This window comes from Anarhichas minor, unplaced genomic scaffold (assembly GCF_050575085.1).
Source record: "Anarhichas minor isolate MPS153535 unplaced genomic scaffold, ASM5057508v1 ptg000027l, whole genome shotgun sequence".
Classification (NCBI taxonomy): Eukaryota; Metazoa; Chordata; class Actinopteri; order Perciformes; family Anarhichadidae; genus Anarhichas; species Anarhichas minor.
Window position 1 is genome coordinate 3,907,528 of NW_027466473.1, and position 65,968 is coordinate 3,973,495.

A 65,968-nucleotide genomic window follows, 5' to 3' on the forward strand; every position below is an offset into this window, starting at 1 on the left:
GGCAACACGATGACTCCATCTTACTCTTTCCCTTTTACTGATGCTCTTCTTGTGAAAGGATTAAGTCATACCCATAGATAGATGCTGCCTACCTACCGATGCCTATTTCCAGTCATAAATACGATGTTAAAGGTTGACTCAGTGACTGTGAACCATATACCATATTATTATGTCAGTCCCAGACATGACTCGCTACTGAAAAGTGTGTTGACTTCCTCCAGCAGGTGTTGTTACTCCCAACAAGATCCAGGACCGTCAACATGTTCACAGTGTTTTGTGAAAATATGCCACAGCAACATGACGTGACATGGCCTGTTGATGGAAGATGTCATTGTACGCACAAAGACTGAGCTAATGATTTGAAAGCGTGTTCTGTTTAGTAACCCTCTGATCTTCTCCAGGGTTCCCGGTCCTGTGTGGGATGTTAACGGACTGGTGGTGCGTTGAGGCTGAAGGAGCATGGTGAAACACCAACCCTTGCAGGTCTATGAGAAACAGGTCTTTGTATCCTTTGTCACTGGGATCTATGGTTGCCGCTGGAAACGCTACCAGCGCTCCCAAGACGACAGCTCTAGGGTAAGACGTGATCATTACGTATGGATATCATGATGATATATAAAGGTTCAAATATGATTTGCTTGGTATACTAATACGGTTCTTTCTTTTACTGTCACAACCTTTCTGTATCACTGTAGATATTGTACTGCTGATGGATCTTTGATTAAAGCTGGTTACTGTTAGGGTAGGCTATTTTAGTACCAATACTTATTTCGATACCTTACTTTGAGAATGGTCAACGTGTTTTTCTACTAAACCCATTCCATTGACCAAAAGAAGCCAAAGGTCTTAAATATTACACATTGCACGCCCCCGATCATTCTGAGCCTTAACTCAGAACCCATCAGCTATTGGTCTCCCATTGATTTAGCCTCTGGTGGCAATGGCCAATATTTTGGGTGTTTCAGTGTAGCCAGAGCCAAGACTCATTCCAGTCCTATCTGCAAATGGAGACACGTGAATGGAGTTGGAGTTGAGACACAATGTCCATGACTGTATTTTGTGTAGCCAATTAGCCAAGCTAATAACCAATGGGTTCCCGGATTACATTTGGGCCAATGCTTTACGCCTCTTTGGCTCTCCACGCGGACTATTTACCTGCATGCCACCAAATCTTGCTTCAGCGTGGTTGGTCGATACCACTCAGACTACAAACGGAAACCATGGAACGCTTCCGATACCAAGATCTTGACACGTTGACTCCAGATTCTGCATTCATATGCAGATATCTGTGTATAGAGATTACTCCTAAAGTGATTCAGACTTTACACAGAAACTAGACAAAGAAACAGTGTCATCCCTCAACTGCTTATTACACTTGGGCTGTTATAGGCATGGAAGTGTGGTTATTAAGATGACCATAGGTGCTTTAGCCACAGTGTTTACAGTGCATCTGCTAAATGCTAGTGCTGTTTTTGTTGTAACCTGGCTTACAACTCAGTCACCACACCTCTGGAGAGTTGAAACAGAAATGTCTACCGCTTCAGGAAGGAAATGTAAGTTGCAGTCCTCTAGGTTGTAATAAGATCAAGAAACATGGTCAAATATGGTAACAGAGATTGTGTATACATCTATGATACGTTTACGTCAAAACAGATTCTTATCTCTATTTCCACCTATGCTACACATATGCAGGGATCTTGTAGATTTATGTAAGGAAAGTAGATTGAGTGTAGCCATTATCTTACTGTACATAATGTACAGTAAGATAATGCACACAATCTTGCTGACACTGCGCTGAAACCTGATCGCACCTCAGGAATAAATGAGCTGTTTTCCATTTTGTGGTTTTGAAGGCCGGAAAATAAGTCGGGCTTTGTGAAAGGCAACACTAAACAGTGACCCAACGTGCAACATGCATTCAGTCATTTTGATTATGGCATGAGGGGCTCCTTTTGTACCCTTAAAAGTAATAAAAGCCTGTCGATTTAGAAATGTGTTGATCATAACAAGATGTAGGGCAATGTTAAACAGTCAAAACTCATTATTATATTTGTCAAAATATCTTTCTTTTATATTTGTAAAGTATCTAATGCATTTGTAGCTTCTTTTATTTGAGCTTCACTTTAGCAATTTGTTAGATATTTTAGAAATGATAACACTTATAAGAGATGAAAGGTTGTTTCCAAGACTAATCCATTGGAAGTTGATGTCATCCCAATATATATATATATATTTTAGGGCAGCCACTGCTGCTGGATGTCGTCTTTATCACAAAGAGCCAGTGGCTCTGCCGTAAATTAGTCCATTTACTGACTGTGCTGACCAAAAGCAAAAAATACAAGAGCACAGCTGCCCCTTTCCCCTCTCTGTCTCCATTTACAGAGATTCATGTAGTCGCACACACACACAGTGCTAGCACTGAAGCAGAGAGGTTAGCATTCATGCACTGAAATGCTGTCTGTTTACACAGCAACACAGTGATGTGTGGCTGATTTAGTCATTCAGGACAGTCCTTTATTAGTGGGGACTTCTTTTGGTTCTCTTAGACATCATCAGTACTCTGAACCTCTGCTTCTACTTCATGACAGTTTAAGCTGCCTCAAGCTATATTTATGTATTAACACTTGATCACTTGACCGTTTCATTTGAGGTCCTTGTAGTGTCCTTGTAGTGACCAATAAAGCTTAGTTTATACTCTCACTTGGCGCCGTAGGGTGAGCCTCGAGCTCCGAGCATGAACGCAGGCGTGTTGAATGTTAACTGTTGTTAGTGTGCTGGCTGTTTGTTGCTGAGTGCGTGGTGCGTAGTCTATGTATGAGATAACTGTAGCTTGTGCTTTTCTTCACAGTGGGAGTGTACATGGTTCGTCATCTTGTGCAGTTCTTTCCTCCTGCTTCTCTTTTGGGCCTACTTTTGGTTGGTGGCTCAAAATGATTTCAACGAGTTCAACTGGTGAGTCAGTTATCCCGCTATGTGGCTATAAGCTGTTTGTGCTCAGCGTATTTGATGAGGATGAAACTAGTTCAGATGATGTTGTGGACAGCAGGGGGCTGACCTTATGGCAGCAGGGCAAACTGTAAGGAGAACTAATACCATTGTTTACTGGGTTCCAGGCTGCAAAGTCAAGGCAAAGTTCTCCTTTTTGACAATAATTCCTTTTTACAATCTGCATTGATCAGTCAAACCTCACCTGTTCACTACAGGTTGGTATACAACCGCTCTGGAGAATGGAGGGACGAGACGATCCCCATCCTCGCATCCACCACCGTGGGATTCAGCTACATCACATTCTTATTGGTAGCGTTACACCCCTAGATGTTAGCAAACTTGCTTATTGCTCAGTTATGATAAAACTGACTGAATGCGGCTTCTCTTTCAGATTTTAGCACTTTTCCATATATCCTTGGGCCAGCAGCTGAACCTCTACTGGGTTCACAAGGTGCTGTGGTTTACACCTCACATTTCTTCATGTATTTGCTCCACACCGTCTTCTGAAATAAAACAAAATCTGACCCCATCATCGTCTCCACAGATTGGAGTGTTGGCTACGTTGCTCACCACTATCTCCGGCGTCATCTCCGTCGATGACATTTGGGGAGATGAGTGGGACATCCTGCTGCTTTCACTGCAGGTTGGTCCACAATCAGAAGGACATGACTGTGCAATAACTGTTTTGTTTTTGTTGTTGTCTTTTACCTGTTAACTTCTCCACTTTTTCGCTAAAATGACATACAATATAAACAGTGTAATAGTGAGAGTTAAAGGGAGGTGTAATAAACATGACCGCAGTTTCCATAAAGCAACATCAATGAATCCTTTGAAGGATTTAAAGCGGGACAGTGGGGAATTTTTGTTCCAAAATAGTACCAAAAAAAGAGTCAAAATGTCAGCACTTGTAATTATTTGGATGATATTAGGTTTTGTTTCATTCGTCACAGTTTTACTCATCATTGTTACCTACCATGCAAACTTGTCTGTTTTTTTTCTCACAAACTTAAAGGAATACTTTTGGGAAAACACACTTTTTTGTGTTGTTGCCAGAAGTTAGATGAGAAGTTTGATACCACTCTCATGTCTGTCTATTAATAATAAACCGACCGAATAAACCAGTTGGCTTAGCTTAGCATAGAGAAGTGAAGTCACTGCTCTCCGCCAAGAAGTAGTGCTGGCGCATGGCACCTTGTAAAAGCACAGCGTAATGAGCTTTTCTGGGGTTGGTTGGCAGACTTTTCTCTGTTCCTTCATTCAGAACCAGGCTAGCTGTTTACCCCCTTCTTTTTTTTTTTTTAAATGCTAAGCCAAGGTAACCAGCTGCTGGATGTAGTTTATTTAACAGACAGATGTATGATCAGTTTGTTACGTTACCAAAATCTCTCTGTCCAAACGGACGCCTTGCAGAAACTAAACTTCGGCTCTTGAATACTGAAAGACTACTGCGTGGTGTATTTGCTGTGATGACGTTTCCAGCCTGAAAATTGCTATTTAATCACCGGAAGTGAATTAACCTCACCAACAACATACATGATCAAAACACAACAAAGAAAGAGCTCTGATCATCGCTCTAGAAGCTATTTCTGACATATGTGTTTATTATCTACATGTCCTCAAAGTTGTACTCTGCTGTACTCTCTCTAATATGTGACCACCAATTAACAGCAGTGTTCTCTATTTGTGTTTTGATACCAGTCCACAGCACCTTTCCTGCACATTGGAGCCCTGGTGACAGTCACAGCTATCAGCTGGTTGGTAGCTGGATATGTGGTCCGCAGAGAGAGATCCAGTAAGTGTTGACTTGTATTTCAAGTAAAGGTCCATGTCATCAGCCGGGCAGACTCCGGCTTTTGATTTCTTTGGCTTATAGAGGGCAGTGTTGTAGTACTCGAAGGTCTTGTCTTGGAATGGACCGTATTTTTACTCGGTCTCGTCTTGGTCTCGGACAAAGAGGATTCTGTATTTTTTTTCAAGATGGGTCAAGAACACAACTGGCATATCACCAAACTGCATTACAACTGCATTGCTTGATTCATTTGTTACCATCAATACTGTGATTGCTTATAGAAAACAAAAGACAATCCCCACACATCCACCTCTGCAGTGCCTTTTGATCATTTTATCAAGACATTTCTCATGCTACATGTATACATACACACATATATAAACATAGCACAAAAAGTAAGGAAAGTTGTGTTTGGTAGATTATTTCTTTGTTATATATATATATATATGATATATATTCTTGTGCAATAAATCTTATACCGTTAGAAAGCCTGTTTATTTCCCTTTTTAAATGAAAAATTTGCCAAATCTTCTCTGCCAATGCCAAACAGCTTATTCTGCCATTGACTCTTGTTTGGTGTTGTTTGGTGGATTGGATGATTGAAGTCTGAAGAAACAAGACTTATTGGCAATTTAACAATTTATTCATTTAACAAACAGGAGCCTCAGTAGCGTGTGGAAGAACCATACACAGCCACAACAGCCTGGCTCCTCCTCCTCATGCTGGTAACCAGCCTGCTCACACACTGCTGTGGGATGGCATCCCATTCTTCAAAAAGCATTTGTCGCAAGTCAGCCAACGTGGCTGTGTTGGTCACTCTGGCACGAACAGCACGCCAAGTGATCCCACAAGTGTTCAATGGGGTTGAGGTCAGGACTGCTGGCAGGCCATTCCATCCTCTCCACTCCCACATTCTGGAGGTAGTCTCTGATAAACCGCTCTCTTGGCATTGGCAGAGAAGATTTGGCAAATGTTTCATGGGAGCAACCCACATACTCAGCTCTGCTGCTCATCCCACAAATGCATGTTCCTTACAAATGTGGCACCGTTTAAAAGGGACATAAACAGGCTTTCCAACGGTATAACATTCATTGCCAAGAAGTATTGTTACAACAAAGAAATAATCTACCAAACAAATTTCCTTACTTTTTGTGCTATGTTTATACTGTAAAAATGGCGGTGAAAGAAAAATAATCATCTTTTTTTCTGACTGTTTTTATGGTAATGTGAATCTTTCAGATAAGTACAAGGAGTGCCTATATGGTTTGCATTTTCTACATTTGATCTGAATAATGGTTATGATGTCATGTAATGACTCACACTGGTCGGGTCTTGGTCTTCATTCGTCTCGGTTTTGATACACTCTGGTCTTGGTCATGACTTGGTCTCCGTTTAGATGGTCTTTACTACAACACTGATACAGGTTACGAGCACTGGTGAAGATCTTTTTTTACACGATTTAATATTTTTGAGGAAGGCCTTCACCCTTTCTAGAATGACGTTTCAAACCCCCTCAATCCTCCCTCTTAGATTTCCAGGTGATGATGTTGCTGATCTACATGGTCATCCTCCTGGCTGTGTATTTGGCTCCGCTCACATTCACCTGCCCCTGCATCATGGACCGGCACAGCCTCAGACCGCGACCAGAGATCATTGGTCGAAGGGGAGCTCCGATGGTGAGTCTGTGCTCTTGTTCTGTGAGAGAACATGTCACTGCAGACGCCTGTCAGGTATCGCCTTTTTAATAGATGCACCATTCTACTCATGGATCACTGGATATTGTTTTTATCTTCATTAGTACATAGACTGAACGTGTGCATGTCTCTGGACTAATATTTCACACAGCAGAGTGGTATCCAGCTACAGTACATGAGAGGCAACCCCACACTGAACTGTCATTTCACAGCTGGACAAGCAAATACTGTTTGACATGACTAGCTGTAAACAAATGTACAGAGCTGTCACACACATACAGTATGTACACACAAATCACAAAAAACACCTGGCTCTCACCGCTCTGCAATGTACCTCAGCTGTATGGATACACAGTTCTATCTGATTTATTCAGATTTTCAGCTAAATGCTGCATATTTTAAAAATTATTATAAATTAAAATTAAAAAATATTTCATGTTATTTCTTTTGTTTGTTGAAGACACTGAACCTACTTTGGATTTTTTACAGTTCCCATTTCACAGTATGAAATCTGTTTTGCTGGTATCGATCTGTTTCTACTGTCAATATCATAAAGTAATTCACAATTTCATACTTAATGTGTGATTTAAAGTTGGCTTAACTGTAACCTAACCTCTGGATTCAGTAGCTGAGATGTCAGCTACTGCTACTCTGCTAAGCTAGTTACCTTTAGCAAGAGTTTAGCTAGTTATTTTTCTCCATTATGATAGGATTAGTCATGTTGAATAACAAATAAACTAACGAAGATGTTGGTTCATCAAAATCATATTTTTCAATTACACAAAACAACTAGAGAACTATAGTTTTAGTTAAGCTAAGGCTAGCTGTGGCTGTCTCATCAGCTAGCTTTCCCTTGGTAGGCTGTAGCTCTCTTCCTTTAGTTGGCTATTTGTTTTTAGTAATATTAGTTTGTTTCTCTCTCTGTTTTGTACTTACATTGAACGTTAGTTGTTTTCATGGAAATTATAGGCTACATTTCTATGTTATAATTATATATAGTTACTACATTTTGGCTGTGCAGGTGTAGCAATGTAGCCCATTGATAATGCTGATTCTCTCTTTGAAAAATATATAGAATGCATATATTTTAGATATGTTGTTTGCTATCTGCGCCCTCACTACTAGAGGAAAGTAATCCCTACACACTGCTCCTTTTTAAATGTTCTTTTATCCTTCTCCGACTTCCCCTCTCTGCTCTAGCTGGCCCCAGAAAACACCATGGTGTCCTTTAACAGAGCCCTGCAGTATGGAAGCAGCTCCCTGGAGGCAGACGTCACTATCAGGTTATTCACCACACATAGCATTTTTAATCCCAGGTTATTTATCTTTAATGAACTGAAGTTCCATATATAGTTCCCACAGCTGTGATATAGGTTGTTTGGTAGAAACATTAACATGTAGTGAGGGAGATGCACATACATATTGCCATGTGAAGTAGTTATCAGCACATTGCACTTCTGCTTTTTCATGTTTTTTTTTATTGAGCTGCTGTTTTGCTGTTAGGTTATTATTCTATTTATTTTAACCAAAGTATATTCTAAATCATAACTGAAGTTGTATAGTACAACATTTGCTGACCATTTTCTCTCTTCCAGTGTGGACGGTGTTCCCTTCCTTATGCGGGACCACACATTGAAACGAACGACAGACGTCCGTAAGGTCTTTCCAGTCAGACAGTATGATGATGCCTCTTTCTTCAACTGGACTGAGATTCGCTCTCTGAACGCAGGCCAGTGGTTTTTGGAGGTACTGGAATCCAGTTCAGCTAACACTGATTTGTTCATGCAGACTCAATCACAGCTATCAAATGCATTTCCCCCTTAGATGAGCCCACATTATTCACCATATTCAATACATTGTCCTTTAGGACTATTTTGGTGAAATTGCATTTAGGATATGATGCAAGAACATAAAGTAATTTTTGTGACTACAAAATGTAATGAAACCTACAGTTCTAAAATGAAAAGATGTTAAAAGTGCTGATGTTAATAGAACTGATTAAGCTTCTACAATAGTGAAGCCTGTAAACATTTTCAGCTTATGGTATAAACTTGCAGTGGAATGATTCTGCTGATTCTGAAGATGACAGTAAATCTTAAGACAACTATTAAACTTTCCTCCTGGTGTTTCTCCCTCTCCCTTCCCAAGATAACAAGACAAGGATTCATTCATCTGGTTTTGTGCCTCACGTTAGTGGATCATAACATAGGGGGTTTGGAATCAGTCTGCAAATGCTTCGGTTCAAAATGAAACCAAACTTTTCTATGGTTGTCAGTTTTTGTGCTACGGACAAAGGCCAAAATGTGGCCTGCAACAGAATAGGGAAGGCTTGTTGTTAGCATAGCCGATTGCCGGAAATGCTACTGAAGCGGTTTTTGATTACTTGCGTCCCCTATTGGCCGGTTCAGAGGAGGGAGGAGTCAGCCGTCAACAACAGTATAAAATAATAGTTTTTCACTGTAGGTCCCTGAGTATACAGTCATAAATGAGCACAAAAAATATTAAGCTGATTGGTTCTGAAGTGTGTCCGACTCGCCGGGGACAGACACACACACACACGACCGAACGTTTGTACTGGAGAGAAGTGTGCCGATGATTTTTTTTCAAAAAGATATACAAATATAAAATTAATCTGCATGCTTAATTTATATAATTATATACCGAAGAACATATTCCATACAGAAAAGTGTTACATCTCTGTGTCTGCCTCTCATTTGCTTTCCTCTGCTTCCAGAGTGACCCCTACTGGACAGTAGGAAGCCTCACAGCGAGGGACCGCAGCAGAATAGGCAACCAGACGGTCTGCAGTCTGGTGGAAATGCTGCGTCTGGTGGCCAGGGCCAACGGCTCTGCACTGCTTAACGTCCGCCGGCCCCCGCCGGAGCACCCGCGCTACCGGAGCTGGTTCATGGACACACTGTGGGCTGTGCAGAAAGCGGGCATTGCCCAGAAGAGGGTGAGGACTGTAGGTCACTCCATAAAAATCCTTTGATTGCTTAAAGGTGCTGCTTGTAGTACTGTAGAGTTAAGCACATAAACGACTGCCACTGAGATTGGCAGCTGGTATTGTCCTACAGTATACTGATTTATACTTGGTGTGTTACTACTGTGGGACATTTGCAGGATTGCTTTTTGGCACAAAACAGAGGGCACTGTTCTTTCAGCTGAAAATGGTTGCAAACTGTTTTAAGGATGGAAAGCCCAAAGGAAACATCTATTCAACCAAGACACCGATTAGGAATGGGTTATAAGATGTAGTCTGAAGTTTGACTGCCAAACGGGGCCAGAAATATTCGCCATGTTAATATTGGATATTTTAAATTCTACAAGTAGCACCTTTTTTTTAATACCATAAAAGTGCAACATCTCTGGATATGAGGCACACGCTGCATTCTGTCTGACCCGGGTCTGTCCATGTCATATGTGTTTGTGCCAGGTGACGTGGACCCCCGACACTGACAGGGGGAGGGTGCGAGGGCTTCTGCAGACCGCAAACGAGAAGCTGTCAGTGGAAGAGATGAGGCAGAGGGGAATAACGAGCCTAACCCTCCACTACAGCAAGGCCAGCCACAAAGACCTGCAGTAAGAGCAAGCATGTACCGCTAGGCAACGGGGGAAGTGCTCGGATCAGAATCAGCTTTATTAACCATGATGGAGATAAGAGGGAGCTTTGTTTGTTGCTGAAAAAAGAGAAAGACAGGATATTGTTGTCCTTTGGACTTATTTCTCATAAATGTAATGTTGATAAAATGTTAATATTGAAGAATAACTCTGATGCAACTCCGTCATATTTCTGGACTAATATCAAATGGCCTGTTCCTTCTACAAGTGATGTGTTTTCGTGGCTGTGGCCCATTGACTTGGGCTGCAGCTGGCTGAGTGGATGTAGAAAAGGTATGGGAAGAATTTCAAGTCAAATCTCCGAAGCAAAAGAGATGTGACATTAGATCAAGTTGCATTGTGGGTAATGCAGGTGATAAGTTTGGAAGAAGAATGAGTGGAACAAAAAAGGCAATATCTCGTTCTTTTTTTCTCTAAATTTTCTGTCATGAATCCAACAAAACAGTCAAAAAGATAGAAGAAAAAAAACCCGACCCCACAATGTATCCCCGGAATTTGATTAAAATATTGTTAGACTCTGATTAGTGAATTGAAATGTTCAACATCACCTTTTCTCAAGTGAGAAAATGGTCTCTTTTCTAGTCCGATCACTCAAAGCTCTTTAACACTGCATGTCATCATTCACCCATTCACACCCATTCATACACTGACGACAGGCTACCATGCAAGGTGCCATCTGCACACAACATCCTATACACTGTAGGCACAGCTACGGGAGCAATTTGGGGTTAAGTGTCTTGCTCAAGGACACATCGAGATGGACTAGTGGAGGCGGGGATTGAACCGCCGATGCTCTGATTGAAGGACGACCTAACACTGAGCCACAGTCGCCCACATGATGAAAACATAGTGAGAAGAACCAACACTGTTCTAACTTTGGCAGAAAATTAAACCCCATTACTCATAAGCCCGTTTTACACAGAGATCCTGCATTACTGCCGTCAAGAAGATCTGCCATTACGCTGGTTTTGCTCTTTTACACTGAACCAGACAATTGCTCCCCGGTGTATGATTTTAGATACTCATGCCATCATCAGGTGCTGGCGTGTAAGGTAGCGTCCGGCTATGCCGGTGTTTTGGCTATTTATGCTGCCTTGTAGAAAAAATATGCTACCATAGCCCCAGCCCCTTTACCCTAACCCGAAGGTTTCAGGTAGTGTATTTTGACAGACCAGTACCCCTCATCAAATAATGTGATTAATGCGCTTTATGTGCAGAACCACTAAGTAGCACATCTCGATAGGGGGCACATAGCGACAGACCACCAGCAGTCTCTGTTACTATCTCCGCTGCTGGATTACGTAACCTTTTAACGGCGACACGGAATAACATTCGTGCCTTCGACAATCGGTGCTAATGGAGCTTTGGTAACAAGATGATTGGTACAAATATGTTTTCTGGGCCATCAGGGACTCTACACTGTTTATAAAATCTTTAGGTGAAATACTGTAGGTTTCACAGTGCATGAATTTCTGATACACAAAACACAGTGAAAGGAGCAGAGGATTGAAAGGGAGATGACCTTTTCTTCTCAGTGCTGACATGTGTTTTTTCCTTTCCCCAGGGAGTATCTGGCCAATAATGTGAGTGTGACTGTCTACCCAGTGAATGAGGGCTGGCTCTACTCCATCCTGTGGTGTAGCGGGGTGCCTTCTGTGTCCTCTGATGCCCCCCAAGTCCTCCGAAAGGTGCCTTACCCCATCTGGCTCATGGTAAACAGCTCTCCTCTCCCTGTCTCTCATCTGACACACACACACACACACATACATAGAGAGGCGAGAGGACAGCAGGAGAGAGGACAGAGACTGACGAGGGCCCAGCAAGACTCGAGGGCAAGGACACAGATAAATATGAGGGAGCTCAGCGTGGCGTTGGAGAACAACAGGACCCTGGGAAAAGAGTCTGAGACAAGAGCAGAGATCTGAACTGTAATGCAGCTGTCTGCACTCAGGGCCTTGTGCTAGCAGCTTCAGATGACATGCATGTTAATGGTGACCTCCGGTGGCGTTGACTGGAACCTGCTCTTCTGTTTTTCTTTCTCTTGCAGAGTCGGAACGCTTACGACTTCATCTGGATCACTTCAGATCTGGTCTCCTTCGCCGTAGTCGTAGCGATTTTCAGTTTTCAGAAGTAAGTGCAGCCGATCGTGTTGAGGGTCACAGACGTACTACCGAACACACCCCTCTGTCAAATAGAACACATCATATTTATTTCCACGCATCGTTGCATTTAGTTTAAAGCACTAACATGATATTTACTTTATGGTACGTAATTGAAATTGAAGAGAGAAAACCAAACCATGTTTCCAGTGGTATCACACCCATGCAGATAGTTTTGCTTTTATTTGTTGAGATTTCACCAAAAACAATGTATGCAATTGCATTTGTGGAGCACACACTATTGAAACTTTACATTCAACATCCACTTGTCTTTCTAGAAACACTGTCACTTTTATTCTGAATCATTCACTGAACACAGTCAGCTGCTTTCATTTGAACTGTTTGTTTGAAATTAGAAACTAGCTCCTGTTCACAGAACCGCAGGTTTGAAGTATTGGGTACAACCAAACCTGGACAAACATTTAGTGTTATTATTTTTGGGTGAACTGAACCTTTGGTTTTTTTTCACCATACAGTATCTTTTTTCATGACTGAGTATTGTTGTTACTATAATTTAACATTTTGATCTACTTTAGGAAACGATAGCTCATTATCTATTTTAACTTCAGTATTTCTCTGAACACATATCATCTAAATGTTTACAGGAGCAGCACACCTCTGATTGTAGTGTTGTGTTAAAGGGATAGTTCTGATGTTTGGAAGTGTGGTTCTATGAGGTACTTCTCCATAGTCTGCGTTTTACTGCAGTAGATGGAGTTTGGAGAAACAGACAGGGTAGTGTGTGTGGAAGCAGAGTATGTGTGCTATACTCAATACGAGTTTGAAACGCACTACTCAAGTGTTACTTTGCTGTTTTAAAGGTTTAGTTTGAATTTACCAAAGTCCCACAATAACACAAACGAACTGATTGTTTCTGCCAATGGAGTCTTATGAATTTGAAGAGAGCAGAGATCTAACGGCTTCAGATCCTTGTCAAAAAGGACAAGGCAAGATAAAGTGGTGGAAATATTTTAAATAGTGTACACTTCTAACAATAATTTTTGTAGCTGTCTAAAATACGTCCACAGCAGTACAATGCTTTGCTCCTGTCTGTGTCTCCAAACACCATGTAGTGTAGTATTACACTGACTATGGAGAAGTAGTTCATACAACCACACATCAGAAACATGTTGAGAGGGATTCTGTGACTGCACAGTGTTAACACCAGCCTCTGAGTGTGATCTACACTGACTGTTCGTTCTAATCTTTCTTTATACACAGTATTGGTGCTCTTTCTCTCCTACTGTCTTTCGTCTTCCGACTGTCTCCACGTTTCTCCTCCACGCTATAATCTGACCTTTTCCTCTCTGTCCTCTCTTTCTCCTTTGACATTTGTACTTTATCCTGTGCTCTGCCTGATCTGCATGCAACCTCTCCTCTGCTGCCCCCCTGGCATCTGTCAGCTATCATATGATCAGGTAACTGCTGCGACTGCCTCGGCCTTTGTTTCTGACTCCTTGTCTGTCCTACTTGTGCATTTTCTGCCCGACGCCCCAAGGCCAATTTCCTTCCTCTTGTTTATCAATGTGCATCCCATTCAGTGTATGTGTATTTGTATCTTAAAGGCCCAGTCTGGGGACCATCATTATTGAATTGTGTGATTTAATGGACTTGTTGCCTCTCCATGCCTGTGAAAGTTTGTATCTGGTTGTGCTGTAACAGGTGGAGGCTGAGAGGGATGCAGAACTATAACCCGGAGCAGATCATGCTGAGCGCTGTGGCGCGTCGGTCCAGTCGGGAGGTCAACATCATGAAGGAGAAGCTCATATTCTCAGGTGCAGCTTTGACTACATTCACACCTGGAAACAAATGTCTCTGGTTGAAACTGGACAAAACAAAACATGTCTGAAATACAGCCATGAGACGTTAAGGTTCTTAACATACATACATTATAGTTTATTGAATATAGCCATTGTTAAGCAGTGCAAAGATGAGGTCTGTCCAAATACCCACACTTGCAGCCTCAGCTATTTGTGTGGGCATTCAGACTTGTCTGGGATGTCACGATATCAGATTTTCACTCGTCAGGATAACTGACTGATAATATTATCATATCATCTATGGAAGATTTGTAGAGAAATTCATGTGTAGTGTGTGTGTAGGGCGGTTGGAGAGAGAGTCTGTAACTGTACAAAATCCTGTTTAGGAGGTGCTGGATCATTTATATGATCTCATATGTTTATAATTAACATGATATCAGTATATCAGTAATGTTTTTGATATAATGGTTATCGTTAACGGTTTAACCAGGCAGCAACCTACCGTTCTGCCGATGTGGAAGTGTCTTAAAACCTGCATTCTCTCTACTGACCATCAGGGGGCGACTCCTCTGGTTGTATAGAAGTCTATGAGAAAATGACTCTACTTCTCTCTTGATTTATTACCTCAGTAAACATTGTAAACATGAGTTTATGGTCTCAATCTCTAGTTTCAAGTCTTCTTTAATGATGTTCATTTAGTAAGTTATGAGAGTATGCTTTAGGGCGGGCTTACTGTGATTGACAGGTCGCTGCCGATACCAGAGCCGTATACGACGTCACTCCTCCGCATTCCAGATATGGTAACTTCCGTTCTCTGGTTGCAAAAAAGCCAAGATGGCGACGGCCATGTTCCAAGATGGTGATGGCAAAAATGTCGACCTCGAGGCTTCATAACGGCAGTCCAGAAATCAATGGGTGATGTCACGATGACCACGCCCACTTCTTATATACAGTCTATGGGTTTAACACGACACACATACCCACACCTATTCTTATAAAACATAAGTGTATCCCGCAATTCACCAGGATCCACCAGTCCAGTTGTTGACCGCGATGCATCTAGAAGCTGGTTTTACAAGTGACGATAATCAAAGAAATGAAGGCGTTGAAGTTAATGACATGTCTGGTGGTCTGTCTGAAGTAAACTTGTATAGCTTAAAGCTACTGTTAGATATTTTATTAAGTTCCCTTTTTTGCAAAATGATCTGAGTGAAATTGAGTTCCCTCTGGTAAACAGTTAAGCTGTGTGTATATCTAGGGCTTTTATTGTGAAAGGTAAGAACAGAAGGAGTGAATCTGGTCTGTGCTGCCTTGTGTCAAGGTGGAAAGGAGTAATAACGTTTGTCGTCTGTCTTGGTTGAGACTATAGAGCCTCTGTGTGACTATTTATAAAAAGTGGACGTAGTCACTGTGACGCACGATGTTTACTTAGAAGTAAAGTCATTTCCTCATTCCTCACTTCTATACAACCAGAGGAGTCGCCCCCTGATGGACATTAGGGAGAATGCAGCTTTCAGGCACTTCAGCTTTGGCTTCACTTTCCTGAACTGGAGGTTGCTTCCCTGTTGTTGTACACTGTAGTGTTTTGTATTATGTCCGTTCCGCACAACATGATGACTTTGATGTTTTAATATTTACATTCCATGTGATAGGGCTTATGACAGAAACAACAGTTAGAAAAAATATATTGATGTGCAAATTAATCGCACGATCAAAACTCCCCCCGGTTTGTAAAGGGTGCTGAAATTTTAAAAATTCTTCACATGGAGGCTTTTACAGTACTCTCATAAGCAGTTTAAGCTTTTAATGCAATCCAACTAAATATTCCCAGCTAAATCAAGTATATCAACGTGTTAAATGTGCTCATTAAAGAGACGTCAATGGCATCATCAATCATCTCCCTGTCATCTTTTTCAGAACTCAACAATGGGCTCAGCAGTACAGAGGAGCTGTGTCTGTATCCTGAGAACGGTTATGCCACATACACTCATGGAGAGCTCAGTCACTGAACAAAACACACAGCTACAGCTGGACGTCTGGTTTCAGAGCTCTACTGACCGGATGTTATTTTGTCATCAAAAGGAAGAAGGAGGACAAATGGGGAAACCGATCTATTAATCAACTTACACCAGGCGTTATAACGGCAAATTGTATCTAAAGTATCTGGCCTATAATTCATCAGTTTTTCAAAATTACACATTATTCACTTGTTCATGTGCAAGTTCTAAGTAATGCATGTATGTGTGTAATTTCATTTTGTATGCATTTTTTTCCTTAAGACTGCCAGCATTTTCTTTGAAAGTAGTTCACCACTTACCTTTAACATTGCTGTAAAGAGTCCTGTTCTTGTTTTCAGTGTTATAAATGTGTACATTCTCCAGTGGGACAACATGGCTGGTGGGTTTCCATGTCGTCATCACTTCAGAGGTCAGCTGACCAAATGTCTCATGTTATTTCCTCCTGAATTAAATCCGTTGACCAGGTAAACGTGGAATTTGTGTTTCTCAAAAAATTGTTTAATCAATTCTCAATCATGAATAAATCATTTTAAAACATTATTACCAGAGATATTTGGTGATGTGAGCGTTGATTGGGACAAAATCCATATGACTACCACGACTACCACCATCTGTTTGCTTGAGTGACCTTTGAGCTAATGCGGGCTGTAATGTTGTGTTCTGTATTATAAACTGATGTAAATATGAGATGTTTTTATTCTGTTTTTCAATGGTTTGGACATATCAATTGTATATTTTCTGTTATGTATTACCATTGGGACTGATGTTGTCTTTTATGTGCAAAAGACAATAGGGACAATGTAAAAACTTATTTTCTTGCGGTTTCATGGGATGGGGGGGTATTGTGAGTATATGGGGATGAATGTTCTTTGTCATGCTATGATTGACTTACTGTATAGTCATATTAGCTATTACGTCTTTCACATGACTGCCTTTTTGTTAAATTAATGGACTTGTAGTTTAGCTTATATGTTTTTTAGTGTAGTCTTTTAGTTTTAAATAAAAAGGGGTACACATTTCTAGTTACAGCTACACCTCTGCAGCCGCAGACATGTCGGCTGTTCAATAAAAGTCATCTATTCTCTTTGAAAAATGTGCGGTTTGTCTTTTGTAACAAATAAATCGCAAAGTATATTTTCAAAATGGAAATAAAAAATTGGGGTGAAAGTCTTTGATTCTTCTACAATAGGTCAGAAAGCTGAGCTGCTTTACTCTTCCATGCTTTCTACCAGCTTGTTATCACTTTAGTTTGGGACCATATACCTACAAAGCTAATGAGTCCCATCAGCTATAGCTCTGAGTTCAGTGCTGACTAGCTGTTAACGGGCTAACGCAACACTAAGTTGATGAACAAGATAAACGTTATGCCTGCTACACAATAGCAGGTCAGTATTGTCGTTGTGAGCATGTTAGCTTGATGACACTAGCATTTAGCTCAAAGCACCACTGTTGGCTGTAGACTCTTAGTCTGACTAAGACAATACAACTGCTGCTTCAGTTGTATTTGACTTTTGTCATATTTTGTTACTTCCTGTAAAGTGGTGAGATTCTCATATCATTATCAATGACAACACTATAGCGCTGGCTACAACAGGAAGTTGGCATGCACTACTTTGTTACTATGATTAGCTATGTTCGCTCAATATGGCGTCTTACTCAACACTTTCTACTGTACATTGCATAAAATGCTTCAAACCATATGAATGTAAAAGCAGATGATTAGGATCAATAAAAGATTACATCAAAACACTGTAGTATCAAAATGATGAAAGCTGTAGATCTGAAACGATTGGTCAACAGATAATTCATTGGCAGCAACTTTGATAATCCATTAATTGTTTCAGTCATTTAAGCAAAAATGCCAAAACTGAAAATCACTTGAAAATCTTTATTTTTTTGTCCCCACTATTTTCTGACATGCTATACATCAAACAACTAATCAATAAATCAAGAAAATAATTGGCATATTGATTTATAATAACAAAATAGCTCTTAGTTGCAGCCTTAGAAATCTGTACTACTTAAAATAATCTACTTTTTACGGGATGGTCTGTTGCTGTCCGTGGAGTCGACCACCTTAATGTTAAGTACAAACAGAGCATTTATACATTTCATCATGATTCTGTCTGAAGTCTGTCAACCGCAGTAAATTATAATTACACTAAAAAGAACAAAGATTAATTCAATCTTTTATTTTAAGGAAACAATTAAATGTTTACAGGCGTACAGTGGTGGAGTTGAGGATTAGCAGTTAAAGGCTCAGCAAGGCCGTTTTATTGTAAAGGATGAGAAATTACGCTGTTCCAAATCATAGAAAAACAGGTTTTTATTCACAAGTCGTCTTAAAACCAGCATAAGGAATAAACAGAAAACAGATTATTCTCACGAAGCTGCTGTCTCAGCTGGCAGCAGGTACTCAGAGATAAAGTGCAGGTCTGTGTCCTCTGCGCTGTTGGCAGGGCTGTCAGATGGCATGTGGCAGCCGGAGTCTCTTGGGCAGTTGTTCGTATCCGCCTTCACGTTCTCGCCTGGGGTCTCGTTCTCCAACTGACTGTCAGCTGTGAAGCACAGAAGACGGTTGGTTGGATGTTCGGTCCCAGAGTTGAATAGATGAGCAGTAATTAATCCTTTTCAGCTAATATTCCTGTGCATCAGGGCTCAGCGGCCTATCTGTGAGCAGCTACTATCCTCGTGTGTCCCGCTCTATTCTCAGCAACACTCATTGTGGTTATCCTGTTATCCTTAACCTCTTTAGCTGTGGCCCGGATACCCTCCCAGTCTTATCTGCTTGAGGTACAGTGTCACGTATCCCTTTCCCTTTCTGAATCTAAACGTCTCAGTGAATCATTTTACGGTTTTATCATGTCACAAAAAGTGTGTGATGACACTGTCCTTTTCTTGCGTTTGCCATTACTCACAGCGCAGTTGCTGCAGGGAGTGGACAGCGGCGAGCAGACGAAGCCTGTGCTCTGGATCAGTCACATTCAGCTCCATCAGGTGATGCTCCCTCAGCCTCATCAAGTCGTCCACTGTTTGGTAACCATTCAGCTGTAGAGAGGAGAAATGCTCCTGAGGAAGCAAGTGGGGGAGGGGGGGGGGGGGGACATTCAAAAGCTGAAGGAACACAATCTCGTATGGAAGATGATTGTTGCTGTATTGAAGTCAAAGTACCTCCATACTGAGGCGCTTCAACACTTCCTGGACCGTTGATTTCTGTCTCACTCTGCGGGTTTGTGTTTCCATGTGCGTATGAGGACTCTCTGTTAGTACATCCACATAAATGAACTTGAAGTTTCCCGTCCTGCCATTCAGCATGCCAGTCCATATCCCCATGGAGGGCTTGGCAATTATGTCGATCACATCTCCCACCTGAATGGAAGTTTAGTTTTAGTGTCATTGCATTTATTTGACTGGGAGCTTGTTAAAAACACATGAATCTCACACAGAGAAGAGATGCTTTGTTCCAGATTAACTACAGCTACTTTCCATCTGCCCTCACTGAGACAAACACTGTTACTACTAATACAAGTAACACGAATACAAGGCCAAAATTCAATTAATACAAAATGCTTCATAGCTTTCATATTTCTGTTAGCAGCCACAAAGAAGAAATAGAGAAAGATACTGATATGTTGAGGTAATCTGGCTATTTATTATTCAGACTAATTGATGGTATTCTGTGTTGTAGTATAAACTACGCACAGAGAAGTATATGGAACACCAATTGCATGATGTGGTATGAAAGTTTAGTGGTATAATAAACGAGTATAATTAGAAAGACGAGAAACTCCAGTAATTGGTAGTTAGAGAGGTGGATGGGTCTAACAAACAGGACTTTCAACCGGAAGACCAGTGATCAAGACTGTGGATTATCTGTAATATACAAGTGTTTTTGACTCATTTTGAAGTTAGGTTAGTGATGTTTAAGACGTGTTTTCTGTACTTATGTTACATTTACGTTTTACTTAGCTTACGTTCTTATTTTGAGCCCGACAATGATCTTTTTCTTTAACCTAACTGTTATTTTAAGCCTAAACCTAAGCAAGTGTTTTGGTTTGAATTCTCACCGTTAACCACGTGTTTAATGCAACGTATCCTCATGCAACGGTTACTCATCTCTTTTCATGGGTTTTAATTCAAAAGACAGCAACGTATGTCAATTTCCACTCGTCACATGCATACGGCCTTTTCAAAATAAACTCTCATTTTCACAGGAAACTACTGTTTAGATTATTGTTTGGATTATTACTGACTTCACATGCGGCCTCCTGGCTGAAAAAACACCGTTTGTTGGATAGAAAGAGACGCCAAGCATCAGTATGTGTAGAGTTGGGAGGAGTACATGTTGGTGTCCCTTGAGAAACCAAAGGAAACGTTGACTTTCCGCTTGTTATGTAACACTGTTATTCTTGTTACGCAACGTATCATAAGAAGGTCCACTAAGGGTGGTTGTTAATTATTTACACTAACTTGTTACCTTGCTTTTAATTTACGTCATTATTTCAACACAAACCGTGATCTTTCTTTCTAACCGTTTGCCATTACTCAGTCTAAGTAGTTGTGTTCCTTCATAACATGCTTCCATTGTAAGGGATGGGGGACAAAAATCTATAGTGCTCGTATCGTGCATAATCAATATCGTGCATGTATCGTCTAATCAATCTATCTAATGCTGTTAAGTCTATTTAAGTCCGGACTAAAGTGGTGGACCAACCAGACCAACCAACAGTGCCATGGCTAATCCTAAAGATATTGGCCTTTATCGTCATCCTAAAACCTGTAACTGTAGGACTTAGTTACTTTATTTCACTTCCATTTACTTTCCAGACTTGCTTACTTTGAGTTTGAGGGATTCCGTGTCATATGGACTTGGCACGAAGTCTGTATGGACTTTTGCTCTGCCACAGAGCGGTCTTGTGTACAACGGATCGTCCTCCAGCCTCAGACTGTCTCTGTTACTGGAGCAGCCTGACCCACTGGTGACTCCACCTGGGAACAGCAGACAAACAATAAAGGGCAAGCTAGTTTTCACACTGAGCTATCCACACGTCAGCAAGATTAGTTTTTTGATTTGTCAGAGGTTGGTGTTGCTCTACAAATTAGTGCATCTAAATGGGAGTAACGGGACACCTGAGTGAACAAGCAAAGGTTGCATAATTCATCAGGCCGTGGTGTGAAGAGAACAGCTTACTTGAGGAGCTTTGTCCACTGTTGAGGCTGTAGAGGCTTTCCAGAGAGTTACTGGACCGCCCGTGTCCTTTACTAAATGGTCGCCTACCAGATCCCCTCTTCTCTGCTCCATCTTTCTGTGTGTTTCCAGTCTGCACAGTAATAAAACACGACAAGTCACATTTTTCATCCTGCCTCATATGCTTTAGGGTTCCCTGCCATCCGTTATCTTCCACTACAGGCAAACAAAAGAGAAAGCTAACCACCCAGAGAGCTGAGTCAGAGCCCAAAGCTGCCGTGTTTGATTCCTCATGCGACGGAGCGGCTCAATGTCCCGGTTTATGCTGGCACACGCAGCTCCTCTGGCAAGCAAAACCCTTAATCCTGCAAGGGTTGCCTGGCTTTTTATAGCTGAGACCTACAGGAAGTGTGTGGCGGGAATAATCCCCAGCTACCTGCACTCAGCTTTTAACTTCCTCGTCCTGTACGGGGACGTTTACACCACGGACCATGTTTGCCTCAGCATCACCATCCATGTGCGGGGAAGTGGGGGATTGTGGATGGGCTGCACTTCAAGTGCACAGGCATATGATCTGATTTGATTGGGTTCAGAAATTGTCAAGCAGAATCTTCAAAAGCGAATAGGGACTGGGAATAGTTTGCTTGACTAAACTGCATACGTATCACCTGCCTAAAATTAGCCTCAACGCTGTGGAGGACTACTTAACCGGCCACATGTAGACACTGATCACATGGAGCGCAGTCACTGCCAGTGAGCTGACATATTATATTATATTACATCAGTGGTGGGCCGTCAGGGCCAGCAAGGCCTTCTCTGCTGGCCTAGACAGAATCACAAAGTTATAGCTATTTTATAATTTTTCATAAATACACTACATGTATTATAATTATTTTCCCATTAGCTTATTTTCTCATTGCACAGCTACTGTCTTCCTCAGTTGCTCTGCTTCCAGCATAAGGGTACAACAAATGTAAGCAATCTTAAAAAAAAGAAAATGTAAGTTCTCTTGAGCGTTCAGGCATTTTCCTTTATTAGAAAAATTGCAGGTGACGTATGCAGTTTAGTGAATATCACGCATGTATGGACACTACAGTGAAACAATATATTAAAATAAATAATACATTTATTCATAAAATCCTCATGACTTAGAAGTTATGATCATGTGTTTTCACACCTTATTATTCCTAACAGTAACTAATAATTGGACTAGTCATGCATCAATTGCAAATGTGTGTGAGTCTGGTCAAGGTTTGGATGATATTTTACGTCTTAAAAGGAAGAAAAAAGACATTTGGAAATATCTCAAATGTTCACATTGTAATTACTACTGACATTTGTAGATATCAAAAATACTCTGATGTTGTCCCAGTGTGTCTCTCTGTCCCTCAGGCTTCCCTCCTCTCCCCACCACCTGACTGCCCCACCCATCCACACAGCTGTCCCCACTTCCCTCCTCAGCCTCTCTCACTACAAAACGGCCCAGTTCAACATCTGTCTGAACTTTCTGCCCCATAAGCTTTTTGTAGCTTTTATTTAGTGAATAAATCGCTGGTTTTGGGTCCTTCCCTTGTTGCCCTGTGCACACAAGCTGTGACTCATGTCCATATTGTTGTGTTAACACATCATTTAAAGCTGTAGTCCTTTTTTCTTTAACCAGGTCAACTGGATAAGTCGGCTGAACATCCACGTGTAAAAAAGGAAAAACGGTAGTTTGATTGGTAGTTTTCCGTGTGGCAGAGCAGGTGTGTGGCTGACAGCTGTCTGCTTGGTAACAGATGTTGTTTCATTCGGTGCGAACCACGGCGAACGCAGCGTGCCACAAACCCAAAACTGGTCGCATTATTAAAAGCTGTGCAGAGTGCGTGACGTACAGTGATTGCTGTCAGCGGTTTCTCAGGTGAGGCCTCCACATGCTTCCTGTCACTGTGTGATGAGGTCTCCCTCTCCCTCCTCTGCAGCCTCGCTTTGGTTGGGTCGCTTGCCTGCTCCTGCTTTAGCTTTGAAAACAAAGCACACTGTAAATAGACATGGTGTGGAGGACATTAGAGTAAACATTCCTAGATGGACACACTGGCAGATGGAGGAAGTCGGTTCTCTTACCGGAGCGCTCTCATTTTCGGGTGGCTTCATTGGAGGGGAGGGCTGTCTGAAGGCATCAAATCTCCCCAATCTGGTCAACTGTTTGGGTGAAAGAGAGATTAACGTGTGTTTTCCTGGTGACAGATGGGCACATCATCAGCCTCTCTGTGTGTGACCCCACAACATAAACAGTTTGTGACTGATCTTGTACTTTTTACTGTTATGTCAAAAATCTCAGTATCATGTGGGGAGAGGTTCACTGTATGTTTAAAGTATTCCAACCTGCTTGATTTTCATAAACTGCAGATTTGTGTGCAGATTTTCTATCTTCCTACATGAGTCATTAATGGGAGACAATAGCTTCAGTTTAGCGGTCAGTCAGCGCTGCCCACAGAGCATCTGTTTCACTGACTCTTGGCTCATTCCCAACATTGACCGTTAGTAAACTGGCATTCCACTACGACTCACATTCAATCTGATCTGCCTATTGACTGTCTGAGATCAGCTGGACTTTACTGGACTAGTAGATCGTAATCCAAAATACAGATATGTACAATATGTAGATATCATTGATGATGTCCATCTTGCTGGATATTGGATCATAAAACCTTTTTTTTAAAGTAGTGATAGTTATTGATGGTTGTTTGTTGTAGGGGCACTGCGACAATTTACTGTTGTATTTCCACAACGTTGAGGGGGACTCACAAGAGAAGGATAAATAGAATTGTCAAAATTGAAGCAGCAATTTCCTGGTCCCACTGGTCAAGCTCCAAAAACTCTGGATCCTACACTTGCCCTAATGCAAATTTACAGCATCTTCTGTTTGAGACAGGCTTATAAATCGTAGTCTCCACGCCCAGCTGAGATACTCTAGTGATGTCTATAAAGGCAAATCAAGGTCAAAATCCGCGAGCACAAATTAGATCGAAGCGCGTGTGTAGAGGCCCCGTGCGTGCAAATCAAACAGCCGTGCACGTGTATTACTTTGGCGAGCGCATTCACATCACTCCGCGCAGAATATCTCTGAACGCGCAAAATTGCAGCCTGCGAGGAGAAAACCATGCTTTGAGCGCAAGGGGCGTTCCCTAGCGCGCGACTTCTATCACAAAGAAAAACTACTCGCGAGTGAGCAGGTAAAAGCTTCGCGAGCAGTTTTTCTTTTAGACAGTAAGAAGGCGGACCCAGTCACCATTGTATCACTATATTTAATTGATTACAATCATCGTCTTTAGATTGGCCGGATATCACTCTGACACAGACGCTAGGTGGCGCTATAGAGGTGGTTTACTCCACCACTGAACACTACATCTCAGAGGTATATATTGTACTTTTTACTGTACTACATCGCAGAAATATATATTACCTCTGAGATGTAGTACAGTAAAATGTACATTACAATACATGGTGACTGGGTCCACCCACTTACTGTAAAAAGAAAAACTACTCGTGAGCAAGTAATATACGTGTGCGGCTGTTTGATTTGCACAAGCGGGACCTCTACACACACACACACACAGACGCGCAACATAGATGTCACTTGACAGAGTGGTATAGACCCTGTCACTGCATCCCTCCTTCATGCAGGAGCCTCTCATGAATCTCCTCTGGATCCCTTATTTCATCTATAAACTCTACGGGATATTAGCTGTTACATGTGATTTAAAGAGAACTTCTTCATCAACACACTTAGAACACAATTGACTTCAATTCATGTTTTTGGTATGATTAAAAAGCAATATATGATGCGTTAGCTGTGCTCACTGAGGCTGCAAGAAACTCATTTTTAAGATGTTCAGAATACCTGAAACGCAATTTCAAAATAAACAAAGTATCATTTGGAAATTTTAATTACGGTTCAGTTGGTCTAAATGTTCCCCAAAGAGCTCTGAGGTGCAATTAGAAAGTCAGGCCATGCAAAGCCCACTTTAATGATCCTTTAGACCATCTGGGAGCAGGCTGCAACAACAGAGACTGTAGCTTCTGTTGGTTTCTGTTGTTTCGTACAAAACAAGCTTAACAGGAAAAATAAACATCAACATCTTAACAATAAATACTGTAAGCAAACAATGTCGTTAGCCTCTATCCATTTGAACACAGGCTCTTTCTCCACCCAGGTCAGACCTCACAGGAAATGTGTTGGTCTGCTCTTTTCCACCAAACCTCAACAGGAAGAACTGTTGACGTTAAAATAACGATTTGTAGCAATAACCAGATGGAGTGAAAGGCTCATGGAGCAATAACTTCCACCATGTTTCAAGAGGAAGACACTTAAAGGGCCAGTGTGTAGCATTTAGGGGAATGTATCAGCAGAAATGGAATATAAAATTCATAAACATGTTTTCTTTAGTGTATAATCACCTGAAATTAAGAATTATTGTGTTACCATTAGATTAGAATGAGCCCTTCATATCTATATATGGAGCAGGTCCTCTTCACAGAGCTGTTCATGTAGCACCACCATGTTCTACAGTAGCCCAGAAGGGACCAACCAAACACTGGCTCTAGATAGGGCTTTAGGAGTTTTTACGTTACCTGAAGGCCACCGTAGTATTTGCTTTAAGGCAGAAAGTCTGTCTGTTAAATATACTTCAAGGCAATAGCAAGCAAGCCACCACTTAGCTTAGCTTAGCATAAAGACTGGAATAAGGGGGAAGCGGCTAACTTTTCTCAGTCTAAAGGTAACAAAATCCACCTTCCAACGCCTCTAAAGCTCATAAATAAATGCTTTTATAGGTTTGTTGAATCCATGTGAAAATCAAAGTGTAAAAACGACAATCCACTTTTTCATGGCGATCATGTGCCGGTTATTTCTTGGCTAGGAGACTCCAAAGAGTTACTGCTCCCAGCCAAGAAATAGTCCGGCACAGTCTGGTCATGTCGTTTTTACACTCAGGTTGTGGAATGCATGAAACAAACTAAATATGACATGTTAATTGAACTTTTAAACTCACGAATGAAGCTTTAACAGACATTTACATTAGTGTAAATCTTCTCGTCTAACTCTGGTAGAAAGCAAATAAGGGGATTTCCCAATATGTCGAACTATTCCTTTGAAGATGTTGTGGTTGCACCAACAACACTAATGGTTCATTTAGTCGATCTCATTTTCTGGTGGTAATGTCACTCAGGTATATCTTACTGTGTTCTGTGGGAGCGGCAGATCCGTGATGAAGCGGATCATTTCTGGAGGAGACAGATCAGACTGTTTTCTGTCCAGTTCCTGTATCAAACTCTCAAAGCGATCCCACTCAGTCGTCCGGGGCAGCGGCAAGGTGCCGCCGCACACCGACGGCTCGTGTCGAGGTTGGCGACAGGTGTGGTAGAAGGGAGTCCAGGGCTGCGGACACTCAAATGGGTTCCACTGATAATTTCCAAGCTGTGGACTCCAAACTCCTTCCTCTTCTGAATCTTCATGGACATCTCTGGTCAGCTGCTGTTGCCGCTGTGGTGATGGAGTCGTCATGGAGGGCTTGTTCTCTGCTCTCTTCCCCAGGCCGATGCATGTTAGCACTGGATTGTTGCTACTCGACACATCTGCCAAGTGATCTGAAGATTAGAAGAAGTTACTGGTATTGATTCAACGCAGTTTCTTGAGCAGGTTGAACAACATCATCCACAATGACTCACCATTATTCTCCGATGTCCTCTTCCCTCTCCCAGCTCCAGCCTGATGTGCCTTCTTTGTTTGCACCAGCTTCTGTAACTTCTTTAGTATTCCTGTGGCGTGTATTGATTCTGCTGTGTCAGCTGCAGTTTCACCGCCCTGCAATAAAGCAACAATATGAGCATTCAATGCAGTGTACACATATTCAGCATTAACTGCATGTAATGTAGTAGAAACTCCACCTCAATGGTAAAATGTTGCTTAGCTTGCACATTGATGCATCAGTATTAAAGGACACATCATATACATTTTCAGGTTTCTACTAAAACATATTTACATGCTTTCATCTTTAATAAAACATTATTTTTCTCCTCCTGTCTGTCTGAATATACCTGTGTTCACTCTCTGAAACGCTCTGTTTTAGCACCTGTCTCTTTAAGGCCCACTCACGAAAAAGCCCAGTCTGCTCTGATTGGTCAGCGTTTCTGGCCTTCTGCTGCCTTCACTGTGCGAGTTTAGAGGCGCCTCTACCAGTGACTGTATGTTTGTGACATTACAACCTTAAGGAAGTCCTGACGGCTGCTTTAAAGGTGCAGGGTGTTGGATTAGGTGGCATCTAGTTGTGAGGTTGCAGTTTGCAACTAACTGAAACTTCTCCCATGTGCCAAGCGTGTTGTAGGAGAACTACGGCCCTATTAAGCCAGTGTTTGGTTTGTCTGTTCAGGGCTTCTGTTGTAACATGGCGGCACCGTGAAGAGGACCCGCTCCCTATGTACATATATATATATATATACATATATATATATATATATACACTGTATAAACAGCTCATCTAAGGTAAAGAAAACACGATTCTTATTTTCAGGTGAATATGGTGACATACTGATCCTTTTAAAGGCACTGTTTCTGAATACAGACAGTGTACATTTCTCTGTGGATTGAGTGTTTGGATACTTACGCAGAATCTAAATTGCACCTAGACAGGCTTTGTAATAAAAAAGACATGGAAATCTCTACAATATGGGACCTTCAACAATCTAATATATATTTTTCAAGTTTGTTTGACTGATAACAACTCTTTTCTTTTACCTCAGTAAGATTTTGAGTGCAGTACTTGTGATGGAGTATTTTCTATTTCCACCACTAAAATGTTGCATGCCTTAAGATTGAAGTCAAGGCATGTAACAAGTAAGCTGATGGCAGAGCTAAACCTTCAGAAACACGTGTTCCCTCTCAGTCTATGCTCACACAAAAAGTCACCTTATCAGACTGGCACCACCCTATCATTTTGTTCTCTGTTGTGTGGAAGAGATTGCTGTCCTGTCCCCCTCTCAACTATCAGCCGTTGGCATGAAAAGCACCAAACGGTACAAAATCCAGAAGAACACAGGGCAGATATAAAAGGGCCTTATAAAAGCAGATTCAAGATTACAAAGTAGATCACAATGAATCGTGGATCTGATTTGGCTGACATACAAATGACCTCCCTATTATAGACTCACTTTTCACCCTCTGTAACTTCTGTCCATACCACACAAACATTGTAAGCAAGTTAACTTTGAAACATTGGTCAGATTAAAGTAGTATTATCTACTGTCAAAGGGCCTATCACAGTCTTTTTATGCATTGTACAGATGCTGTACTGTAATATAATCTATAACATAAACCGTGCATGGAGGATGAGCATCGATAAACAACCACAGACTTGTTGTGCATTGACATGTGCACAAACATCCAGGTATGTCAGGTATATCACATGTGGATGCGGTATTACAAAAGACTAGACAGCTTTGCAAATAATTATTATTTAAGTTATTGTGTCAACGTGTGAATGAAGTGTGAAAGATGTCAATTAGTATGCTCTGTATGCACGGACTCCAAACAAAAATATGATTTTTATTTGGAGAATATAGAGTTTAAGGCCACATTTAACATGGACACTGTGCTATATTCATCATAATATGGCTTTACTGGAGGGATAAACCTGCTCTAAGGTGACAGTAATGTGGTTTTACCTGAGCTGGTAGATCTATCGTTGTCCTGTCAGAGTTCAGCTCCTTCACTCTGTCGTCTCTTGTCAACATGCTGCTCTGACATGGAGCTGTACACACCTCTGTAGGATCAATCCACACGCGTCAGACAATGCTTTATTTCATCTTTATTACCTCCGCCAGGAGGATCATCCAATCAGTCAGCTGTTTGCTTGTGTTCTTCCGTGAGTGACTGTGCACCTCTGTGTCTGTCTTGCATTTTGCTGCAAAGAACTGATTGAGTTATGGCTGCATGCTCAAGGACCTCTTGAGACGCAAAACACCCTTTACTGCCTGTTTTTATACTACGATTGATTGTCTGCTGACTCCTCCTCCGCTACTCTGCGTCAAGAGACACAATTGGGGGGGAAACAGTTTGCAGTGTGTCTGGGTAACAGCTAACGGAACTTCCAGTACACACACTGCTATGTACCTCTCAGCCGCTGCTCTACAACTCACTTTTATGGTTTTGGACAGTGTGTTTGGCTAATGGCTAGCAGCTAACAGAACTACCAGTCTCAACACTGCTACATCTCTGCAACTCAGTCGCTGCTAAACTGGCAGGCAGCTTTGTGAGTTTAATTTTGTTTTTGGCAAGATTGTATGTAGTGTATTATGGTACGATTGTATGGAGTGTATTATGGCAAGATTGTATGTGGTATGATTGTACGTAGTGTATTGTGGTAAGATTGTATGTGGTATGATTGTACGTAGTGTATTGTGGTAAGATTGTATGTAGTGTATTATGATATGATTGTATGTAGTGTATTGTGGTATGATTGTATGTAGTGTATTGTGGTAAGATTGTATGTGGTATGATTGTACGTAGTGTATTGTGGTAAGATTGTATGTAGTGTATTATGATATGATTGTATGTAGTGTATTGTGGTATGATTGTATGTAGTGTATTGTGGTAAGATTGTATGTAGTTTATTATACCACAACTTTGAGCCGATTGCTTGCATACATCACTGCTTGTTGTTGAGTTTCAATGAAGTGTGTTTTACCACATTTTACAGCCCAATGGTTGCGTACATCATGGGTTGTTAGTTGGCTCACTTTTATAGTTTTGTATGGTGTGTTTGACTACTCGCTAACAGAACTACCAGTACACACACTGCTGTGACAGTGTGGCCAGTTTATTTTTGGTTTTGGCAAGATTGTATAATGTGTCTTATATGACAACTTTGAACCAATGGCCTGCATACATAACCTCTTGTTTTTGAGTTATAATGAAGTGTGTGTTATGATGCCTTACAGCCAATTGGTGACTAAACGGGGGTTAAACACCTGTGGGTTGTATTCATTCAATCACACAATACAGCAGTGGTCATTGCAGACACACCTGGTGGAGATCTGAACTCTACTGAGTGCACCTTTCCTGTTCATATATTGTAAAACTTAAAAATGACACAAGCATTGATCCTTCAGCTGTCGCACATGAGAAATTCTCTGATATGCTAGTGTTTCTTTACTCTAATCTCCAACTTCAGTGCACCATGATTTGTTAGTACAAGCACTTTGTTTTTGCTCAGGTAGATGTATTTACCTTTCATGTGATGAGAAAAGTCCTTCTTGTCACCTGATGACATCCAGCAGGTATAATTACTGTCTTTGTCTGCAACAGGAAAGGTGAAGTGGAGGGGAAAGCAGTTGACAAGTGGTCTCATTGTAACTGTTTACAGAAAGGTTCAACATAATGCAAGATCAATGTGAGCCTGAAGTTACTTCTGCAAAAAGTCTGAAAGAAAATCATTAGAAATATGAACTTCAGGGACTGTGAACACTTTGTACCAACCTAATGTTTCATTCTCCGAGGCTAATGTCGGCGTACAGGACCTAAAATGACAAATGATAATGACATATATTTAAATTTCCTTATGGGACATAAGTTAATTCTAATGAGTAAATTACAAACAAAACTAGAGACAATCTAAAGAAATCTTTTTTTCTCTTTTTCTTAAAACAATATACGAACTAACAAAAGTCATGTACCTTCTGTTATTCCTCTTTACTTTTATTGTACTCTCAGGTCGGTCCTTGGGGGAACAAAGACAGACACATCTTACAGTATGGCAAAATCAGAAAGGAAAGAGTAACAAAGAAATAATTGGATGCACTAGCATTTATCCAGCCGATGTGGACACTGGTATTGTTGTAGTGTGGGGGTCTCTGCACTAGCTGAGCCATTTTTACCCAAGCTAGCAGATACACTAGTAAATGGACTGTACTTGTATCTCTCGTTTAGTCTTCCGACCACTCAAAGCTCTTTAACACTACATGTCATCATTCACCCATTCATAGACACCATGCAAGGTGCCACCCGCTCATCAGAACTCTAACTAACATTCATACAGCATTCCTACACCGCAAGAAACAGGCAGCAGGAGTAATTTGGGGTTATGTGTCTTGCCCAAGGACACATCGATATGAACTAGCGGAGCCGGGGATCAAATCGTATGGAGCCAAATCCAGGTCAATAGTTTTGATCATTTGAAAAAAAAATGTGAACCTGAAAGTACAAGTTGTGGTCTTGAACATTGAAAAATACAACAATGTATTCAAAATAAAAAATAAGTGAATGAAAAGTTTTTTTGGGTTGAATATAATTTTGATTCAGTTCTTTTGTTCATTTTTCACTTTCATATATGTTTTGATATTTGAGGTCTTGTATTTTTCAGTTTTTATATTTTCAGATTCAAATCTTATTTTTTTCCACTTTCAGATCGTTTCTGATCAGTTCAGACTTTTGGCTGAATTCCAGAACTGAATCAAAATTATATTCAACACAAAAAAACTTTTCATTCACTTATTTTTATTTTGAACACATTGTTGTATTTTTCAATGTTCAAGACGACAACTTGAACTTTCTGGTTCACATTTTTTTTTCAAATGATCAAAACTATTGACCTGGATTTGGCTCCATAGAATCTCCGATCTTCTGCTCGATCACTGAGCCACAGTCGCCCCCATACAGGCTGAACTATATCAGGAACATTTGGATGGACTGGCAAGTCATTTGGTGCAGGTATCCAGGAAGCTTTTTATTTAGCACTGTAACTAACCAACATGCTAACATGCCATCATGATAAACATTGCACCTGCTTAACATCAGCGAGTTAGGATTCTCATTTTGTTCAAAGAGCTGCTGTAGCACAGCCTCACCGAACCGCTAGCATGACTGAACACTCTTCCTTTGCATGCACCTGCATCAGCTGTGCATAATCCAGCAACACACAATAATATGGGAACAGGTTTAATTCTAGTCTACGAGAGCTGATTTGTAACCGTGAGCATTCCTGATCATCACCACTGTTGCAGCTCTTTCTGGCTCTCTTACTGGTTTCCATGGCTTTCATCCTGCACCACACAGACACTCTTTGTGTAGCCAGTAAGTGATCTGAGGAGTGTCACAAGTCTCCAAACTCAGCAGTTTCAAATTGGTTTGAATGTTTAGAAAGAGTAGTGTTGAATCTCAATAAAACATATAGACAATAAACTCACAGAACTGATGGCTGGATGGGAGCCGCCCCATTCGAGCTTACACCTGTGAAGAGAAGGGCTGCACTGGTACTTGGGAGGTACTTCTTTGAGTGTTTGTCCGTAGGGTGGTTCATACATGCTTTCTGTGGAGCCATCCTGAGAGAAAGAAAACAGTCTGCATGGTGACAGCAACCTGGTTCAGATACTACAGCAGACTGATCGGCTGCGTTCAAACGTTCAGACCTGTGTATCCTGTTGCTGAGGCTCATCAAGGAGGAATTGTCTGGAATCAATCATCAGTCCGACTACACGATGCATACACACCATACACATCAAGGAGAGACGAGCATGTCTTAATGGTCCGGCATCTACACTGGTGTAATTATTCTGCACATACAGCCTGTCACTCAAACATGTTCAATCATTGTTCAATGCACTTTTGTTTTTCAGGTCAGCAGTCTGCCATGAACACATCCATTTAGTCACTTCTATCATGGGAAGATACAGTAACACACATTGCACACCTGTTTTTAAGGTTCTTCTGATATTATAAATATTTTAAAGGGGACATGTCATGCTTATTTTCAGGTTCATACTTGTGTTTTAGGTTTCTAGTAGAACATTTGTACATGCATGTTTTTCACATCCTGTCCATCTGTATTCACCCTCTGCAAAGTTAATATCTCCAGCAGTATTTCATATCTGGGGATGTAGAGAAGGCTTTGAACAACATTTAGACCACAATGACGGGCAATGAATACATTTTCTAAAGTATTCTTAACATTTGACAGAGGTTGGTTGGTGGGTGGGGTTGTGCTTAGATTGTATGTAGTGTATGATGGTAAGATTGTATGTGGTGTATATGGTAAGATTGTATGTAGTGTATTATGGTAAGATTGTATATGGTGTATGATGGTAAGATTGTATGTAGTGTATTATGGTAAGATTGTATGTGGTGTATTATGGTAAGATTGTATGTGGTGTATTATGGTAAGATTGCATGTAGTGTATGATGGTAAGATTGTATGTGGTGTATATGGTAAGATTGTATGTAGTTTATTATGGTAAGATTGTATGTGGTGTATATGGTAAGATTGTATGTAGTTTATTATGGTAAGATTGTATGTGGTGTATATGGTAAGATTGTATGTAGTGTATGATGGTAAGATTGTATGTGGTGTATATGGTAAGATTGTATGTAGTGTATGATGGTAAGATTGTATGTGGTGTATATGGTAAGATTGTATGTAGTGTATGATGGTAAGATTGTATGTGGTGTATATGGTAAGATTGTATGTAGTGTATGATGGTAAGATTGTATGTGGTGTATGATGGTAAGATTGTATGTGGTGTATATGGTAAGATTGCATGTAGTTTATTATGGTAAGATTGTATATGGTGTATATGGTAAGATTGCATGTAGTGTATGATGGTAAGATTGTATGTGGTGTATATGGTAAGATTGTATGTAGTGTATTATGGTAAGATTGTATATGGTGTATTATGGTAAGATTGTATGTGGTGTATTATGGTAAGATTGCATGTAGTGTATGATGGTAAGATTGTATGTGGTGTATATGGTAAGATTGTATGTAGTTTATTATGGTAAGATTGTATGTGGTGTATGATGGTAAGATTGTATGTTGTGTATATGGTAAGATTGTATGTAGTGTATATGGTAAGATTGTATATGGTGTATTATGGTAAGATTGTATGTGGTGTATTATGGTAAGATTGTATGTGGTGTATTATGGTAAGATTGTATGTAGTGTATATGGTAAGATTGTATATGGTGTATTATGGTAAGATTGTATGTAGTGTATATGGTAAGATTGTATATGGTGTATTATGGTAAGATTGTATGTGGTGTATATGGTAAGATTGTATGTAGTGTATATGGTAAGATTGTATATGGTGTATATGGTAAGATTGCATGTAGTGTATGATGGTAAGATTGTATGTGGTGTATATGGTAAGATTGTATGTAGTGTATTATGGTAAGATTGTATATGGTGTATTATGGTAAGATTGTATGTGGTGTATTATGGTAAGATTGCATGTAGTGTATTATGGTAAGATTGTATATGGTGTATTATGGTAAGATTGTATGTGGTGTATATGGTAAGATTGTATGTAGTGTATTATGGTAAGATTGTATATGGTGTATTATGGTAAGATTGTATGTGGTGTATTATGGTAAGATTGTATGTAGTTTATTATGGTAAGATTGTATGTGGTGTATGATGGTAAGATTGTATGTGGTGTATATGGTAAGATTGTATGTAGTGTATGATGGTAAGATTGTATGTGGTGTATATGGTAAGATTGTATGTAGTGTATGATGGTAAGATTGTATGTGGTGTATTATGGTAAGATTGCATGTAGTTTATTATGGTAAGATTGTATGTGGTGTATATGGTAAGATTGCATGTAGTGTATGATGGTAAGATTGTATGTGGTGTATATGGTAAGATTGTATGTAGTGTATGATGGTAAGATTGTATGTGGTGTATATGGTAAGATTGTATGTAGTGTATTATGGTAAGATTGTATATGGTGTATTATGGTAAGATTGTATGTGGTGTATTATGGTAAGATTGCATGTAGTGTATTATGGTAAGATTGTATGTGGTGTATTATGGTAAGATTGTATGTGGTGTATATGGTAAGATTGCATGTAGTTTATTATGGTAAGATTGTATGTGGTGTATATGGTAAGATTGTATGTAGTGTATGATGGTAAGATTGTATGTGGTGTATATGGTAAGATTGTATGTAGTGTATTATGGTAAGATTGTATATGGTGTATTATGGTAAGATTGTATGTGGTGTATTATGGTAAGATTGTATGTGGTGTATTATGGTAAGATTGCATGTAGTGTATTATGGTAAGATTGTATGTGGTGTATTATGGTAAGATTGCATGTAGTGTATTATGGTAAGATTGTATATGGTGTATTATGGTAAGATTGTATGTGGTGTATATGGTAAGATTGTATGTAGTGTATTATGGTAAGATTGTATATGGTGTATTATGGTAAGATTGTATGTGGTGTATTATGGTAAGATTGCATGTAGTGTATTATGGTAAGATTGTATATGGTGTATTATGGTAAGATTGTATGTGGTGTATTATGGTAAGATTGCATGTAGTGTATTATGGTAAGATTGTATATGGTGTATTATGGTAAGATTGTATGTAGTGTATTATGGTAAGATTGTATATGGTGTATTATGGTAAGATTGTATGTGGTGTATTATGGTAAGATTGCATGTAGTGTATTATGGTAAGATTGTATATGGTGTATTATGGTAAGATTGTATGTAGTGTATGATGGTAAGATTGTATATGGTGTATTATGGTATGATTGTATGTAGTGTATGATGGTAAGATTGTATGTACATTTGACAGAGGTTGGTTGGTGGGTGGGGTTGTGCTGGGGAATTTAGACACTTTAGTATTTTTAAAATCCTTTCTTCAGCCGCAAACTCATGACAATTTATTCTCATACAAACTGCTCATCGTTTGTTGCGTCGTGTCTGTGGGACCAGTGTGATGACTAATTTCCACTATGACTTATCTATCTGTTTTTATTGTCTGTCTCAGTGTTTTGGCCCTTTTTGTATTCGATACTGTCAACTTAGATAAAGGGCTGAATGGGGATGCAATCAGTGGACCAATCAGTGATTAACCATTCAATGGTTGATCAGTGAATGATCACTGTTGTCCAGATGTCCTAGTGATGAACTCCTCCTATCCCATGTGCTCAAGGCCTTTATAAGTCGTACACAACCAACACTCTAGGTTCTTCCTCCTTCAGACCGCATTGCATTCTGTATGATGATTGAACCTTCTCTGCGCAGAGAATAAATACTTTAAAGACAAACTTCTTTCCTCAATGTTTCTTAATTTCAGTATCATAGGACTCACTCAGTACTATTGAAGAGTTTTTTCCACCGCACCAGCTATTATTGTTTATGTAGAGGACACGGTGGGATTGATGTAACATAGCAAATTCTGATGTATGTTTCCAGTTGCATGTTTGGTTCTACAGCATCTCCCCATTTGAATCTTCATCGATCCTCATATTATATAATATTTACACAGGTTTTCAGATCAGTTATCTAACCGCTGACATAAATCTGTCACGTTGTTTTCAGGTGAGCAGAACTTCTAATGGTGTTGTGTCATCACAGTCCATGAGGCTGATGACATTTTGTACTGTTTTTGTTGCTAGGTTTAGGATTTTACCTGAGCGTAAAGCCCCAAATCTGGCACTGAGAGAAGAGGAGTAAGTGTGGTATTAACAGCCGCCGCTATAAATTGCCACCAATAATCAAATTGACCACATGCAGCCGCGTGACAGCTAGAAATGTCATCGCCTCCAACAACAAACCGTTGTCACATTGCAATGTGAACAAAGACTTCATACTCAATGAGCACTCATTTATCTTCTCATTATAATAATTTTCACATTATGAGTGAGTTTTGTCCAAGCAGATGCATTTTCATTCTTTTTTTAAACATATGAACTCATAATAAAGTCAAGAATTAGTACTTATGCGCGATGAGGCAGAGTTGGAAAGTTGTTACATTGCTGGAAAATGTGTCACGTTGACAGGATTACCATTATATAATAAAGCAACTAATAACAGACATTATATTTAGAGTTGTATGCAAGATTACATCTAAGGAACATGATGAATCTTACAAAGAGGGAAAGTTCTTTGCAGCTTTGTCCCATTCCCCAGGGAGACCATTCCAGAGCCTTATCAGCAACAATAACATCACCAGTGTGTCCCACAGCGGGACACGCCGAGTCTCCTCCGCTTACCAGCTCTTCTACGGCTACAGGGGACCAAAACAAGCCGCTCCGGATACTCAAACCTTAACAAATTAGTATCTTACCAGTGTGAAGCAGAACAGGTTCATGTTGGAACATCCGTGCCAAAAGAGACAATAGAGCCAAGCTGCGCACCCTGTGGCCTCTGGGATGCGGAAAACACACTTTCACGCACAACCACCCTCCCGCTCAAACACATGCACACACACACACACACACACACACACACACCCCTGTGATGCAGAAGCACACACAGCCCCGACGCTGTCCACAGCCCCAAATGCCTAATCCCAGTTTCAAATCCCTCGCATAATCCAATAGACTCTCTGTCCAACACCGACCTCAGGGAGAGAGCCAGGCCGCCGCGAACAACAACACAATGACAGGCATGTGTCCGAAGTGATCATGATCATGACCTGATAGAGATTAGTCCGTACGCAAGGTTAAACTTCTGGTGGCGGACAAAACAAGACTGCTTTACATACAAATAATACAAGAATCCTACGAGGTTTCGTCACATGTTATCACATGTGGTGCCAAGGTTTGCATAATACAGATTGTAATCAGTCCAGGAATACTTTTAATCCGACATCTTCCACTGATTCTAATTCAACAAGTAGAGCTATGCATTACATTATTTCTAGGACGATTTAAACTAGAAAACAGCTATCAGACCTGAGTTCATCCGGCAGTATTACAGTGATGCTGCAGAAACATGTGTCTCTTCTATGACTAGTGGTACAGTGCTTTCACTCTGCAAATCCCACAAATCTCTAAATGCAAACCTCTCGGATTGTTTCTTCTCAGTTCGTAACCCTCTCCAGTCAGTGAACAAGCGTCAGAAAACATTATCACAATCATTATTGATGTCAGGCTCAATGTTAATCTCTTCTTGACAGCCCCCTCCCCCTGGTCTTTCCCAGTCCGGTCGTCTCCACCTCGTCTCTTGTCTCTCATCCAGAGATAAAGACGACCTTTCATGTTGTTGTGATCGGAGCTCGGCTACAGAATTGGGTCAGAGAATGAGCGCAATATTTCTCTGGTAATAAGAAACACAGAGGCTATTACTATATCAGAGCAACTTACATTTGCATGTGTTTACTGCAGCAAGGATTCAATATAATTTACATACAGCGATGCCAATCTAATCTCACATTTCTATTTATGAGATTAAAGGGCTACTCCGTTTATACTGCATTGCACTTTTAAAAAGTCTCACAAAGGATGAAGCTGCAGATGTTGAGATACCTGGACTTGTAGTCCCTAATGTGTGTGTGTGTGTGTGTGTGTGTGTGTGTGTGTGTGTGTGTGTGTGTGTGTGTGTGTGTGTGTGTGTGTGTGTGCAAACCAAAAGCGTCTGCTGATGATGAGGATGATGACATCATCAGGGTAATTTTTCCGACTTTGCAGAGCTTGTTCGCAGAGCCACAAACTATTTTATTCAACCTTTTCCAGCAATGGACCTCACGTGAACTTTATGTGCCCCTTTGAGGATAATTCGGAAATTAAATTAGATTTGCACAAGCATTTTCCTAGAACAGATTTATTGTGCATTACATGTTATAGTTTTTTAATGATTATTTATAATATGCTGATATAGATAGATAAAAAGGAGCATTGCATATTGATAATAATGAAGCAAATAATGAATTCTGATGTAATTTTTTCATATAAATACATGAATCCAAACTCTTGGTGGACACCTATTGGTTGTTTTTTTGTCAATGGTCAGTTCACTTAGAAGGAAAGACTTTTCAGGAACAAATGCATGCATCACACTCACTCAGTTATGCCTGGAAGCTGCCCAGTACAACCACAGCCTGATCTGCTGGCCACTGAACAGTCAGGGATTAAGTGCCTTGCTCAAGGGCACCTCAGCAGTAGCCTGGATGCAACCTCTGGGTTACCTTTCACTGAATCCCACCATACATACACCGTAGATCATATGGCTTCACTCACAATCCTCTAAGTAGCTATTAGTGCTGCAGCGTATTGAAATGCTTATGTTATGGCTGCTGCTGTCACATCTGTCCCAGTCAGAGGTAAGCTTCTGTATGACAACAGAGCTGATGTGGAAATCCTGGTCTGCTGTGGCACATTTTGAGTCGGGATATCTTAGTGAAGTAGACTAATGCTCGTGGACTTCTACCCAAAATAGTTTGTTTTAACCCATCGACTGTTAATAAGAAGTGGACGTATTCACGGTGATGTCACCCATTAGTTTGTGGACTGCAGTTTTGAAGCCTCGAGGTTGGCATTTTGGCCGTCGCCATCTTGTTTCTTTGCAACCAGAAGTGACACGAGAGGGTGGAGCTAAATACAACCGAACGCTGAAGATGGCATTTTAGACAAAAATGTTACAATTAACTTTCATGAACTGAAAACACTCTTGTAAGGGTTACATTAAAGCATACCCTGCTTTGTGCTCTATCTGACTCTAAATGGACCATAACTTACTAAATGAACATCATGCTGTATTGAAGAAGACTTGAAACTAGAGATTGAGACCATAAACTCATGTTTACAATGTTTACTGAGGTAATACATCAAGAGAGAAGTAGAGTCATTTTCTCATAGACTTCTATACAACCAGAGGAGTCGCCCCCTGGAGAGAGAATGCAGCTTTCTGGACTCTAGATTGAGTCAAATTTATTCATGAATCTAAACATCTTGTGAATTCTATATTTACAATGTTTTTATTTCTATCGTTGTTGTCCAAAAGTAAATACTTTTATTTTGCTTGTGTCATGATTGGTCATGATTCACTCTGTGCTCTGCCTCTGTACTGGTCTGTACTGGTCTGTACTGGTCTGTACTGGGACTGAAAGACATTTCACAGCCTCAGCAGGCCTCACTTTAATCCTTGAATGTTCCAACCATGGTGATGCATTAAACAGGGGTTGGTAACCGTAGGCACGTGGTAGCTTAACCAATAGCGTCTTTTATATAATTACAATGTCCTTGTTATGGTATATTATATATTACTAAAATTCCAGATCTGTTGAAGGTTTAAATTTTTATGTGGTGTCCAAATTATGCTAACATTAATGTTGATACGGCAAACTGAATAACAAGATCATTTAAAAACGGCCCCTGTATTACCTCCTGTCATTGATTGCGTCATTCCCTTTAACCTACAGCAATGCTGCCTGTTTCACATTGCTCCTGTAGATGGCAGTGTCACACCTACTGATTTCAAAGTGGCTCTGAGCTCATCCCATCTGTCATTAGAGCTGAGCTCTACTACTGTTCTTACAGTAATGTCAATGAGAAGTGTAAGGGTATTGTCTTTGGTTTATCTTCCATAATATTTCAATTATTGAATACGCCTCAGTCTTGTAATGAGTTACAGTATGCAAGCCTCTACATTTTGAGTCTTGGAGAAGTGAGTGTCATGGGATCTTATATTAGTTGCATCAACTTGATACAATGCAGCACCAGTCCTTCTTGAAAAGTTTAATTAAACGCCATAATTCTTCTTTTGACAGTCTGAATATAATATGATTCATCATCTCCCGTTATATGCCTTCCACTGCGTGTAATTAAGATATTAAATCACAGTTACACCTTCAGCCTATATACCTACTGCTGCTGCTGCTGCAGGTAAAGTCTGACCTCTAGTCCTCGAGATGTCCGTCCAAACGGGGATGGAGACCACACCTTTCACCCTCTTCCCAACCTCCCGTTTACCCAGCATTCCTGCACTGACCTCTGACCCCAGGACGTGCAGAATCTCAGCCCAGAGGCTACGACCCCGGCGTCCTTTATTGCGACCTTTTGAACTCTCGACCCCCCCCCCCCCCAGTCAAAAACTGAAACAGTTCGTCCCCTTGGAATAAATGACCTCTCTCCCCTCTCTTGTCCAGCAAAGGTATGTGAGCGCGTTGACCCCGTTTGACCTTTCATTAGCTCTTCCTTTTATTACACCACTTCCTCGCCTGCTGCCTAGTCAGCACGCCATGGGGCGGGGGATTGGTGGAGGCGAGGGGGGGGGGGGGGGGGGGGGGGGTAGAGAGGGAAGCAAGAGAAAGCTGAAAAAGAGAGCTGGAGAGGCGGCGAGAGAGACAGAGAGAGAGAGAGAGAGATGTGAAACGAGGGCAGGAGATAGAGCCGAGGGAAGATAGATTGGCAGCATCTGCTGCGTTGACTGAAATGTCACCTTTAAATGGCTTCCCCGTCCTTGTTGCCCGTACCTCCCTATCTGATCTCCATTCTCCTTGGGAGTTGTAGTTCTGATGACTTACGTAGGGCACAAAACAGATCTCTTATAAAAAATAATAGCACGGTTCCAGATAAGCTCTCAGCGAGAGGGGAAAAAAACAATTTTTCACGCCTCCTGTGGGTCTGTGAGTTCTACTGAAATTGACCATTTGAATGTTGAGAGTTAAAGGTCACTGTGCCATGTCTGAATACCATAATTGGATTTTGAAGCTTGCCGATGTGCCGAGTGCTTATGGGTGATGCAGCTCCTCGCCCCAACAGCTGTAATTCACGTCTTCCCTGTTTTGCTCCCATAAGATACGAAACCTATTTTGTTGGACACTGCTGGTGCAGTAGGACACCTCTGCTCATCCTGAGCACATTTAGCTTAGCTATGGCTGAATTACTTCAGACGGATGTTGTTTTTAAATGGAGCGAAGGGATTTAGCTTTGATGATCTCAATGCAAAAGAAACAAAATAGAATACCCCCCCCCCCCCCCCCCCCCCCCCCCCCCCAATAAGTGTAGAAGAACACTTATTGTGTATTTCATACAAATCTCATGCAGCTAAATCCGCCCCCAAGGCAAGAACAGTACATCCACATCTGGAAGGTGGCAGATCTTGTTTACTGTCAATTGACATGAGATGCAGTTGACATGTGTAAGAGATATGTCTGTGTGTGTGTGTGTATGTGTGTGGGGGGGGGGGGGGGGGGGGGGGGGTTTGGGGCTAAAGTCAGATCATGCTGACATTGTCTCCATGTGGTGGCTTGCCACAGGGCACAGCGGTGCCACACTTGTTGTCGTTCCTATCTCAAATGTCACTCTCAGTAAAGCCCATCACCATCTACTGGCTCGCGTCCCCGGGGCCACATTCACCCTTCAACCTTACAGTAATGTAGCAACGAGGACCTCGTCTCCGGCCCTTAAAGGCTGCTGTTTACCCCTCTTTTACATAATCCACTGTGTCACTGTAGGTCGTAAAACTCAAAGATGCACTGGAAAGTATAATGAGGCTCAGCGGACCTGTGTGGGCTTCGCAGTGGCGGGCCGTGTATTTTATACCTGGGCCTTCAGTGCTGTCCTACTACAGTTGAACCACCTCCTAATAACCTCATTATGACGCCACAGCTACGATTATTATTTGTTTCTAGGGGGTGTAACAATACAGGTATTCATATTAAACTGTTCGGTATGAACCAAACAATACGTTACAATGATACTAGTGCATTTGGAAAATGCAGAAGCTTATATTGTGGGAAATATAATGTTTTTAGTGGACTTCGCTCAACGTGCTGTCTGACACGCCCACCCCGAATCCACAACATCGTACTCAGGTGAGGCGCGTGTGACCTGGGAGGCGCGCTAAACTAGCTTAGCAGGAAAACAACAGCAGCACACACGCTGAGAACTCTCCTCACAGCATTTAGCTGTTCCCTACTGATTCACATCAGAGGGAACAATATCATAAAAATGACACCATAGACAAATGAACACAGTAGTACCGCTACTGCAGATGTATAAACACAAAAGCAGTTCACTTACCAAAGCTGCTGTTCACTTCAACACAAAGTCCATCCTCCTTTCTTTGTTAATGTACCTGGAGATTTACACCCCGGGAAATATAAACTTAACGACCCTAATATATGGTTTCGAATTTATTAAGGGCACACAGATTCAGTAACGATATTTGGACAGAGACGTGTTTCGTAAAATTAACATAATATTTATTAAAGGATTGAATGAAAATCATCAAAACTACCAAAACATGCAGAACAAAGGAAAAACAGCCAAAACAAAAGCAACCAAGTAAAATGGAGGCAAAACAAGCAGACAAAACAGGCAAAATGGAGGCAGCAAAACAGCAGCAGGTGAACCACAGCACCAGGACAGGGGCCAAAAAGGAGTGATGCCAGGACCACAGGTTCCTTATAAATGCTGGCACTAATTGGGGGGAGGAGCCTAGCCTGAGGGCTGCGTTCACAACCCTACACTTCCTTCTCCGAGGAGCGTTCCCCACTACATTAACAAAGAGTTGAATTAAGCGGTTGTACAGAACATCGGTGCGGTTCAGTTCCAGTCAGAGGTCTTCCTGAGTTGAGTTGTAGATCCACTCGGATCTCTCCAAAAGTTTTCAAAAGCACCGTAGCTTGTAAGTGTCCTGCCGTGCTATGATGTCATGTTGCTGCCTTGGTTTGCCACCTCAGGTTAGCGTAGCGTAGCTCCAAACACCAAGACGCTCAGTTGTAAATAAAACGCATTCTTAGCCATAAAATGTGCAACGCTTCTCCGACGCTGTTAGCCAGGAATACCGTTCATACAAATCCTTTTCCTGGCTGGGTCAGGGCTGCTAGCTGTGGGGTTGGCCGACCCTTTCTTACGATGTCCAGCTTTTCCTGAAATGTCCTTCTCCAGAAAGGCGTTGCCAGTAACTCCCAAATCTGTTTCTCCTCCTTCTTCAGCCATTGAGTGTTAAAAAACCAAGCTACACCAAGCAAAACGCTAAAAATGTCATGTCAATGTCATAACTTCTTACATATCTTTCAACTTGAACTCTTACTACTAATAATAACTTCTGCTAGCTAGCTTCAGTGTCAAATCAGTCACGCTAGCCCACTGACCAATCACGGCGCACGTTAATGCTGAGCTGCACGTTAATGGTGACATACTTGTAGGCTACCTTGGTAGCTCTGACATGTCAAAGAATACGCCAAACGTGTCAAACTAAAGATCTGATTGGTTGAACACTGTGACAATCAACAATATCGTCCCCATTCACTTTAATCTGCAAAGTCTACCTTGAGGGCCTAAGGTCTCTCTTCTTACCTAAAGACACAGAGGTGAAATCTGATTGGATAAAAGCTCTACTTAATTAATTAAAACAAGCTGCACTGGAAGCAGAGCAACTGAGGAAGACAGTAGCTGTGCAATGAGAAAATAAGATAATGGGAAAAATTATTATTATACATGTAGTGTATTTATGAAAAATTATTAAATTATAAAATACCTATAATTTTGTGATTCTGTTTAGGCCAGCAGAGAAGGCCTTGCTGGCCCTGACGGCCCACCACTGGGGCTTCGTTGTGCGGGACTCACGCGCACAGATGCTGTTTGCTCGCCGGTCACACCGTTGGCCCTTAGGTGACCTTTGATCTGGCATGGCCTAGAGGTCACAAGGTGCCCTTTCATTCCCACTGGTGTGGTGACAGCCAAGCTAATTACACACACCGTGTTGTCTGTGAGAGTCGTAAAAGGAGTTATGGCGGTCTGGTGACCAAACACTGTAATGCTGGTGCTCATGTGGTGGTGCACTAGTGCTGATGAATAAGGCGTGGGTAGCAGTGGGAGTGTTCCAACATGTCAGAACAGAAAGAAATCTACAGTTAATAGCGATAAAATAAAATGAAGCAAGCTAAGTTTAGGTTAACTTTAGCTGATTAATTAAAGTATTTTTAACCCTTTGACAGCCGAGCTAACACAGAGTGAAAATGTGACAGTGTGGCAGGACAAAAAGCTTTTAGCCTAATGGATAATCAATACATTCATGAAAACAATGGCTTAAATAACTATGTGTAACGTGAAAATGGTTGCTTGTAGCGATGTGACTCTCCTGTTCACCTCAGCGCTACAGAGCTTCATAGTGACTGAGGGTCATCGGCTTGCTCTATAACGTTTTCTAAATTTGTTTTATTTTGCTCCGCATCTGTTGGATGTGAAAAAGTAAACTGCTTGCTAACAAGTTTGCCATATCAACTTAAAAGGTGATAATATGTCAATGTGTCCTCAGCTTGTTACTGCTGCCCCCAAGTGGCCAAATTAAGAAGACAGTTATTGCAGGTCTCATTTCCACTGCATGGCTCGGCTCGACTCACATTTGGCACCAATCCTTTCCTTCTATTTCCTTTCCAACTGCAGATAGTGCCCCCTCAGTGTGGGCGGGATTCTCCTCCCGATTAACTGTCATGACATCGTTTTCAGTGTGACACTCGCTGAACCCTTTCATTGGCAACCAAACAGAGGAAGATCTGCACTTTATTTCAGATATATATATTGAATATATCCACAGCTGGCCAGTTTCTGATGTGGTGCTAAGTGATGATCTGTATTCTATATGTGATGTAAATTGAAATGTGACATTTTAATAATTAAAAACTAAAAGTGCAAGATACTCTGTTACAGTGAAAGTATTGCTTTGCCTCCTGTGTGAGTGTGTACGTGCGGCCCATGCATGCTCCACCTCCCACTGTCAGAACAGAGCATCATGATATGTGGTCACAATTTCCATCAGCACTATAAAAGAAATGCATCTTTTGCCTAAAAGCAGTCACAGGAGCAGATTATCTCTTTTTATAACAGTGCTCTTAATGACAGAATGGTAGTAAATATTAAATGTTTTCTGAATTATCAGCACAGACACGGTCAGATATACATAGTTCTCTTTACCTCAGTCAATATCTTTCCCTAAGCAGGCAGACGTGTTTCACTGCAAAACTCAAATCAGAAGAGTTTCTGTGTTCTCATTTTAGGACTTAAAGCGGTCCTGCACTGTGCAGCGGCACCTCTCAGCCATCACTTTATCAAAGGCACAATAATGAATCGCTTCCTCACAACGTCTAAATATAGAACGCAATGAAAGCGGTGTCAAAAAACAAACAAACACAAAATAGATAATCCATTTGTGACCCATTTCTGTCCCTGTGAGCTTCCTTGTTTGGAATAATAATAATGATGTAAAAAAATGCTCTCATCCGGCACCTAAATATCTACAAAGCCCCAGTCTCTGACAAAGGGATTGTCACAGAGGGACCATGAGGAAATTAGGACTCCTGAACAAGAGGCTTGTACAACAACCACCCTCCTTAAAAAAAGAAAAGAAAAGAGAGGAGCTGACGCTCGTTATACCACCGGTGTGATCCTACTTCTAATTTTGAGATTCCCACCCCTACGTGTCCATTCAAGTGTGTGAAGCCGATAGCATTAGTGCTGCCTCTCTGATCGCACGGCGGCACAGGAAGGACATCGTCACCATGTGTGTTTTTTAATAGGATAGCAAAATAAACCCGTTTTCTGGTCAGCAATTACCCATTCTTCTTGCTCGGTGTAAATTAGAGAAGCTGCAGAAAAGAGGCTTTAAAGGCCGGGAGGAGGGGAGGACATAGACGGGATCTCAAATTAAGTCCTAGTTCTTTTTTTTGTATTCCTGTGACTTACACTTCAGCTCTGGCAGTTCCACTAACTAACCCCCGTCTGAACTGTGCTGCAGTGGATGCTCCCCACACAGCATCCGTGTTTCGACTCAAGTTCTCTCATCTCATCTCCTCCTCCCATGTGATGTCATGTTATCAAATGTGTCTGCTGGCTTTGTGTTTTCTATAGCGGTTATGCTGCTGGCAGCGAGGAAATCAAACACCTTTCTCTCAAGGCAAACCACAGAACATAGGATCCCCCCCCCCTCTTCGAACCACAGCGCTGACCGTCAGGAGAGCTCAGACGAAACACAGGATTATGACTCCAGTCAAGAGGTGTGGACCATTGTTTCACCATTCGGGGAGGAGTTTTAAGGAGACTTCATCTTCAGGGCGACGATGCTGCAGTTAAGAAAGGAAAAGGTTTTCAATCACACACCATATGGGGGCATTGCTGATGGCAACTGTATGCAGTGGTGTAAGGTAGTTAAGACGGGCCCCAGTGCACACTAGTATATGAAGCACACACACACACACCATTGTATTTCTGGTTACATTATCAAACAGATACTTGACATCGGAGTATATTCAAGTCCATATTATATGGATATACGTTTCTAAAAGGTTATGTTTCTTAGTAAAAAAACCTGTGGATATTGGCTAACATTAGCATTAGTATGTTAGCACATCACGTCAGCACTTCTATGCTGAGCTACTAAAGATATACTGACTGTAAACACATACTGCTTGATCTTTTTTATGATTATAACAGTGAATAAAGACCAATCGGCTTTACAGCGGCTTTGAATTGTGATCTGTAGCTGTAAATACTATCTTTATCTGTTTGACCTGTTTTTACTGCTGAATCAGTTTGACATCCTGGATATAATATATCCATATTGTAGACCCTTCTGTCTGCTTCTCTCTGAAATCACTTTTTCTTTTTTCCAAAAATGTGATAATATTTCTTCATGGAGTGCAGTTAGTGACAGTGCGGGCTACATGGTAGCTCTGACAGTTTGACATAGTAGCAGCGGGGGGCGGGACTTTGCAAAGGGTCAATTGCCCATTCTCTCCAAGCCCCCCCTTTCCAATGCCCCGGTGTAACCGCACTGCCCTACCGTCTATATTTACGCCCCTGACTGTATGGCCACAGTAGACGCGATGTATGTCACTCATACAGCGTTTGGATGGAGGTTGTTAACAGTGAAGGCGGAGTGCACAGAGAGGCCTCAGGGGCAGGTGATGTGCTGCCGTGATGCCGCCTGACATCTTCCTCAGAGGTGTTTCAGGCAACAAATAGCAGGTCTGTCTGCTGTCAGCCTGTAGGCCACCTTGGGGGGTCAGGTCTGACACTCTGTGTCCTGACAGCACAAGCAGCCCCCCCCCCCCCCCCAACCTCCCCAGAATGCACCGCGAGCCTTCACGGCCGATGAGGAGTGACGCCGGGCGAGGAGGGAGAGAAATCCCTCTCTCCTTAAGGTGCAATGAAAGGTCAGGAGACCGGTATCACTCGGAGAATTACTCACCGCGCCGCCCGCCTTGACATCAACAGAGAGCCGACCTGCAGGGAGCGAGCGAGAAAAAGACGGGAGGAGAGAGAACAGGTGGAGGGCTGGAGAGCGGTGGTATATAGGTGGTGAGGGAGTAATGAGTGGAAAGGGGGGAAAGATGGGATGACAGGGTCAGGGGGAGGTGGAGAGGCAGGTTGAGGTAATGGGCTATGGGGAGCACGTATGTGTGTCCTCGGGTTTTTTTAAATCTCGGTGTGTGTGTGCGAGCGCTCTGGTTGGGGGGGGGGGGGTCGTTGAAGACGTCTTGCCCTTGCAGCACTTCATCGCATTCAGATTTTAATCCACGCTTCCTGAACTTCCACTGCCTTTTCCGCTCCAGTTGGCCCTCAGCGGACAATGCGATCAGAGTGTCCTTGCATGTGCATTATGTAAGCATGCTCCGGCCTATAGTTAAGATGTCAATGGTGCGTGCACCTCCCCAAGGTCAACGCGCTAATGAGAAATCTCCAGGGACAACAGTGATTAACAAATGACCAAATCCAAAGCCAGCCAACGTGGGATTTTTGTTCCCAAGCCCACCGTTGACGAAATATCTGATTGCATCCTTTTCCTTTGGCTTGAGAGAGACTTTTCTCCCCCAGAATTCTTACTCAGAGACAATACTCAACAATACTGGTGGCTTGTCAGTCGTAGTCAGGGCCTGCCACGTTTGAATTCATGACCCATCTGCTACTTCATATATCCCATCTAATAGCTTTCTTTTTCCATCAGGGCTGTCTCACTATCTGACATAATGTAGTCATGCACATTCACTCAATATTCAACAAAGCGCACACTACCTGACTGTGCGGTTGTGCGGCGTTCCCTCAGCCTGCCCGCACATAACGGGGATTTAAACACGCGAGCACTTGGTATTTGAACTGCTCCAGAGTCTGAATTACGCGGAGGAGAGAGCTGAGTAGAGGATTGAGATTGATCAGCGGTGAGACAGTGGCTGTGCCGCTCGCTGAGTGTTTCAGATTTTTTTAAGGTCACCCTCACTAGAGCCAAAAGGGCACATCAATTTTAGAGCCCTCATGAGGAGGCGCCGCGTCTGCTCCTCGATCACTCAGCCCCCCGTGGAGAAACGACATCTGAAGGTGCATTTGATTTGTGTGAAGCCCCGGTGCCGCACATGATCGGAATAAAGAAAAATAAACAGATGCAACCTGGGTAAACAGATGGATAGCACCTCGACATGTGGTAGCAGACAGCTTCGGGAGAACCCGTAACAACTGGAAGTCAGCTGATTAGCAACTTGGCAGTTGTCAAAAACAATATGGTGCTCTGTAAGTCACACAAAACATGCATTTCCATAATATAATGTTTGTACAGTACCAGATTGAGTGTGTTAAAATAGAAGCAAAGGATATAACTGAATAGATGAACTTCTCCCTGCCAAAGAGTTCAGAGTAACAAGTTCAGCTGTTTGAAACATGATTGTGTCTTCATTTGACAAAGAAATAAAGGACGTATACGGGTCACAGAATTTGGACATATTCAAAGTGAGGTGTGTAATTGCATAACGTGTAATTTACCTACACATGACCTCTCCTCCTTCAAAAAAAAGAAAAAGGTCAAACGGAGTGTGAAGCTGCTCGACTTCCACATCCAGAAAGGCACTTTTTGGAAAGCGGTGCAAGGGCAAAAAAACAATGAAGCGTTCATCCCTGAGACAGCTTCAGGGAACAGCAGCGAGTGGGAGGAGAGTGAAAAGATAAGATCACCAAAAAAAAACACAGACAAGGAGAGGGAGAGAGAGGGAGAGATCAGGGTGACCCTGCGCCACTCAGGAACATGTTCTGCCTATAAGCTAAAGGAGAAGCCTAAAGTCTGCCACTGAGTAATCTCTCCGCTGTCAACATCCTGGCCTTGACGGTGACCATGTTGCTGCAGAATGGGGCCGCGCCGCTCTCAAAGCTGCCTGACACGGCTGCAGCATGTTTTGGCGAAATGTTTAGCCGAGTCTCTGTGAGCGGACAGCAGAGAATAATTATACACCTGCTCTAAGCCTTCGTACAGCCAGAGGTTGTTAGAGACACCACAGGCTGAAGAATTCTCCAAACTTAGAGGGGATATGTTTTCCATGTCGGTGCCGAAGGGAGGGGGGAGGAAGCATACGAGCAAAAACATCACAGCAGATGGTGTCTTGCTTTGATATATGTCAGGTTTAATGGAGGCTACATAAACTCCTTACTTAAAGTGAGTGAGCCTGATCAAGATGTGCATTAGTCTGTGGCATAACGGAGCTGTCTGTGGTCACAGGGACTTCTAAAAAGGTAACAATTAGGCAGAAGCTCAGCTTGTCCCCAAAAAATGACCGTATGTCCAACAAAAAACAATAAAAGCTGAGAGCAGCGCAGGAACATCGACAGAAGGAGGAGTGCAACATTTAAGAAAGAGCAGCAAAAAGTGGTGACAGTTAGCGACTTTCATTTCTGTTCAACACAATTAGCTATGCTAACCGAACCACACAAAAGTTCTTTAGTAGACATGAGAAGTTAGAATAAATAAAGATGGCATCATTATATATATAACATGCCAGTGGCTCTGGTAGTGATGAGAAGACCAATTATTTGTTAGTAATCAAATTAGTGCCGTTTATTTGCACTAGTGAACCGACTCATTAGCGACTCTTTTAGTTTCTTTGGTTAATGCCTAGCTGAGTGTTTCGTTCCATAAGCTCTCTTAACTTATTTAGTCTAGTAAACAAACAACTCTGTCACATGATACAATCAAATAAACACAAGCAAAGTAACCGTCGCGAACGTACCTTTTGTGATTTCACGACTCGTTTTTCGGCTAAGGGGGGTGCACGCTGAACGAGAGTCTGGAGCAGCGGCTCTCAAGTTAACCTGGCTCTTATATGCACAAATGATTCAAAAGTGAATCACAGTGATTCACTCCTGCTTGCAAATCAAGTTAACTCATTCCTCTTCAGGAGTCTTTCAAAAAGAACGATTCGTTCACAAATCTAACATCAATTCAATTCAATTCAATTTATTTTTGTATAACCCAAAATCACAAATTACAAATTTACCTCAGAGGGCTTTGCAATCTGTACACATACGACATCCTCTGTCCCAGAACCCTCACATCAGAACTGGAAAAAAAAACTTTAACAGGGAGAAAAAAGGGAGAGACCTGTGGGAGAGCAACAGAGGAGGGATCCTCTATCAGGATGGACAGAAGTGCAATAGATGTCATGTGTACAGAATGAACAACTTAACAGAGTTACAACACATCCAATGCATATGACAGAACCACGGCAAGAGGCAAGACCAGGTATAACCAGGATCCACGGAAACCTGTGAGGAGAGAAAGCACAAAGACTCTGAGGAAGAAGCAAAGTTAGTAATGTGCATTAATGGGACATCAATTCATACAGAAGGAGAGAGAGAAGAGGAGAGAGGAGCTCAGTGTATCCTAGGAAATCCCCCGGCAATCTAGACCTATAAGAGCTTATCTAGGGGCTGGTCCAAGGCAAACCTGAGTCAGCCCTAACTATAAACCTGAGCCAGCCCTAACTATAAACCTGAGTCAGCCCTAACTATAAACCTGAGCCAGCCCTAACTATAAACATGAGTCAGCCCTAACTATAAACCTGAGCCAGCCCTAACTATAAACCTGAGTCGGCCCTACCTGAGCCAGCCCTAACTATAAACCTGAGTCAGCCCTACCTAAGCCAGCCCTAACTATAAACCTGAGCCAGCCCTAACTATAAACCTGAGCCAGCCCTAACTATAAATCTGACCCAGCCCTAACTATAAACCTGAGCCAGCCCTAACTATAAATCTGACCCAGCCCTAACTATAAACCTGAGTCAGCCCTACCTAAGCCAGCCCTAACTATAAACCTGAGCCAGCCCTAAGTATAAATCTGAGCCAGCCCTAACTATAAATCTGACCCAGCTCTAACTATAAATCTGAGCCAGCCCTAAGTATAAATCTGAGCCAGCCCTAACTATAAATCTGACCCAGCTCTAACTATAAATCTGAGCCAGCCCTAAGTATAAATCTGAGTCAGCCCCAACTATAAACCTGAGTCAGCCCTAACTATAAACCTGAGTCAGCCCTAACTATAAACCTGAGCCAGCCCTAACTATAAGCCTGAACCAGCCCTAACTATAAACCTGAGCCAGCCCTAACTATAAACCTGAGCCAGCCCTAACTATAAACCTGAGCCAGCCCTAACTATAAACCTGAACCAGCCCTAACTATAAACCTGAACCAGCCCTAACTATAAACCTGAACCAGCCCTAACTATAAACCTGAGCCAGCCCTAACTATAAACCTGATCCAGCCCTAACTATAAACCTGAACCAGCCCTAACTATAAACCTGAACCAGCCCTAACTATAAACCTGAGCCAGCCCTAACTATAAACCTGAGCCAGCCCTAACTATAAACCTGAACCAGCCCTAACTATAAACCTGAACCAGCCCTAACTATAAACCTGAACCAGCCCTAACTATAAACCTGAGTCAGCCCTAACTATAAACCTGAGCCAGCCCTAACTATAAACCTGAGTCAGCCCTAACTATAAACCTGAGCCAGCCCTAACTATAAACCTGAGTCAGCCCTAACTATAAACCTGAGCCAGCCCTAACTATAAGCCTGAACCAGCCCTAACTATAAACCTGAGTCAGCCCTAACTATAAACCTGAGTCAGCCCTAACTATAAACCTGAGCCAGCCCTAACTATAAACCTGAGCCAGCCCTAACTATAAACCTGAGCCAGCCCTAACTATAAACCTGAACCAGCCCTAACTATAAACCTGAACCAGCCCTAACTATAAACCTGAACCAGCCCTAACTATAAACCTGAGCCAGCCCTAACTATAAACCTGAGTCAGCCCTAACTATAAACCTGAGCCAGCCCTAACTATAAACCTGAGTCAGCCCTAACTATAAACCTGAGCCAGCCCTAACTATAAACCTGAGCCAGCCCTAACTATAAACCTGAGTCAGCCCTAACTATAAACCTGAGTCAGCCCTAACTATAAACCTGAGCCAGCCCTAACTATAAACCTGAGTCAGCCCTAACTATAAACCTGAGCCAGCCCTAACTATAAACCTGAGTCAGCCCTAACTATAAACCTGAGCCAGCCCTAACTATAAACCTGAGTCAGCCCTAACTATAAACCTGAGTCAGCCCTAACTATAAACCTGAGTCAGCCCTAACTATAAACCTGAGTCAGCCCTAACTATAAACCTGAGTCAGCCCTAACTATAAACCTGAGTCAGCCCTAACTATAAACCTGAGCCAGCCCTAACTATAAGCGTTATCAAAAAGGAAAGTCTTAAGCCTACTCTTAAATGTGGTGATGTGTCTGACCCCCGGACTGAAACGGGAAGCTGGTTCCACAGAAGAGGAGCTTGATAGCTGAAGGCTCTGCCCATCCTACTTTTTCTCAACGACTATAAAGAAATTCAATTTGAAATTGACCTTTGGCAGAGGATGAAGCCTGCTAACTTTGGTGATCCCCTGGCTTTTAGCTACTGGATGGATTGCCATAAAATTTGGTCAAGACATTCGTATTCTCAGACTCGGAATGATCAACTTTAGAATTTATTGTTTTTTTGGCCATTGAAATTCAGCATTTGAATTTGCATTTGATTATCTTGAATGCCCTTTTCATCCCACTTCTTAGACCAGCTATTGCATATTTATTCTCTTGCTGAAAGCAATATTTTACCATGTTTGATAAGTATATTAAAAGCTGACTCTCTAACCAAAACATAACCTCGTACACTTCATAGTTCACAGCTCCCTCTTCTCTGCTCCTATGCAAACTAATAAAGCTACTAAAGCTGAAGCCGGGTAGCTTAAAATGGATAACCCCACCAGAAATGACTGGCCCGTATTGACCGCATACATAAACCACATGGGTGCTGAGACCTGGGGACATGCTGAAATCTGTCTGGTTAGGATTTAATGCGGAGGCCATCCCTCCTTTGCCTGACCCTTCAGAAACACTGCTGACCTCTCCCTTAGGTCCTTTGTTAGTACAGAGGCTCTTCAGTGTATACAGCCATTTGCATTTTAGAATTGTTAAACAAATACCCACCCATGGCTCCTTCTTTCAGCCACCCACTGTGACCCTCCACCCACTCTCCTCTCAAGCCAGCCAAAGGTAATAGCAGGCATACGGTGAAGGCTGCGCCAAATGTTGGCCAGAGCGAGCGGGGTCAGATGTTGAATAATTTGTGTAAGTGAGTGGAAGAAATACTCAAACAAAAGAGATAAAAGTTTAACTACTTTGCAGCATCATCAACATGCAAAACGCTCCTCTCCTTGATGGTGAATGACTTCATTCAAATGGTTTTGTTTAATTTATTAAATGGCTCACTGCACCATTTTGTAGACGCGGAGCTGAAAAAACTATTGCATTATGGAACGGGGGGGGCGTGTCGCTCTCTACATGACACTGTCTCCGCACATGCTGGCTGATGATGTCAGAGGCAGGGAGGCATATTTTTGCCACTTTGGCATTTTGGAAATGTGGTATGGCCAGGGCTGTCAGAGCCTAAGCACGTGGGACTGCGGATCAATAGCCAGCAATTGGGTAGACGGTGGCAGTGTGCTGCAGTGCAATCTGGGAGTTTCCTCTGGGGAGGAATAGGTCAAGAAGGGTGCGGAGCGTCGGGCTGCTCGTGTTGTTTAAGATGGCAGCACAGGCCGGCGCTGTGTGTTTGTGTTGCAGCTGCTGATGCGTGAAATGGAACTCAGGTAGCTGGGCGGGCCTCGGGCCTTCGCTGTATCTTCCGCCAAGTGATTACTTTACTCCATTGATTTTTCTCCCTCCTCCACTGATCTGAGAAGATCACTGGAAATAGAGAGAAGAGAGGACGAGGGAGGGAAAAGAGAGCGGGAGAGAGAGCGGAGGAACCATTGATTGACCTAGTGCCGAGATTCAACGATTGACAGCAGAACCTTGAGTGGCAATGCTCCCTCTTAGCCCACTAATCTATGACTGAGATCCCCGGTACATTCAGGGAGCACTGTTTTATAAATCCTTACAGATAGAGGCCAAATCTTTTCCTATCCAAACATGTTGAGACATTCAGAAAAAAAAAGATGGAGCTGTACTTGTGAGAGACCATTGCTGTCACATTAAATACGCCGTTAGGAACATCTTAACCATGTGTAATACATCGACTTGTTGGGAATATATTCTACTCACTGCTCATCATGGTTGGCTGTGCACGCACAGTATGTTTGTTTCTTTCATGGTCTTATCAAGGTTTGTTGACCTGGCAGGGCTGAGTAAATATATTCATGAGTTTCTGAATGGTTTATTTTATTCCATAATGCATCTTTCAGACAGCAGGGCATCTCTGAGAATCAAAACTACACCTCTTTACCTCTGAGGCAGATAACATAAGTGCATATGCAAAAGGTGCATTTCATCAGTAGTGGGCCGTCAGGGCCTGCAAGGTCTTCTCTGCTGGCCTAAACAGAATCACAAAGTTATAGCTATTTTATAATTTAATAATTGTTCTTAAATACACTACATGTATTTTAATTTATAAAAATATTTTTCCCATTATCTTGTTTTCTCATTGCACAGCTACTGTCTTCCTCAGTTGCTCTGCTTCCAGTGCAGCTTGTTTTAAGTAGAGCTTTTATCCAATCAGATTTCACCTCTGTGTCTCTAGGTAAGAAGAGAGGCCCGAGGCCTGCAGACTCGCAAGCGAATCCCTTTGCAGTTTAAGTGAATGGGGACGATATTGTTGATTGTCATAGTGTTCAACCAATCAGATCTTTAGTTTGACATGTTGGGCGTATTCTTTGACGTGTCAGAGCCTGCTAGTTGGCCTACAAGTATGTCAGCATTACGTGCAGCTCAGTTTTAAGGAGCAGCGCTGCAATGAGGTGCAGCGTGCGCTGTGATTGGTCAGTGGGCGAGCACGTGACTATCGTGAAACGAAACTTAACTAGCCAGCAGAGCTTAGTTGGAGTAGTAAGAGTTCAAATTGAAAGATATGGAAGAAATTATGACGTTTTTTTCATTTTGCCGCCTTTGTTTTCTCTTCCAAATAAGCTGGAATCCAATTTAGACAGCTTGTGTCCATTGTCCCATCTGACTACCTTTTTTTTCAATTCCACTGCGTTCCCACATCTCAGCAATTTATTTGGTGACAACAATGACATTAATATTATTAAGTGCAATGGACAAAACCACAAAACAATAAGACTAATGTTGTAACAAACCAGACTTACCTTTTGACCATGACTGAACAAGGGAGGAGCAGCAATACTCTGTCAGGAAAGATGTTACTTAAGTGAATGTGCAAAACTGTTATCAGCTAAATGTACTTCAAGTAGCAAAAGTAAAAGTATAAACATACATCGCCGACCACCGGCCGCTACTCTGCTATTGTAGTTTTACCAGTGGTGGGCCGTCAGGTTCAGCAAGGTCTTCTCTGCTGGCCTAAACAGAATCACAAAGTTATAGCTATTTTATAATTTAATAATTTTTCATAAATACACTACATGTATTCTAATTATTTTTCCCATTAGCCTATTATCTCATTGCACAGCTACTGTCTTCCTCAGTTGCTCTGCTTCCAGTGCAGCTTGTTTTAAGTAGAGCTTTTATCCAATCAGATTTCACCTCTGTGTCTCTAGGTAAGAAGAGAGGCCCGATGACCGCTAGGAAGCCTTTGCAGTTTAAGTAAATGGGGACGATATTGTTGATTGTCACAGTGTTCAACCAATCAGATTTTTAGTTTGACATGTTGGGCGTATTGGTTGACGTGCCAGAGCTACCAAGGTAGCCTACAAGTACGTCACCATTAATGTGCAGCTCAGCATTAACGTGCGCCGTGATTGGTCAGTGGGCTAGCGTCACTGTGAAACTGAAGCTAGCTAGCAGAACTTAGTAGTAAGAGTTCAAGTTGAAAGATATGTAAGAAGTTATGACATTGACATGACATTTTTTGCGTTTTGCTTGGTGACGCTTTGTTTTTTTAACACTCTATGGCTGAAGGAGGATTAACGGATTTCTCAAGAAGGACATTTCCAGAAAAACTGGACATCGTAAGAAAGGGTCGGCCAACCCCACAGCTAGCAGCCCTGACCCAGCCAGGAAAAGGATTTGTACGAACGGTATTCTTGGCTAACAGCGTCAGAGAAGCGTTGCACATTTTATGGCTAAGAATGCGTTTTATTAGCGACTGAGCGTCTTGGTGTTTGGAGCTACGCTGGATTTGTTAACCTGAGCTGCCTAACCAAGGCAGCAACAAGACACCAAGGCACGACAGGACACTTTTTCAACCCGAGTGGATCTACAACTCAACAAACAAGTTCGCAGGAGGACCTCTGGCTGGAACTGAACCCCACCGATGTTCTGTAGAACCGCGGTATTGAACTCTTTGTAATCAAAGAAAGGAGAATATACTTTGTCTTTAAATAGTGAAAAGCAGCTTTGGTAAGTGAACTGCTTTTGTTTTATATCTGCAGTAGCGTTACTACTGTGTTAATTTGTCTATGGTGTCGTTTTTATTATATGGAAATATTGTTCCCTCTGATGTGAATAATATTTGAATGGCTCGTGCTCTTCAGTGTGTGGCGGAATGCGTGTTTTAGCGCTGCAGTGTTGCTGAATGATGTGTCATGCTTTGTTGTCATATAAATATATGTGAGTGGTTCTTGTGAGTTTGTTCTTGTCATTGTGTTAATTACATTGATTTTGACTATATGCATTGTCCGTTAATGACGAAACATCCTGTCATGCGTGCAGTTATTGTATTTGTAGGTGTTGAGCTTATTTTTACACAAAACAAATAATAACCTGTAGGGATTAGGGTCGGACATTTGATTCTCTGTTTGGGCTTTTGTTTTCTTTTACAAAGCAAGAATGATGGTCTGGAGAAATGGGGATTGTGTGGCGATTGCTTTATCTCTGTTTGAATCAGTAGGGAACAGTTGCCTAAACGCTGCGTGGGAGAGTTTGTAGCATGTGTGCTGCTGTTGGTTTTCCTGCTAAGCTAGTTTAGCATAGCCTCCCAGAACACACGAGCCTCACCAGAGTACAATGTTGTTCTTCCGTGGTGGGCGTGTCAGACAGCACGTTGTCTGTTACGTTGGGTGGGTTGCCATGTTGAGCGCAGTGGCTCCACTGAGAGAACATTGTATTTCCCACAATTTAAGCTTATGCATTTTCCAAATGCACTAGTATTATTCAAACGTAGCGTTTGATTCGTAATGCGTACCGAACCGTGAGCCTCGTACCGAACGGTTCAATACGAATACGTGTATTGTTACATCCCTAATAGCCCGTAGCTGTGGCGTCATAATGAGGTTATTAGGAGGTGGCTCACCTGTAGTAGTAGTAGTATAAAACACACTGCCCGCCACTGAGTTTTACAAAGTACAATATTATTTGTCTCTGAAATGCAGTGGATACAAGTATAAACAGCACATTTTGGGATGTACTTCAGTACAGTACTTGAGTAAATGCACTTTGCTACTTTCCTCAACAGGAGTTAAGTGTCTTGCCCAGCAGCACTTCAGCAGAATATGCAGCTTCACCAGGGGTCAAACATGTGACGTAAGAACTGTAACCTTCCTCTGACATGGGAGTCACTTTCTGCATGAGGTCATCCTGCTAACTCTGGATCTCTACTGACGGAGTGATTGAGATAAACACTGTAAGTAGATACGACACCAAGGAGGGACATTCAAGATTAAATAACAGCAGTATGCCACACATAGGTCAAACACAGGTCAGTTCTGTCTATAAAATTATTGAACAGTTAAATTTTATCCTGTGTCGGAGGAACAGAACCTCTTTCTGCCTAGCTGACGGCAAAGGTCAAACTCACCAGTGTTATTGGGGTATCATTAGGCAAGGAACCATGTAAAGGCCACCATCGTAATTAAGACCCAGGACCTGCGCTTAACACTGGCACACTCTGGGTCTGGAGAGTGATAAGTGCTTGATCCTGATCAATAAGATGCACAGCCCCGTTGCCACTTGCAAAATCAATATTGTTTTATTTGCTGTTACAATAGGCTTGTCTGGTTGCAAATGAGGTCTGAGCTGCAGAGTTACTTTGGAAGTGGAGACCTTACCCTAGACTTTTGCCCCGGTCCGCCTTAATGAATAGGCCAATAAGTGTCTGCACTGGTGACCTCTCCAGGCGGATGCCTCAGGGGGAGCTTCAGGAGAGATCATTATCTTTACAATCAGAGTCAAATCTGCAAGCAACATGCTCACTGGCTATTTCACCCAGCATATCGGCCTTTTAGTGTTTAGCGATTTTATGGCATGGTTGGAGTACTTGCAAAAGGAAAGTTAATTCCTTATAATGTCAAGGTTGGGAAATGTGTCACCTTCTAGCATCAGGACTAACTGCGGCGATTAAGGTCTCTCTAATGTTAATTCCTTCCGACACAAGACAGTCTCAAATATAATGGAGCGCATTGTATCCATTAATCCTCCTCATATGTTCTATAGATACAGAGGTGGGATGAGTTAATCTGGATTTAGCAAACACGAATCCAAGCATTGAGCCTAATTGTCATGATAGGGCAAAGACGGGGATAGGAACAATGATTTATAAGATAGGAATCCAAATTATGGATGGCGCCGCGCAGTTCAGATAATAGAGAAAAAGGTCTAGAATAGAAGGTCATTAATAGTCTCAACAAATCTATTCATTCTGTGAAAATGTACTGTGTCTATTCACCAGTCGAATCATAGATCATGCTAATGCTCTGGCAGATTTCACCTCTCATCTCGACTTGCTCTCCGCTGTTTAATTTGGGATGATATCAGCTTCATGAGCTCCCACTGACACACTCTTACATGTGATGATTTCAAAGGGGCTTTGTTTTTAGCTATAGATTTTCAGGAAACTCCAATGAAGCACAAAATCAGGTGGCTGAGGAACATCACTAAAATGTTTCATTCTTGTTTGTGCCAGATGTAAAGAAATTCCCTCCAGGCGTTCCTGAGATATCGCGTTCACGAGAATGGGACAGACGTGAGGTCACAGTGACCTTTGACCTTTAATCACCAAATTCTAATCAGGTCATCCTTGGACGTTTGTGCCAAATTTGAAGAAATTGCCTCAAGGAGTTCCTGAGATATTGCGTTCACGAGAATGGTATGGGCGTGAGGTCACAGTGACCTTGATCTTTGACCTTTCACCACCAAAGTATAATTTGGTTAATCTTTGAGTCCAAGTAGACGTTTGTGCCAGATGTAATGAAATTCCCTGATATATCACGTTTACATAAATGAGACGGACGAACGGACAACCCGTAAACATAATGCCTCTGGCCACAACTGTCGCCGGTGTGGAGGCAAAAAAATAAGATAAGAAAAAACCGCATTTTCTTAGTTTTTGTTTTGACTTTTTATTTAATTTTTTATTTGTCATTGCCAAAAAGAATAAATTAAATTTGTATAAATTTACTGCCATGGTTGCACCTCCTACTTTCAATGGACGTGAAATTGTGGTTCCTGCTGACGATGTTGGAGCAGTAATTTGGTTGGTCAAATATCTGTGTGGGATGGCACTAAAAAGAGTTCATAATATCACTACATTTCCAGCAGACACGGACAGTTGCTAGGGGGCTCGACGTTGTGCACCACTGCTATTTGATGTTAGTCCCATCTGGGATTTCAGCGCTCCATATGCTACTCCGGGGCTCCACCTGGACTCCACTGAAGTTACACGACGGCCCACTAATGTGAGTTTTCACAGTCTGTGGTATTGAAATAATATGGACTAAAGGTAACTCTAATATTTATATATAAATAAACATACACATATGTACATATATATGTATGTAGATTTATGTGTATATAGATCTATGTCTATATATATATATATTTATTAGGGCTGGGCAAGTTAACGCGTTATTATCGCGTTAACGCATTAATTAATTAACGCAGACAATTATTTTATCTGGCATCAACGCAGGTTTTTTTAATTATTATTATTATTTTGAAAGTCCGTTTCTCACTGGCTCTGAATACACATACAGACAAACACAGGTCACAGGAGGGGCGGGATGTTGATCAGTATTGGCTTGGGATGGGCGTCATCACGCGTCTCAACGAATGAGAGCATTTGGGGTGGGAGGAATGGATAAATGCAGTTAATTTTGTCATTGTGTAACTACTCAACCTGCATCACTGAAAGTTTTATTTTTATTTATTTATTTATTTTTTGACTGAGATTCTCCAAAGGAAATCCAGTACAAACATGGACTTCACAGACTAAAAAGTCCCCTGCACAGTAAATCCCAGCTGCGTACTTTTTTTTGTGCTCGACCACTTCACCTCACTCTAACAGCTACTGAACATAGACTGAACATAGGGCTGCTCCCTGATAAAAGAAAAATGTTTCTGCTGGTACCTGTTCAGAAAAATAAGAAAACAGATTTATAAATGTTAACTTGCTGTTGCTCGGAAGGTGCCTGTTATGATCGTGGCTCTGGACTCTGAGGGTAACTTGTTTTTCGATAACAAACTAGATAAATCGTTAATGCCCTGGCAGTAGCAAATAGCTTTGGTTATATATTTGATTTGATTACATTAATGTTTAAGTTGAGATTTACAAGAAATATTTTAACTGCTACTGTGTAAAGGGAATACTGCTGTTAAAAAGCACCTGATTTGTTTAAAGTGTTTGCAAACCAAATGTTATTGCACTTGTGTTCATATAGCAGTACTTTTAAAATAAAAGTGCGCAATACACTACTTTTGAATTCATTATTGAATTTTTCGCATAACAATGCGATTAATCACAGAAAATCATGCGATTAATCGCGATTAAAAATTGTAATCGTTGCCCAGCACTAATGTATATATTTATATAGATATAGATACCTATAATACCATTAGCAAGCTAAGCTGACTAGCCTCCTATTTCTAAGTTAGCCTTACGTGCTAGCCTCCACTTTCAGAGTTAGCCTTGCGCGCTAGCCTCCACTTTCGGAGTTAGCTTTGCATGCTAGCTTCACTTTTGGATTTAGCCTTGCATGCTAGCTTCCACTTTCTGAGTTAGTCTGTGTGAAATATAAATTGATCAATGGCTCTTCCAAAAGGTTTTAAAAGGACAGACTGTGTCTGTATGTATGTATACCATAAATGCAATGTCTGTAATACCTGACTGATAACATTGTTAGCTGTTATCTGTAGGTGTCTGTCTGCCCTATACGGCTGTCAGACTTACCTTCTCGTGACCTCTAGATATAAACTCTTCCAGGAAAAGAGAAAACAGGGGACAGACTGCAGCTCAACCTTGACTGCGGCACCTTTTTCCCACCACCATCATCAGCCCGTCATTGCCGGGCCTCCTGTGTTCTCCATTATCACCTGCACTCATACAATCAGATCAATAATGTTGCACTTAAGGCTTCTCCGCCCCTTAAAGATTTAAAGCCCATGCTCTATATCTTCACAGACTCCACCAACTTCATTACAGCAACGTGCCAAAACGCATTTGCCACCCCTGCAGTAAATGCTTTCCTTCCTTCTGCCATAATTCACCTGGGTTTCACCTATGGGGCGCCATTTTGTCTCAGCCAAACGGCAGTGCTAATAAGGCTCCATAGCTCTCTGTGATTATTATCAGTGACAGGCACGGTCAGGGACTGGCGGCTCTCGACTGCCCCCCGTGTACATCAGATGCTGTAACCCACTTGCCCCCGTGGCACCTGTGCGACTCACCCTCTTGCCCCTCTGACACACAGGGACAGACAGGGTGGAGAGGTTGGCTGCCTGCTAGTACCCACAGCACCGCCTGCTGCAGCCGGGCCCTCCTCGGCCCTCGGGCTGTTCTGTCTGTTCAGCATCTCCCTTTAACCTTCATCTAGGAAACAATAAAAAGAGAACAGAGAGGAGGAGGAGGAGGGAAGGAGAGGGTGTGAATTTCGGTGTGTGTGAGTGTGTATGTGTGTTGGTGCTCTGAGTATCTGTGTGGGGGGAGATAGAGAGAGATGCTGTGGACATTTGACACATCTCCTTAAGCCAATGTCTACTTTATTATCTTTGGCAGTCCTTATTGGTTGCACTAATCAAGTGGAAGGCAGCAGCGCTGTGTCGGGGGCTAACACACTGCGTGTGACAAATATATTATTAACTGGAGGGAGACGGGCGACCTTGGCCGTGTCACCTGAGGACCCCGCCGGCGCTCACTCTGCCAGCAGGAAACGACCTTCATATTAAATCCCCGCAGAGGTCAATAAACTAAATAATTCACAAAGGTTACATGCTTTGTGCTGAAATCTGCTAAAAGCGAGCGAGACAGAGAGGAAGAGAGCGAATGAGGGGAGATTGCAAATCTTTTGACTTGTGAGCAGCGGAACGAGGACTGGTGTCCTTGTCAGAGTGTAGTCTCTTTATCATGGGGGGGGGGGGGGGGGGGTTATATGAGTGTGTCAAAGGATGATGTAAATCCTGAATCTCTCTCTATTTCCTCGCCGCTGTCACTCTTCGATCGATCCGTCATCCTGTGGCAGTGGTAGAGGTGGTGGGGGGGGGGGTCAGTGTGCTCTCATAACACAGTAGCCCTTTTTGACACGCAGCTGTATTCATGACCTGAACCCATCGCTTTGAACCTACAGTGAAGAGGGCTTTGTTTCTCCGTTGGATATGATATCCTGCTCAGCAAATGCCTCTCGCAGTAGTTTCAGTTTATGTTTCTATGCATTTCAGAGTGATGGATGCCTTCTGTTTGTGATAGTCCACCCAGGGCTATTATTGTGGGTAGGAGGCAGGCCTGTCCAACACAGCTAAAGGTCACGGTTAGAAAAAGAAGGTTGCCAGGCTGGGACAGAGGACGGGTACGAGGAAGGAGGAGGGGGGGGGGGGGGGGGGGGGGGGGGGGGTTAGGATGACTGGGGAACATACTGTCATCTGAAATCAAGCAGGAACAAGAATTACCGCCCTCACGGTTGTATGCCTCCGCCCACCAGTCAAGTTACAAAATGTCATCACTTCATCATTTTTCCTATCAGACGTTTGTGTGAAATTGTCATTAGTAGCATATGAATTCTTGAGTTATGGTCAAATAAGTGTTTTGTGAGGTCACAGTGACCCTTGACCACCAAATTCGAATCATTTCATCCTTCGATAAAGACTTGGAAAAAGTCCAGAATAGAGTCGCGCGACTCAGAAGAGCTAACGACATCAGAATGCACATAACCACAGGGACAGGATAGTTATTTCATAGGTCTAAAATCCTGAATGTCCTGTACCATCAATTACCATAGGGTGTTAATGGGCATAACTTCAATATAGCATCAAGAGGTTGTTTTCCACTTCCACTTTCCACTGTTTCCAAAGCTAATGCAAGGTAGCACACTTACGTTCACAGTAATGAAAATATGAAATGGTGTGCCATCAGACATTTGATATTCAATAAGTAAAAGTGTTTTAAATAAATACCTGATGGAACAGAACACAAGCCCATCTCCAAGCTCGACATGTTTTACCCCATAATAACACGCTATACTTTATAAAGTAATAGCAGTATACCACTATATATATATATCTATATATCTATATATAGATATATATATATAGATATAGATATATCTATATATATATATATATATAGATCTATATATAGATCTATCTATATATATATATATAGTAGTTTTCTTGTTTTTTGTTGTTGTTCTTTTTGTAGTTTTCTTGTTTTTCTTTCCCTTTCCCTTTTGCCTTGGATCCTTAATTACATATTTGATTTGAGATTTGTGGACCCCAGAAAGAGTAGTTATATTGCTAGCGGCTAATAAAGATCCAAATAAAGAATTCATCTTATTTATTCTTTTATTCATTTCAAGTACATTCTTGTATCCTGTGACACCCGATAAAGTGGACAAGGGAAAGTGAATTGGAAACAGATGAATTATGAAACCTGAACTAGTGCTAACACGTTGAGCTTTAATGTTTACCATGTTAGCACTATTCGTTTAACATGTTAGCAGTTAATTAGCACTAATTAGAAAAGTTAAGGGATCAAATTTATTGGTAAATTGTTAAGACATGTCACTAAAAAGGACAAATGTCAGATCTGTAATTATTGCAAGTTGCTAGTAAGAGAAAAGCTTTTGAAAACACAGCGGTAAGCTTGAAACGAAGTTTAACAAAATGTAACTCTTGTACTTTCTGAGTATCAGTGGAACTCCTGGTTTTAAACAAATCTTCCACCTTTACATCACATGATGTTAGTTACTGTGTGCTGATCAGTCAAGCTGGTAACCATCGGCTATCGGTCTGACCACAGATAAGCTTCTGGGGGCAACAGACAATATGTCTGAGGTTACGGTGTAGCCAGTGGATATCAAGGCGAAGATTAGCTACTTCCGTCTCCCCTACTTCCGGTGCCCTTGCTCCGACCACACCTATCTTAAAACTTAGCCTTCATTTCAATCACAACTACACACTTAAAGTTGCGTGGCGGTTTGGTGACTGTCCAAGGGCAGAAAAAAAATACCTGTCAATGTTCCTCGCTGTCACGGCTGTTAACGAAACAAGACTAGGTAAAATATAAACATTCAACTACTGTGTACAGATATATATATTAAAAGTGTTTAATATACACTTTTAATATATAGACAACAAGGGTGCAGAGTGCAATGGGTTCATGTACCTTTGTGTCATCAGCATACCACAGAAAATAAACAGCATATCTACAGATCATCTGTAGATATGGAGAAGAGTGCGTGATGCTGGGGGGCAGTGACATCCACCTATCTGTCCATCTCTAGCAGATTTTATCAAAAAGAAAGGAAGGCT

General features: G+C 41.8%; 2 protein-coding genes across 2 annotated transcripts; one reads left to right on the plus strand and one right to left on the minus strand.

Annotated features, from left to right (window-relative positions):
• The first annotated feature begins 459 nt into the window (after positions 1-459).
• gdpd5a (glycerophosphodiester phosphodiesterase domain containing 5a) lies at positions 460-16,020 on the plus strand. Its single transcript, XM_076102353.1, has 16 exons — positions 460-576; positions 2,849-2,952; positions 3,204-3,297; positions 3,380-3,439; positions 3,533-3,631; positions 4,687-4,780; positions 6,308-6,453; positions 7,672-7,754; positions 8,067-8,217; positions 9,206-9,436; positions 9,908-10,053; positions 11,657-11,804; positions 12,140-12,222; positions 13,655-13,669; positions 13,914-14,026; positions 15,929-16,020. Exons 1-16 carry the CDS (start codon positions 460-462, stop codon positions 16,018-16,020), a joined length of 1,776 nt encoding a protein of 591 aa, XP_075958468.1.
• A 2,391-nt stretch (positions 16,021-18,411) lies between these two features.
• On the minus strand, positions 18,412-32,554 carry samsn1b (SAM domain, SH3 domain and nuclear localisation signals 1b). Its single transcript, XM_076101346.1, has 9 exons — positions 32,438-32,554; positions 26,927-27,062; positions 26,531-26,845; positions 23,145-23,235; positions 21,221-21,303; positions 20,867-21,018; positions 19,201-19,398; positions 18,948-19,098; positions 18,412-18,587 (listed from the first exon to the last, which is right to left on the minus strand). Exons 1-9 carry the CDS (start codon positions 32,552-32,554, stop codon positions 18,412-18,414), a joined length of 1,419 nt encoding a protein of 472 aa, XP_075957461.1.
• Positions 32,555-65,968: the final 33,414 nt, after the last annotated feature.

What these genes read in the sequence shown, in the direction of transcription:
- samsn1b (XM_076101346.1), bottom strand. Translation starts at nt 32,554, where the DNA reads ATGTATGAACCACCCTACGGACAAACACTCAAAGAAGTACCTCCCAAG. An exon ending in CCCATCCAGCCATCAGTTCT is followed by an intron (nt 27,063 to 32,437) that starts GTGAGTTTATTG and finishes GCTTTATTGCAG; the next exon opens with GGCGGTGAAACTGCAGCTGA. An exon ending in TGAGTGGGATCGCTTTGAGA is followed by an intron (nt 23,236 to 26,530) that starts GTTTGATACAGG and finishes GTCTATTTACAG; the next exon opens with TGTGCTTTGTTTTCAAAGCT.
- gdpd5a (XM_076102353.1), top strand. Translation starts at nt 460, where the DNA reads ATGGTGAAACACCAACCCTTGCAGGTCTATGAGAAACAGGTCTTTGTA. An exon ending in GTCGAAGGGGAGCTCCGATG is followed by an intron (nt 6,454 to 7,671) that starts GTGAGTCTGTGC and finishes TCTCTGCTCTAG; the next exon opens with CTGGCCCCAGAAAACACCAT. An exon ending in CTTACCCCATCTGGCTCATG is followed by an intron (nt 11,805 to 12,139) that starts GTAAACAGCTCT and finishes TTTCTCTTGCAG; the next exon opens with AGTCGGAACGCTTACGACTT.